This window comes from Melanerpes formicivorus, unplaced genomic scaffold (genome assembly GCF_026170545.1).
Source record: "Melanerpes formicivorus ecotype bairdi unplaced genomic scaffold, bMelFor1.0.p_v2 SCAF_20, whole genome shotgun sequence".
NCBI classification, from domain to species: Eukaryota; Metazoa; Chordata; class Aves; order Piciformes; family Picidae; genus Melanerpes; species Melanerpes formicivorus.
The window spans coordinates 12743241-12815329 of record NW_027142372.1 but is presented as its reverse complement, the minus strand read 5'-3'; the positions used below and the strand labels follow the sequence as shown (position 1 = coordinate 12815329).

The following is a 72089-nucleotide window of genomic DNA, read 5'->3' as shown; positions in this document are numbered from 1 at the left end:
TTTGTGCTTGCCATGAAAACAGGCACTGGAAACTGTCATCTGCATGTCTGTCAAGAAGTGTGGGAGACACATGTCTGAAGAATTTATAGCTCTGAATGTTGGCTGGAAAAGCTACTCTCCTACTCTCTCCTTTCACTTTGAATCCCTGATTTTGCCTTGCCTTCACAGATTACAGTGTTGCACATGATGAATAGCATATAGCAAATTAATATTTAAGAATTCAGCACCAAGAGGTAATTACTCAGCTAGCACAGGCTCACATTATTGATGCTTGGCTCCTTACAAGGGTGTTTTTTTTTTGGAGTGCCTATAAACTAAATTAAGACATTTAAAACATTATAGTAATACACATCATTAGTTTTCTGATCTGCATATTTTAGCAATTGTTTATGTTATGGAGCACGAAGAACTGCTTCTTGCAAGTTATTTCTCAGAAAAGCTTGGATTCAATCAGCTGTTTGGAGATTTCTGATAAAGTATCCTCCATGTTACTGCAGGGGGTTGCAGGTAAAAGTAAAAAGTACCTCCTTCATGTCCTCTAAAGATGCACACTGAAACACAAATCTCCAAAGCTCTGGTTTTCCTATCCCCACATTGCCCAGTTCCACCTCTCCCCAGCTCTTTAGAAAGCATCAGAGAATCTCTGTGGGATCTGTTACATGCAGCAAAGTACAAGGACATGGTCCTGAATCAGGAACCTTTAGGCCTTAGCTTTCATCAAAGGCTGATTTGTCCAACTTCAGAATCTGAGCAGACCCAGAGTTTATCTTGCTAGGGCAAGAATGGAAGAAACCCATTACCATACTTCAGTTGATAGAGAAAGCTCAGTAGTATGGTCAAGCATAAGAATTCAGACTTGTTTTCCACTTGATTTTCAGAAACATAAAAGTATGGGTAAGGGTTTGAGGATTCCAGGAAGCAAGAATGGAGTCTTGTTAGACTGGAAGTGTCTATGACACATTCAGTAGCCCGTGTCCAACATGAGTAGATGAGATTGAGCATTGCAGATAAACATCATTGCTATACTGACATAAAAAGTATTGTTTACAATGATAACACATCTTTGTAGAAAAAAATACAAAACAAAACCCTTCATTTTTTTACTTCCTTCCTTCTCTCTCCCAAATTCGAAATCCATCTTTTAAACTGAGCAGTTTTGTCCTGCATTTCTTCACCCATGACATAATAGCTCCAACATTATCAGGGGCCAAAAAAGAAAAAGATTGTCATAGTTTCATAGTTTCATTCAGGGTTGGAAGGGACCACAAGGATCATCTAGTTCCAACCCCACTGCCATGGGCAGGGACACCCCACACTAGATCAGGCTGGACAGAGCCTCATCCAGCCTGCTCTTAAACACCCCCAGGGATGGGGCCTCGACCACCTCCCTGGACAACACATTCCAGGGCTTCACCACTCTCATGGTGAAGAACCTCCTCCTCACATCTAGCCTGAATCTCCCCACCTCCAGCTTCATTCCATTCCCCCTAGTCCTATCACTACCTGAGATCCTGAGAAGTCCCTCCCCAGCCGTCCTGTAGGCCCCCTTCAGATACTGGAAGGCCACAATTAGGTCACTTCAGAGCCTTCTCTTCTCCAGACTGAACAGCCCCAACTCCTTCAGTCTGTCCTCATAGGAGAGGTGCTCCAGCCCTCTGATCATCCTTGTGGCCCTTCTCTGGACACCTTCCAGCACCTCCACATCCCTGTTGTAATAGGGGCTCCAGAACTGGACACAGTACTCCAGGTGGGGTCTCACCAGAGCTGAGTAGAGGGGGAGGATCACCTCCCTCGACCTGCTGGCCACACTTCTCCTGATGCAGCCCAGGATCCGATTGGCTTTGCGGGCTGCAAGTGCACACTGAGAGCTCATGTTGAGCTTTTTGTCCACCAGAACCCCCAAGTCTCTCTCCTCAGGGCTACCCTCCAGCCAGTCACTGCCCAGCCTGTATTTGTGCCTGGGATTGCCTTGACCCAGATGCAGGAGCCTGCACTTGCTCTTATTGAACTTCATGAGGTTGGCTTGTGCCCACCTCTCCAGCCTGTCAAGGTCCCTCTGGATGGCCTCCCTTCCCTCCAGCGTGTCTGCTGCACCACACAGCTTGGTGTCATCAGCAAACTTGCTGAGGGTGCACTCAATGCCACTGTCCATGTCACCCACAAAGATGTTGAACAAGACAGGTCCCAGGACTGATCCCTGAGGGACTCCGCTTGTCCCTGGCCTCCACTGGGACATGGAGCCATTGACAGCCACTCTTTGGGTGCGGCCATCAAGCCAGTTCCTTATCCATCTAGTGGTCCACCCATCAAACCCATGTGTCACCACATAAAGACATTCAGGAATAGAGAACTTAAAAGTGTGACAGATATATAGGATAAATCCCTGAAGTACTTGCACCATACAAGAGATTTCTACCAATTTTTGTGGAAGGCCACTGACAACTAGGAAAACGTTTGTATTTCCCTGCACGTACCGTTGTACGTTGAACCAAAACCACACAGGCACTGGTCATAGTTAGTTGAGCAAGAGAATTAGGATCCTGAGGGCCTCATGGGGAGTGGTCTTGGGTTACAGCCAGGTAGATTTGGAATCAGATTTGGGTCAATGCCACAAAATGCCCCAAAATAATTATACCAACAATATTTTGCACTGTTAAGCAACAAGGGCATGGTTTAAAATGTATAATGTCCATTCACTTGTAATTGATCCAAATGGGATCTCATTCTTCATAAAACAGGCTTGGAGAAGGGCCTGACAAATTGTCAGCTTTGTGCTGTACCTACATATGTTCCCCAGCATAGAGGGGTATAATCTTAAATTAGTGCATTTTATAACTCGGGCAAAATTAGTCTAGTTCTGTGGCGTAGAACTGAATGGCTGCACTTGGCAAGCATTGGTAAGCACTTAAGGCCTCTCTTTATAGGCAAAATAACAAGAGTCATCAATCCCATATTGTGTTCTTTGCAAAAAAAAAACCCACCAAAACAACAAAAATTCTGGAATTGGAAATAACCATTTGTGAAGTAACCCTGCATTAAACAAAAGGCTTTAAACGGCCTTGTAAAATCTTATCTGAATAGCTGTGCAGCCAATAATTCAGCACAACTCTCTGCATCAGCTATTAGACCTCACCCAGGCTATCAGTTTACCGAGTGCTGGTTTATTCTGTCTCCTGAGGTTTAACTGAGAAAGTTTCTGTTGTCATGGTAGTTTCATAATTACATGTTATGATCAAGAGGGAAACTAATACTACTAACTTAGCCACCTACACATGACAGTGGTGCTCAAACAAAAAGGTAACAGACCTGTGCGTCCGTTTGGTGTTAAAAGGGGAGAGGCGCGTTCAGCGGGGAGAGGCGCAGGGGCTGCAGGACAGACTGGTGTATAACAGAGCCATCTACTGGAAAACCGCTGCTGGGTGCTCCTCTCCGCATCCCTCACCTGCCTGCAGGCTCCTCAGAATGAACCCCGCGGCATTTACGACCATCTCTTAGTCGCCGTCCTTCCTTGTATGGCAAGGTATAGGCGAATAATACACCTCTGGGTTTAGCTGCCACCTATCTAAGTACAGAAAAGAGTAAGAAATCCCTGTGTTTCATCTGTGTTTCCAGAGGAATGAGGTCCCTTGTCGTTTGTGAGCTTGTGGTTCCTTCTGTACATGTCCTGCCGCTGGCCACACTCCAGTGAAGTTTAAGAAAAGGAAGTCAGAGCAGGATTTGTTGTGTTGCAAAACTGTCACTTGTTTCTGCGGGGAAATGGGAAAGTTTATCTTGCTTTTACAATGCACTGAAACATTTTTCACAATGGTTTGGTTCAACAACGCTGAGAATCATTCTTCCTGCTTTGTTATGAGAAATACTGAGTAATCTCTGCTGCTTCTTTTTTCTGCCCTTCCTGTTTGTTTTGTTTTCTGGGGTTCTCCTCTTTTCTTTTTGAAAATTGTCTATCCAGACGAGGCTTTGTCTGGGTACCACGGGATGCTTTGTCTGGGTACCACGGGGTACTTTGTCCCCAGCAACAATTACATTTCCTGTAGTAATTTTAAATGAGGTCTTACTATAAGAGAGTTATGGTCAGCCTCCATTTCAAAGACAGTCAGAGAGTTGCACTTGTCTCTGTCTTAATCAAGGTGCTTGCCTATAATCAAGGTGCATGCCTATAATGAAAGTGATTACTTTTCATGTCCTGTAAAATGACTTAGACACTAACTGAACAAATACTCTCTAATCTACCTTTATATATATATTAAAAATATTAGAATAAACCTTTATTAGAATAAACCAAACCAGGTTGGAAGAGACCTTCAAGATCATCGTGTCCAACCCATCAACCAATCCAACCCACCCAAACAGCTAACCCATGGCACCAAGCACCCCAGCAAGTCTCCTTCTGAACACCTTCAATGACGGCGACTCCACCACCTCCCCGGGCAGCCCATTCCAATGGGCAATCACTCTTTCTGTATAGAACTTCTTCCTAACATCCAACCTGAACCTCCCCTGGTGCAGCCTGAGACTGTGTCCTCTTGTTCTGGTACTGGGTGCCTGGGAGAAAAGACCATCATCTGCCTGTCTACAACCTCCCTTCAGGTACTTGTAGAGAGCAATAAGGTCACCCCTGAATGTCCTCTTCTCCAGGCTGAGCAACCCCAGCTCCCTCAGCCTCTCCTCATAGGGCTTGTGTTCCAAACCCCTCACTAACTTTGTTGCTCTTCTCTGGACTCGTTCCAGCAAGTCAACATCCTTCCTAAACTGAGGGGCCCAGAACTGGGCACAGTACTCGAGGTGTGGCCTAACCAGTGCAGTGTACAGGGGCAGAATGACCTCCCTGCTCCTGCTGGCCACACTGTTCCTGATGCAGGTCAGGATGCCATTGGCCCTCTTGGCTGCCTGGGCACACTGCAGGCTCATGTTCAGCCTACCATCGACCAGTACCCCCAGGTCCCTCTCTGCCTGGCCGCTCTCCAGCCACTCTGACCCCAGTCTGTAGCACTGCATGGGGTTGTTGTTATATTGTATATAATTTTTAATATATCTATTAATTTATATTTGGAGGAAAGCAAACACCACTCCGGCCTTCAAAAAGGGCAAGAAGGAGGACCTGGGTAACTATAGACTGGCCAGCCTCACCTCCATCCCTGGAAAGGTGATGGAGCATCTTATTCTCAGCACTATCTGTAAGCATATCAAGGATATTAGAAGGTTTTTATCAACACAAACAGGGGAAAAAATGTGGAAGTTTCTCTAGAGGAAACACAAATAATTATGTTCACTAGGAAACTGTTGTTGGACTCCACACTGACCATATGGACTTTGTGGGAGAGCACAAGTCCAAAAGCCAGACTGGCACAAGCCCAGAGACTGAACTGATAATCCTGGTTTACAGCTCAAATGACATCAAAACAAAGGAACACACACTATCAGTGAGAAGTTAATCTGTTCTCTCTTTCTTTGAAGATGCATCTTCAGAACAGTGTATCGCATTGCAACTGTACATACAAATCTCCTGGCAGCTACCAATTGCCTGGAAAAGGTGGTTGTCAATTAGTGCGTTGCCAACTCAAAAGGGTCAGATTCAAGAGGAAATAAGCAAATTAAACAACTATCTGTCTTACCAAACCTTTATGTGTTATCTTCTGCTTGAGGATTGTAGGCAGGACAGCCCTGTTATCAGATTTGCTCATAGGTCTTTGAGTAGCCATGAGAGTGTGACAGTCAAATGGGTTGAAAACCAAAAGAACTAGGCTGAAGTCTTAATTGCAGAAGTGGAACAAGATTTTCTGTGATGGCAGCCTGTCATTTGAGAAGTGGTAAGTGCTCTCTCACAGCATTTAGAAAGGGGGGGGTTACACTGCTGAGTATGGCTGACTAGCAAGTTTAAAGAAATAGTAGCTATAGGTTGCTGTCTTCCCTCCCCTGAAGCAATGCTTCCCCCCTGCTTTTTTGTCCTTCCTCAGCTTGTTCTTCCCACAGATGATGTAGTTAGAGAAAAGCTGTCAAAGTTTCTAAAAGAAAAAGTCTTTCTTTCAACCAAATCATTTAATCTTGAAAACAAAAAGAAAGCATCCTCACTTTTGCTTCATGGAAGATTTTTCGTAAAACCATTTTACAAGCATTTAAAAAAAGGTATTTTATCTTTTTTTTCCCTTCCCTTAAATCCAGAAATCATGATGAGCTTGTAATTAACCACAGTTTGTAGGGGATTTGTGAAACTATTATGCTGTACTATAAGGACACACACTTTATCAAGGCTTGAGCAGGGTCTAATTAATAGAGATCGCATGCAGCCTATTAATTAACTCAACATGGTAATCAAACACCCAGAAATACTGCTTAACTAACCTCTGGTGTACCCAAGGGCAGTGCATTTCCTGAAGATGTGGCATGCCATATTGCTGCATGGAATACAACAGTGTTACCTCTGAGGGTGGGGTACTTGGGGGTTAATTTGACAGAAACCACACAATAGCAAAGAATGTCTCTTTATGTGAATTTAAGTGCCCATGTAAAATACTGAATTAGCCTTAATGGAACATTAAAGATTTCCTGGGCAGTAACCTCTGCCTACTTGACTTCTTGCTCTAATTATTCCCAACCATCTCCCTATACTCCTGTCATGCCCTTGCAGCAGGGATTAGGGCAGTTCCCCAGTGATTCATGTCACAGCTCCACAAACAGCTGCTGCTACTAAATGGGCAGCATGGAATGAGAAACCACAGGTAGAGAGAGGGCTTGTTCATGCCAGCACTCAATGTTTCTTTCTGTTGGAGCCTAAAAATTAGGTACCTGTTTAGAACACCTCTGGTAATATGTAGTAATATAGAATAGAATAGAATAAACCAGGTTGGAAGAGACCTTCAAGATCATCGCGTCCAACCTATCATCCAACACCACCTAATCAACTAACCCATGTAACCAAGCACCCTGTCAAGTCTCCTCCTGAATACCTCCAGTGACGGCAACTCCACCACCTCCCCGGGCAGTCCATTCCAATGGGCAATCACTCTCTCTGTGTAAAACTTCCTCCTGACCTCCAGCCTGAACTTCCCCTGGCGCAGCCTGAGACTGTGTCCTCTTGTTCTGGTGCTGGCTGCCTGGGAGAAGAGACCAACCTCTGCCTGTTTACATCCCCCCTTCAGGTAGTTGTAGAGAGCAATAAGGTCACCCTTGAGTCTCCTCCTCTCCAGGCTAAGCAGCCCCAGCTCCCTCAGTCTCTCCTCATAGGGCTTGTGTTCCAAGCCCCTCACCAACTTTGTTGCCCTTCTCTGGACTCGTTCCAGCAAGTCAACATCCTTCCTAAACTGAGGGGAAGTTCTGTTCCAGAAGTTCTGTTCCAGAGGTTCTGTTAGCCCACCTATCTCAGAAACTTATCTTAGGATGGCCACCTTTAGAGAGGCTTAATTCTGTCCATCAGACTAGAGAGAGAACATATATTCCTAAATTAGACCAGATTTGCCTCATACGTGGGAAAATTAAATGATATAAATTCCTGCTGGAGTACATAAATGTAACTCAACAGTGGCCACCTAGTAATCAAGAGGAGCTATCATTATCTTCGTGGAAATTAGAGAAAGGACCCATTCCATGTTAATATTTAGGTCATCAATTTGTTGCCAAGTCCCTTGAATCTCCTTTGTCCCCGTGGCATATTGCTGTTTCGTTAGTGCTGTATTTGAGTAAGCCATCAATTAAAGAAAGCCAACACACCCCTGTTGCATAGGATCCCTTACACTGGATGAAGGGCACCAGAAAGTCAGAAGAAAACAAAAATAAGTGAGCTAAAGCACTTTCCCCTGCTGTGATTCAATGTACTTACATTACTAAGCAAATCAAATAGTAATAAAGCATTGTTCTCTGACATGAAATCACCACTCTATAACTCTGCTTCCAGTCCTTTGTGGTGCTAGGAGACAGTGAATGCTATCTTTGCGGGCTCTGATCTCATTCAGCCTCATGGAATTTTTATACCAGAAGGGAATACTACGTTTATCTGTTTGACTTTCAGTATAACCCAGGTCAAAACATGTCACTTGGTAACTCCTATATCTTGATCGTATTTTGTGGTAGGAGTTAGGACAGATTTTTAGAAAGATAATAAAATGAAATAATGAAAACTCTTCTATAGCTCTCTGCAAATCATCCCAATGCTTGGTTCCTTGCTGTGTGAAATTTTAGCACCTGAAGTCTGACCTGAATTGCTGCTGGCTCCAGCTGTCTGCCACTTGGTCTCATCCTGGTTTCAGTTGCTAAATTATATTTTGGCTCAAAGTCAACACAGGTCAGATACTCTTCCACTGACCTACAGGACATGATCTTCAGTTCAAATAAATCACTACAATTTCAGCAAAGTGAACTGGATCTTATCCTGACTTTGCTTGTTAAAGCAAGGAAATATCTGACGTGCCTCAATGTTCCTTCACAAAGACTTTAATCAAAGTACATCAAAGCCTTCATTTCAGTCAGATTAACACCCTGATTACCTTGACTTTTCCCCATCAGATTCCTGTACAAGTAATCTGAACTCTTTCAAGAGAGAAAGTAGTTGTAGTTTGGCCTTGGGCTGCATCCAAATGCCCACCCAGCCACATTCTCACTCCCTGCCTCAACGGGATGGGGAGGAGAAAATAAGACAGAAATCTCCTTGGTCAGAGTAAAGATAGGGAGATCCCTTACCACTTACTATTACAAGCTAAAGAGAAATTACTTGGGGAAGATTCATTTATTGGCCCCTCCCCAAAAAAAATAATAGTTTTGGACGGAGAGAAAAAGACAAAACTAAGCCCACACCTTCCATCTCCCTTTAGCCCAGGGGCCACCTCCCTCCTTTGCTCCCAGCTTCTCTGCCTTCTCTTCCCAAGCAGCACAAGGTAGGATGAGAAACAGCTTATGGTCAGTACCTAGCTGCTCTTCTCCACAGTTCCTTCCTCCTCCTACTTCTCCCCTGCTCCAGCATGAGTCCTCTCCACAGGCCGCAGCTTCCTTCAGGACAGACTCACCTGCTCCCGTGTGGGGTCCTCTGGGGGTTGCTGGGAATCCCTGCTCCAGCATCTCGGTGTCCTTCTTCCTCCTCCTCCTCCTCAGCCTCTGGGCACACAGTGCTCTCTCAGTTTTGCCCCTCACTTCCAGCAGTGTTTTGTCCCTCACTTCCAGCAGTGTTTTGCCCCTTTCTCCGCTCTGCCTCCACAGAAGCACCACCAGAGACGCTGATGGGCTCAGCTGTGCGCTGTGGTGCAGCAGGTGCAGAACAGTCTAGAACCACTCAGAACCAGCTGCGTCCATCACGGGGCAGCCCTCCTCTCCTCACACAGTCCCTGCAGCCCCACAGAGCACCTGTGTGACAGGACTTCAAAGCAAAGAGGCATAGCTTCCACATGCTGACAAGGTGTTGTTCTGCCAGCACAGCAGCTCTGCCATTAGCACAGCAGTACAATCCCCCTCAGCCTGCTTGTCTACACCGTCACATAAGCCTTCTCCAATGTCATGCTATACTGAGCAGCTGGGCACACGCAATGTCCTCCACACACCCAATTGACTCACTTCTGGTATGCAGCACTTATGGGAGGGCTGCAGCCTAAATTAGGAGCTTAGGTCTTGTAAAGTTGAAGATAGATGTTGGACAACTTAAGAGCCACCACAAAACCCTGACTCCCTGCTGAAATCAACCCTTTGCCCCATTTATGCCAGCAGACCTCTGTTGGAGGTTCTGTGCTGAACTCATGGCGAGCCCCCAGAGGAACTGAAAACTTCCCCCAAGGGTTGATTCCTGATTCAGAGCTCCCATCTGCCAGCTATCTTCGAGACAGTTTGGGAGCCGTTTAATATGTACAACACCGATTTTGTATAGCGATAATTGTTTTTAATCAGAATGTTGTGCAGTACTAAGTCAAACACATTACAGAAGTCTAAATATATTATGTCAACACAGTGACTTTAAATTAAGCAGAGCTAGGCCCAGCTCTAAAGCTCCACGGAAAACCGCGATTCATTAAGAAGGAATGTTGATTTAGTAGTAACTATCTTGCCCCAGAAGAACTGTTATCCCAATAATACTTCTTGGGATGGAACTTGTGGAAAGGAAAAGAGGTTAAGGAAGTGTAGCCCCCTCTATTCACTATGTGATGCAAGGTGCAGTCTTTCTGATGCAGTAGAAGATGCAGCAGCAATATATGGGTGTGGTAGCTACATTCAGTCCTCGTGCTGTCAGTGTTATCTTTTCCATAGCATAGGTAATCGTCATCTTCAGCAATTAAACATCAAGGCACCTTTTCTAAGTGCAACCATGTTACTGGGGGGGAAAGGCAGTCTTTAAAAGCTAGCCAGGAGTTAATTTTGTAGATATATTGCTCTTTTAAAAAATGGTTCACAGAAACATTTTGAAGAGACAATAATAGATTCATTTGTCAAGGGTCCTGATCGATGGAGGTAGTGTCAGAGCAGCAGAGACTCTACCAGCTTAAAAGAATGGTCACCAAGCATCTGCCTTTGCCTCTTCTCCCTGATGTCAAGCAACAGGACTAGAGAAAATGGTTACCAGCTGTGCCAGGGGAGGTTTAAGCTGGATGTTATGAAACATTTCTTCACTGAAAGGGTTATTGAACATTGGAATAGTCTGCCCAGGGCAGTGGTAGAGTCACCATCCCTGGGGGTGTTCAAGAAGCATGTGGACCTGGCATTAAGGGACATGGTTTAGTGTTGACCCTTCAATGCTGGGTCGAGGGTTGGCCTGGATGATCTTTGCAGCCTCTTCCAACCAGGTATATTCTGTGATTCCGTTCCCCTGCCATGAAACAGTTCACTGCTTATACATTCCTGTGCCACTTATTTGAAATCAATTCAAACAGGGTATTAAAAGTTGTAGATACTGTTCAGCCTGCAGAGACCAGACATGGGGTAATGAAAAGGGGATACGGCATGAGTAAACAGCTCCTGTCTCCAGCCCTTCCCTCTTCACAATGCCTTTTGTGGCTTCTTCAGGTGAAAAGTGAGGAAAAGGAAAGGAAACCATTTTCTTCAGCTGGCAGGGGGGAATCAGGAACAAATTGTCATTAAGCACCACTCTAAGTGAATTAAAGTAACTAACCTTAATGTTTGCTTTGGAAGAGACAGAATCCTTTAGTATTTTACAGCTCCTTAAATTTTAAGTGGAGGAACAAGCGAAATCTGCTTGTCCTCAGTTTCATCTTGTTCACCCATTAGACCACAACTGTAACAATGCTGTATTTTAGCCCCCACATCCAAGCCTGCATGAGCCTGAAGCATGTATAATCCATCACAATACAAGCATATTAAATATATCATTTTGATTCCTAAGCATTTTAAAAGCTTTACATTTTCCCCCTTTACAAAACCCTCCCCCAGAAAAATATACAATGCCTTTTTCAATAAAATAGAATAATGGGCATATTCAGACCACATAAATAATGGAAAGCAACAAAGGAAATGTAAAATGGCATCTTAAAAGCAATTTCCAGATATTATGATGTTATACATTCATAAAGTAAAATTTCTCTTGGGTTGTGGAGCCAAAGCCTAATGATATAGGTGTCTGAAAGACATAGACCTACTAGAATGGAAAATTGTGTAGCTTGGCTCTAGACCAGAATTTTCACCTGTGATTAGCACTAATCTCCCAGAGCCAGCATCTCCATGGAAGAACTCTCCCTAACTTTTCTCATACTTCCCACAGAGAACCTGATGATCCAAAAAGCCTAATGTAGTAATAAATTCCGTGGCACCCTTCATATAATGCTCTTTTTTCCACATGCCATATGCCCAAGGTGTCATTGCTCCCACCATAAGAGCACTGGGCAGTGAAGGACAAGAGTACACTTTAGCAAAACACGCACACACTGAGAGACAATCAGTGGCTGCGACATAAAGCTAACCACGTTACAGAAATGAACTTCCTTTAAGCCCAAGAGCGTGTCTCCTTGCATAGTAATTTGCAGCAAGACCATTCAGCATCATTATGGTTATGGTACATTTTCACTGAACTAGCTATATTTTTAAAGGGGAAAAAAAAAAGAAAACTAACCAAAACCAGAGCTCCAAACAGTGTGAAAGGAGCTGACTCTCCATCACATTTACTCTCTGCAGAGGGAATCTTAATGGTTGGACTCAATGACCTTAACCAAAACAATATATGATTCTGTGCATGAGAGAGAGACAAAAGAGAGTATATACCCCACAGAGTTGCTCTCCCAAACCACTTCTGGGCAGTGAAAGGCACAGTTTTAGCAAGGCAGTGGGTCCTGCCTGATGTACCACAGTTAAGTTTTCAGAGAGGGCTGTGGTTCATCAGGCAGAGAGCACTGTGAGCCCAACATCCTCTGTGTTCTCCTGCACAGAGCTGTGAAATCCAGCACACAAACCCCATTTCTCTCTGTGTCAGACCTTCCAGACCAGTAATCAAAAACCAGACTAGATTTGCCTGTTGTGTGACAACTGTTCAATATGCAGAGCTGGAGCTGTTAAAGGCTACTCATCATCATGTTCTCCCTATCCTCTGTGATCTTTTGCAGTCTCTTTCTCTCACAGGCTCATATTTTTGGATGCAACCCAAGGTGCACTGTGTTGAGGCTTGTGCTATTTTGAACAGTGAAGTAGAACCACCCACCACCCTGGCTAAAATTCAGATTAATTAGAACCCCTCCAGCCTCTTCTTTCTGATGATTAAAGGCTCGAGCTAGCCTGTAGAGATGACACCTGTCAGCATGAGTTATGGAAATACATTAACCACACATTTAGTGGGGGCTGAATTGTTTTTTAACTAAAGGAACCATTCTGTTTAATTCAAGCAGTGTTAAGTATCACCAGCATAATTCTTCAGCATATGAAGTTATTACAAAGATGTAACCCATTTTGAAAAAGGAAGACAGCAAGTCCAAATTAAACTGGCAGATTCAGAAATTTAAATTCACTGGCACTACACTTAGATAAAAAAAAAAACCACACACACCTTAATTCTGTTTTAAAGGCTCATTTTCCACAAAAGGCTGAGCTCTTTAAGTTAAAGTGAATAAATACCTAATGAGCCATTAGAGTCTATAAGACTGTATGGCCTCCAGGCACCGGTACCTGGCTTCAGCCAATTATAGCTCCATAAGATAAGATGAAGACATCAGGTTGTTATTGGAATATATAAAGGTTGAAGACATTGTTAATAAGTCACTACAGGATGTGATAAAAATTGTTTAAATTGTTTAAAAACTCTCAACGTGTTTTGCTAGACACATTTTTACTGCCAGCTTTTTTTCCCCCCTGTAAAGTCTAATCCTGTCTTTGCACAGCCTTGAGAGCTACACTCTGCAATATTGCATTAATACCAAGAGGTGATTTGTTTCTACATTTCCATGTTTTTAGCACATACTCTAGAGGTTATGAAATATTAATGGTGGCAATTCCTCAACCTTGGCTTAGAGAAGGAAGGAAAAGAAATAAGGAAATACCATTTAAAAGAAGGAGAGGGGAAAAAAAACCCAAACAACCCAAAGCAGCCATCCAAGAGAGGAGTCATAAATAGTGGAAGTTATATTTCCCTTTAAGCTATATCAGTCTTAGGGAAATTATTCATCCATAACTCCTATATATCTGCTCTTAAATTTTTCCAAGCTGAAGAATTCAGCCTATTCATAATTAGAATTTACTACTGCTGACTCTGTTTATTAATCTTTAATTATTTTCCCCCACAGAGCTAAGCATATAAGATTGGACTATACAATCCACATACATAACAAGAAGCATGAAGAATCACCCTGAACACACAGGCACCAGCCCTGCAAAGAGTTGTGGATATGCATGCATTTTTTCCCCACCGGTTTAAGTTTGCCACGGGGAGCTTTAATTTGTCCTCTCATGGATTCAACCTGAAGGCCTACATTCTTCAAGTACCTCAAAAAGAACTTATTTGTCTTCTGTTAAACCCTTCAGTAACATTAAGCCTGCCAAATGGCAGGCCTAGCTAGACTTTCGACTTTCAGAGTGACCATAATATTTTGGCACTTTAAATACTCTCTCTGAGCCTACTTCGCTGGATCAATCTGTTTCCTCTTGGCTTTGTTTGGAAGACTTTTGGGGCAGATACTACCTTTTTTATTGTCTGTCTATACAACACTTAGTGCAATAGCATCCTCATCCCTCTCCAGGACTCTTTGCTGTTACCAGCTTAACTAACTGATATTAAGGTAGGGTGTCAGGGGGGCTGTTAATGGGACAATTCACAGAGCCCAAGGTTAAGCGTATGAATAAATACATGGAGAATAAGAGCCTGCCTGATGGAGGCTGAAACATTTCATTTGTTAAAGTCACAAAAGCTTTTAACATGCGAAAAATACCTCAGTACAATTTTCTTTATGACTTGCTCTCCCATGACTTAAGTATCAGTTATTTAAAAAATCGTGGTTTGGTCCTAAGAACTACCACATAAAAGCCATAGACCATAGTATATTTTTACAAGCATATTATAAACCTTCCAGACTGATCAAGGTTTCTGACAGACACATTTACACATTTTCATCCCCCTGCTTTCTCATATAAATGTACTGAAGGTTAAAAGCACACAACATTGCTAGCAGAGCCTTATTTCCCAGCAGCACAACTTGCATAAAGACTTACATCCATGCCCTCAACTGGGAGCACCTCACCTTACCCCCTCTTGTGCCTCGAGCAGAGCTTCAGGCCAGTGCTCCTGAAGTATCACCTATGACTAATTCAGTTTCCCACTGTCATAGTTCTTTTCTGTTTTGACCCAAAGTCACCAAAGAGGAATAATCACTCCACTAAGGTACAGGAGCAGATCCTGAGCTTGAGCAAGCTGTTGTAATTTAAGTGACATCAAAAGAAGTAAGACATATTATGTCACTCTAGGGGCTAGCCCGTGGGTCCTGAGGACAAACCAGCACAATTGTTGCACCAAATCATATAACTCTGCCTCGATGTTGCAGCATGAAATCTTGTTATTTATTTCTCATACATGTCTTCCTCCCCAGTTCTGCAAAAGGTGCCTAACTCTAAATTTACTCAAGCTTGCAGAATCTGGACTATCACAGTACAATAGCAATTCCAGGTCCCTGCAAGAGAGAACATTTTACTGCTCAGAGCTGCATCTTGCCAAGGAATACATGTGTGTCAATGCCACTGGTGGGAATTTAATGAAGCACTTCAGGAAGCATGCTGCTCTTCATGGCTGTGCAAATGAAGGCCTTGATAGCACATCCTTGGAAAATACAGTGCCAATATTCATCCTATAAGATGGCTTCATTGATTTGAATCTCTTGATTTTATACCTACCCCTCTCATTAATATCTTGTGACCTGAGCTCCTGACTTCACAGTGGGGTTTTGTGACACTGCAGGCTTTCCTCATGGAAAGACATAGTTAAAGTCACACAATAAAGCAGATAGGGAAAGTGACTGTGTGAAAAATATATTCTAAAGTACAGCAATCATATCTCAGATTAAAAAGAGAGGCTGAAAATTGGGGCATTTGACTACTTTCAAATGACTTTTGCATGAACACTGCCTTTTTGTGTGCTAAAGATTGCTCAGAGCAGCTGCAAATTAAATATTTCAGGTATTATTGATAAAGGGGAGCCAACACCTTAATGGCACTTGGAGTCATGACTATGTAATGCAATCTCCTTGAGATTATTTTCTTCTTGCTTGATTGTATCTTGTGGTTATTTCTTTGCATTTTATTTACTGTTACCATTGTATTTTATAAACATACTCTTAGCTAGAGGCCAAGAACACAGTACCAAATCTTCTCTGAGCAGCTGTGTGCTTGTTGACCTAAGACATACTGTTTTATACGTCCCAGAGTATATTGAATATGTATAGATGATGAGGAAAAAAGTCTGTCTTGGGTTTGGAACTGAATAGTGGTAGCATGTGTAATTTAAGATGATTACAAGTATTTTTTTTGTAGTTTAAAGGATAGATTACCCATAGGTCATTTGCAAGGTTAAGTAAGATTTTATTATGAATATTTTACAAAGGGTCTATTCTTTGCTTAGAACAAGTAGGACAACATAAGTGGCATTTAATAACAATAGAGTAAAATGCATGCTTAATTTTCCCAAAGAAAAGCAAGACAGTTTGTTTGTTGGTTTGTTTGTTTGTTTGCAGCTATGAGAAGAAATTCACAAGCCTGCAAATGTAACAGTAATCTCATATAGTGTAAACCACAACTGCACCACCATCAGCAGAATGTAATGTGAGAACTACCTGGAAAGCCAAACTGAGCTGGCTAGGCAAAACTTCCCCATCTGGAAGGGAAGCCAAAAGCAAATAAATACATAACTATCTCTACGAAACACTGTGCTGCAGATGAAGACCTCAAATTCTCATGCTTAAAATCTGCTGGGGCTAAACCACCTCCACCTAGAATGACAGAGTAAAACTCCTCTGTCTTTCATCAGTCTCCAGCTTTAGCAGATTAATCCACACTTCATGATACTGCTTCACTTTTAGCTTAATGACAATGTTTTGAAGTTATGTAGCAGCTTCCATCCCAAGATGACAGTGTACCATCAAGCGGCATTTATGTGAGAACAGAATGCTGCCCATTTTGCAGAGCAGCCAAGAGAGATTAAATTACCTCTGAAAAATTACTCAGCAAATATTAGCCAGAAAGAATTGAGGAAATAAACACCCCCACACCAACCTGTGCCTGTAAGCCAAAGAAATCAGTAGTCATCATTCCCATGCTTATGCTCCTAAAACTGCATTTCATTCTTTAATATGTCCATGAAATGGGAGCTCCTGTTTGCTGGATGAAATGCCCAAGCAGCAGTTCGGTGTTTATAGTGATTCTGTAGAAGTGAGCCTTTAAGAATACCATGGGAAGAAAGGTCTTCAGTTATTTGTGGCATAATCAGGAATGCCTGTCCCCAAATCCATTACCACTGTCAAGCAAGCAGCTGTAAGTTTTCAAAGACCCAAAGGAATAGAAAAGAAAATGACAACAGATTTAATCTCTTCAGATCTGAAGAGACACTGAAAAAGACTTCTTAAGCCAACATTTTGATGTGTTATTTCCATTTTGCTGTGGGTTTTTTTTTTTTCCTCCTTTTAAGACCCTTGAGAGAGCTTTCAAAGGATAATTTATATTGCTTGAAACCCTGTTTTCTTTAAGATACATAACCATTGGCCACTGTGTTTTGATGTTTACCGGATTGGGCAACAGGGAAGCCTAGATCTCAGCAGCAGGGTGGAATGGTTTGAGTGCCTAGAAGCAGATAAAGTCCAGCGAGGTGTTACCTGTGCCACTGACACAGAGCACAAAAGATCAGTCTTGCATATGAGTGTCACTTTAGCCTTGAATGAGGATGAATTGTGTTCTGTGACTTTATTACTCACCTGGAGGCGCTCCCCAAGGGCTAAGAAGGACAGGGTAGCCTGCATTGTCACTCTGTCCCTCCAACCTTCCCTTCAGGTGGACACAGACTGTCTGCACAGATGAGGTTCCAGCAATTAGCATCTTGACAGTGCAGATTTAAGATTCTCTAATCACCTTTTTCCTGCCCTTAATTAATGAGACTCCTCACTTGACAAAAAGATTTGGCCCTACAGACCAAAAAACCAACACTAGATTTTCATACCATCTACACTTACAGATGTCTCTCTTTCTAACTCATGAACTAATGAAGAAAAGAGGGTCACAAAGATAGAGCTGAGGACATTCTTTTGTACTTGGATTTGCTAAATTTGCTCAGATATGACAAAAGAATCTGCCCATCCAGCCATTTTTTCCAAATCTGTTTCAAGTAGAACCATCTCAGAAAGACTGAAAATAATATCATCATTTAACTTAGCATCCATCAAATGCAATCCACTTAGGGCTGTGCAATGTTTCAAAAGCTTTAAATAGACTGAACATTCCTTCTTTGGGAGTTAAATATTACAGCCATCCTACAAAAAGGTACATTGAGACATGCAGGGATTAAGACTAACAAGATGCTGAATTCTGTGGCTCAGCTGGTCTGCTTTTCAGGGATACTCAGAAAACCACCTCTCTTCTTATTCCTGTTTGAGTTGTAGTCTCTCACTACTTTTGCTTACCAATCTGTTTGTTAAACTGCACATCTCCAACTGGTTACTGGTGACTGAAGTTAACCCAGGATGGAAGTGGGAGGCTTCAGACCTGAATCTGATTTGGTTCCTAAAATAACATCACAAAAAGGTCTGGGAGGCCCTCTGAACTTAAAATAAATAAGCCAAGGAGAAAAATGAATACACTTACATTAAATATGGCAACAATAAATAAAAGAACAGACAATTTGTTACATGCTCTGGATTCTGGAGGAAAGCAGTACTCCCATTATTCCTTATTATTGCTCCAGAAAATAAATTCACAGTCAAAGCAAAAAATGAAGATAGTAATGACTTTTCACTCATCAATCATTCTCCAGGGATGAATAGAATAAACCAGGTTGGAAGAGACCTTCAAGATCATCGTGTCCAACCCATCAACCAATCCAACCCACCTAAACAACTAAACCATGGCACCAAGCACCCCATCAAGTCTCCTCCTGAACACCTCCAGTGATGGTGACTCCACCACCTCCCTGGGCAGCCCATTCCAATGGGCAATCACTCTTTCTGTATAGAACTTCTTCCTAACATCCAGCCTAAACCTCCCCTGGCACAGCCTGAGACTGTGTCATCTTGTTCTGGTGCTGGCTGCCTGGGAGAAGAGGCCATCATCTGCCTGTCTACAACCTCCCTTCAGGTAGTTGTAGAGAGCAATAAGGTCACACCTGAGTCTCCTATTCTCCAGGCTAAGCAACCCCAGCTCCCTCATAGGGCTTGTGTTCTGAACCCCTCCCCAACTTTGTTGCCCTTCTCTGGACACTTTCCAGTAAGTCAATATCCTTCCTAAACTGAGGCGCCCAGAACTGGACACAGTACTCAAGGTGTGCAGTGCAGCATACAAGGGGAGAATGACCTCCCTGCTCCTGCTGGCCACAGTGTTCCTGATGCAGGCCAGGATGCCATTGGCCCTCCTGGCTGCCTGGGCACACTGCAGGCTCATGTTCAGCCTACCATCAACCAGCACTCCCAGGTCCCTCTCTGCCTGGCTGCTCTCCAGCCACTCTGACCCCAGCCTGTAGCACTGCATGGGGTTGTTGTGGCCAATGTGCAGCACCTGGCACTTGGATGTGTTAAATCTCATGCCCTTGGATTCTGCCCATCTGACCAGCCTGTTGAGGTCCCTCTGCAAAGCCTCTCTACCCTCCAGCAGATCAACTCCTGCCCCCAGCTTGGTGTCGTCAGCAAATTTACTGATGATGGACTCAACGCCCTCATCCATATCATCAATAAAGTTGTAAAAGAGCATGAGTTACAAAGGAAAAAAAAAAAAAGTTGGCCAGAAGAAGAGAGAAAGCAAGCATTATCTGTGTTTATATATTTACTGAGACAATTGCACCCACATTTATGCAGCCATAGAAAAACCATTAGGCAGCACTTTTTTATGGTCCAGAATTTTGTCCTAATATATGAATGAATGAACTCTTTAGTCAAGAAGTAGTAAGTTAATGTAAGTGCTATGGCTAAAAGTGCAGCAAGCAACAACAAGAGTTTCCAGTATGAGGTAATCTCTTTCCAGAGTCTGAGCTTCTGCCATCTGTGAGCCAGGTGTTCACAACAGGGTTAATTCCTGGAGTGACTGCACATGCTCTGTGTATGGCTTTCTCTTCCCAGGAGTTTATCATTCCCATGCACAGTTTAAGGAAAATATCCATGTAACCAGATTATCTGTTGCTTGTATCTTATCTAGGGGAAGCTGAACACCAAGGCTTTCTAAACATCTGCTGGTTCACAGAGGCCCTGTAACACTAACTCCTATTATTTCTGTAATATGCCTATGAAATAGGCTGAGGTCTCCAAGAAAAGCAAGCAGATGGGAAGACAGACAGCAGTGAAGAGGTGTGCCATAATTAGAATATGAGAAGTTTTCAAACAGAGTGGTAAGGGAGGGAGTGCAATTAGAAAAGATTACAAAGAATTGAATTTAAAAGTAGTTCAGCAGAATCAGAGAGTGGGAAGCCAAGAACGATGGCAGCATTTGGGTTGACAGTAGGTGTGAGATCAAGGGTAATACTACATGAAGTGAAGCATTATACACCAAAGTAGGCACTGAAATGCACATAATAAGCAAGAACATGTGGAGTGAGGACACTATGCAGGGAGCAGAAGAACTAAAACCCCAACAGAAGCCAGTGCAAAATGAGGCTGCCATTTAATAAGTTTGCACCAGCTGTTCAGTGGAGGATGGAGGGATTATATTTGTTATTTTGTAAGCTAAATTGGCAAACCAAACCTTAGACTCTTTGGGTATGTTTGTCCACAGCAAACAAGGACAGTAGTAGATCTTTTGCAGAGGCACTGAAAATGAGCAAAATGCCGCCTTCTCCTTCAGAAGGTGTTTTAAAAAGGTGTGGATGAGAGACCTTGGCACCTACCAGTCTGGAACCCTCCCAGTTTGCCAGCAGTCTAATCTTATACTTGGGTGACCAGTGTCAGCATATGTCCAGGTTATGCAGACGATGTGACACACAAACACGAGCTCTTGCTTGAGTACATACACACTGACTCTGGCTTTGTCTCATCTGATCATCTCCCCTTCACAGAGACAAGCAGACATGCATTGCCTGTGTTATAATGGTAGGCTGTGAGCTCTCTCTGATCTGAAACTGTTTGCACACAAGGGTCCAGGCTTGTACCCTGGTTAGCTCATCACAAAAGCTTTTGAGCCTCAACGAATCATTTCATTAGTACACCTGTATGGGCTCCAAAGTGGTGCCCAGCCTGGGGCACAGACAACGGAGGCTGGGTTTGTCTGATATATGACAGAATGCTGATACAACCTGGAGGCCTAATTCATCAGGGTACATCAGTAATTGAGTCAAAAATAGAACCACTCACAGGCTTAAGAAACTTGCAGAGCTTCTTGCACTGGAGCTGATAAAACAGACTCTGAAAGACTCTGTGACAGTGTGTTTAGTCTCACCTAGACCTCTTTTCAGGGGTTTGTTTGGGAAATACCTTGTGTTGAATTATTGATCATATAAATAAACAGAGATGGAGAGACCTGGCATACTTCCAGAGTGAAAATAAAATGAAAAGGAAGGAATTGGTATAGAAAAACCTGAGGTGTGAGGCATAGACATTAGCCATATTAAAGGATATTGAGGTTATTCTGTGACAGAATAACAACATTATGCCTTCTGGCTCCTGGTAATACTTTGGTTAAATCCCTTAAATAGATTGGAAAGGATTACAGATGCTACTGGATGAAAAACCTACAAGCAGGTAGTGTGCATATTTTAGTACACAGAGCTACAGCAAAGTACTGTCATGGTACAGAACTAAGAGGAGATATAGACTGAGTTGGATTCATGGAGGGGAAGTTAAGAAGGAAAAAGAAGCTTTGGAATTTTAAGCTTTACATGCTCCCTCCTGATGATTTCCATACTCAGCTGCTCCCCCTCCCTTTGGACAAATTACAAGATAAATTTCTTCTCTCATAAAACAGTAACCCCAAGCCACTTAAAGAAGGATTGAGAAAACAATCTTCACGCTGCTCTATTTCATATCTTCATGTGTCATAATGTGTTTTTACACCTATTGAGTTATATTGCATCAAGGGTAAGCTTGAAAAAAGTCCTATTGAGTCCAAAAGGCAGCACTGATTTCTCTAAAGGTTCCTCTAATTTTCACTCTTTAGCTGGGATTTTTGCAAACTAAACATGCTACACCCTTCCACATGTCTGTATTCGTAAGAAAGGCTTCAAAATATAACTCAGATCCCTCCTATAATAATCTGTAACAAACATACAAAACCTGAAAATGCACTCATGTCCTCTCCAGAATCTTGGAGATGTGGATGGGTTTACCACAAGGCATTACATGCTGGCATTCAAAAGATATATTTAGGTGGTGGCTCCAGACATTTTTCATTTTCCACTTCAAGCAATATTTGTCAGACCCTCTCATGCTTCTTCAATTGGATTTTGTGCCCATTCAAAATGCACAGCAGCATTCTACCAGGAGAACAATACATCCAGGCAAAACAACACCTTGTTTAAAAATACATAAGTAGAGTTCTTGTTTGAGCACAGACAAAACCAATATTTCAATTCCTCAAGAAAAACTTCAAGGACATCAGAAGATCCAGGGCTGACTGATACTGACCCAGCAGAAGTGAGACCTCTGCTAAGTTTCACCTTAATCAAGTTTTCTCCTGAAATCATCTTTTCCTTACCCTGCTCCATCAATAACTTTGTTCTTAGTTTGGAATTTGCTACATCCAGAAGTTTCTCTACTCTCCAAGAAGCAAAAAAAAAACCAAACACCTGAAGCCTGAGGCACCAAACAAAACTGAAAACACAGTCTCGTTATTCAGGGAGGTAAATGCATCCTGATTAAATACAGCAAAAAATTTCCCAGAAGATGACACTCCATTACTGTTACACAGAAAAGATTTACTGTCTGAGCATTGAATAAGAGAATTACCTAATCTAGGTGTAAGAGTAATAGTAGTACAGCATGTCACAGTGCACAGCAAAACCTGCACGTATGAGACAACTGCAAAGGTGACCACAAAGACTGCATATTGAAACAGCCTACAGACCTCTTTTAAGGGCTTCAGTTAAGACAGCCTTTGTGAGCTTTGGGATAGAACCACAGAGAACCTCACTGGAAAGATGAATATTGGTGTGAATGGAGAGCAAGTGGGACTATCTGAATGTGGAGGCACCACAAAGAGCACACACCAGGTCTCAGCCTGTGTTCATGGCACGCAGACAAGCAGCTCATCAGGTCTCCAAAAGGGTTAAAAGAAGGTATGTTCAAAACCTGCACGTGATGACCAGTCTGAGAGGATCTCAGGAGACACGAGGGGGACTTGACAGTTGGTACCCCCACATACATTTAAAATGTGGTTTTTTAAAGACTGAAAATAAATACATAAAATGTTGTTCTTTTTCTCTGCTTAATTATTCCTCTCCTCCTGTATTCTGGCACAGGTATTTGCTGCACTCCTGATAAAATGCTGCAAGAATATTTCCTACAGGATTTATGAATGAAAATCTGGATTTGGACTTGAGCCCCCTCGGTGATTATGGCTATTTTCCTGCTTTACCTGGATTAGTTGTCCTGCAGATTTTCCCCTCAAAATGCCTTGATGCCTTTTATTAACAAAATATGTGTGTGACCACTTCAGGAAAGTCTGTCACTCACCACACAAGCTTAGGAAATTTGCTTGCTGTGTGCAGACATACCCTAGAGAGAGACAGGTAAATATAATTGTTCTTTTCTTTTTTCCTCCTTTAAAAGGGCAGTTCCCTGGACATTAGCAGTAATAGGCCATAGTTTCACACAAAGACCTCACCTGAGACTGTAGTGCAGGTGTCAGTCACTTGACTGGCAGCGTATGAGGAAAGCTGATTTTTTTTTCTCCCTCACCCCAAAGAAATTTTCATGACAAATCTGTGCTTATGAAGCCAGACACTGGTAGTTAGTCCTCAAAATCAAACATTTTGAAGACAAATGTTGACTCCAGCTACAAGAAAAACTAACAGAATCTAACTTGGAAATACATTCCTGTGAACACACAGGACTTCACAGGCCTTTTTAGTGTGGCACTGAAGCACAGTCGTGAGAAATGTGCCTTTGATAATGGCTCCTGAGGACTTTTGGATCATTCTTAATGTAGCAGCTGCCCTATCTGTGAGATGATGCTGGGATCTAGAAATGAAGTCAGGACCTTCTTTGCATTTGTTCAGATACTCCTAAAAGTGGACAGACCTGTAGATGTGTGAGTACCTAAGCAAAGTATTGGTAACTCCTCAGTGTGTTAGGACCTGGGTGCACACAGACTTCAGAAATCCAGGTGATAATTGACTGGAGAGGAGTAGCAAGCACTTGGGGAAAATCAGTAGCAGCTACACCAGAAGGAATCAATCAGGCAAGGCAAACTTGAATTTGATTATGCACACATGATACTCAGCTTACCTTCAAAAAAGCCCTAGTGGACAGAGACTATCTCTTCTGCTCTATGTGAAGTGAGGATTTGATCCACAGGGACAGGTTTTTCTGAAGACAATAATAAGAGCTTTTACTGCTCCAGCTGTTCTGGTTAAAGAGGTTGTCTTGGCATGCTGCATTGTCTTGGTAGAGGTTGGGACCCCTTCTCATACGACATTTGAGATGCTTTTCTCACGCTGAACATTGGATCAAATAGTTTAAATGCCAGTGAAGTCTTCAGAGCCCTGAAATATGTTTGTGAATATTCCTGTCAGCCCTTGAGCTGGAAAGTCTTAGGAGAAAGTACCTGCATGAAGTCATGAGGAGTATGTGGGTGGGTAGCACCTCGAGAAAAGGGAGTTGGCATGCAAGTTCTTGGGGAATGTCACATTCCATTAAGGGTTAAGGTAATACTTTTAGGTCCAGCTGGAAATATCATTTGAACATGACATTCTGGGATTTCTCTTTTCATTTTTACTGCTCATCTGTATGATCTTGAGACCATGAGAAACAACATATGAATAGGAATAATGGAAATTAATCACTGTTAAAATAAATGCATAATACCCAGGCCCTACTGAAATTAATATCAAAGCACTTTGATAAAAGGGCAGGACTTCACTTACTGGATGTACTCTGGCATAAAGCCAGTGGCAGTAATCAGTGCCAGGGTAGCTACAAATGACTGCTCTGGCAGTGATGGAACACAGGCACTTTCTCCTTTTTAGCTTCCCTATTTCTTTTAATATATGCAAATGATGTGCCTTGCTGGGTCTTTTTTTTGCTTTAGAAACCTCAGTTAACTCCCTGATAACAGAATTTTTCAGTCGTCCTCAGCAGACATTTATTTAATCTTTTGTTTTTTATCTTTTGAGGTAGAAGGAAGAGAGAGCATCAAACAGTGATGGAGAGAGATCAAGAATGGCAAAAAGCAAAGCACAGGAATGAATACTGAAGCTACCTTATTCTTATCTTGTGAACCTGATCAGAAGCAATGGACTAAGATGTAAGGTACAGAAGCATTCAAAGAGAGGTGTTTGTAAACCCCTGAATACATTTGTCAGCTGTGCTGCATTTGTAGATGTATCCTCAGAACTGTTTCAGAACAATGGCCTTTACATATGCCACAACTATGTTTTGAACATATTTTTCAGACATATGCCATTCACTGGTGGTTGTTAAGTGCTCCATCCATAAACCACTATGCTCTTCTATATTGAGGTTTCACTGCGACAGGCATCTGTGTGACAGAGAATAAAGTCCTGGGGATAGCAGCAAATCAAATTAAAGATATCTCCACAGAGCTATCATAGAGGGTTGCATGGCTTGATGGGCTGCATCAAGACTGATAAGCACACAAAGGAAGAGCAAACCTGAGATAAATCAAGATAGACTAAATGAGCAAGCAGACAGACAAATCACTATTGGCTCCATCAACGTCATTAGGAGTTTCAATGTTGACTTCAATAGACCTGATATTTCAGCCGTTTATCTGTGAGCAGGAAGGTTTTAATCCCATAAAAATCAGAGAGATTATCTAATTATTGGTCTTTTCTCACCGTTATAAGCTTGGTTATGGGAAATGATACCCGCTGAAATGCCAATAAATAAGCTCACTCGGGAAAAAACCAAAACCAAACCACAAGAGAAGTGAAACATGCTAGCAGTAAAGACTTTGTTCACTCTCTTTCCTAACATTTATTTACTCCTATAAACCTATAACCACGCTAGAGTTTAGCAGGGGATAAAGAACGACAATGGTGAGATTACTTCAAGGGACAGACCCAAACATGTATTTGGCTCAAACACTGGAATGTTCTCATAAACAACTTTTCTACAAAGTGTTTTCTTTCCTCCTACATTTCTGTTATGTATGCCTCAAAGCCTATCAAATACACACTGCTAGTATATACATGCTGTTAGGGAGAAGAAACACCAAGAGAAGTGTCAACATATTCAATTAATTCCTCTTAATAAATCCCATTACATCAATAACAGCCTAAGCACTGAAGTGTGCATTTCAGAGAAGTGTAAAGTGCTCACATGATGTCTTAATTCAATATATTTTATATCAAACCCCTGCTCTTTAAATACTGCCTTTCTCAGCCACTTGTTTCAGCCTGAATATATTGAACTTCTCAGAATCATTACCTTCTCGAAAAGAAATGGTCAGCCTATGGAGAAGTGAGAACAGCATTTAAAAGCATTCACTCTCACATCAGTCATTCTGTTAATACTCTTTCTCAACTAGCATTTCACAGGCTCCTGATCACACTGTGCAGCTGGAGTCTACAACAACAGCCCTTCTTGGGTTTATGACTTTTCTGACTGATCTTATCTTAATCTGATGCACTATGAAAAACAGAGAAATGCACCTATGTGGCTCCAACTCAGAATACTTGTCATCAAATATAACCTGTGTTTTGCCACAATGGATCTGTCAAGCATCCATGACCACAGGCTGACTGGAAAAAAGCAGGATATAAGCAACAATCTGATGTCTTGGGGGTGCTGGTGGATGAGAAGGTCAACATGAGGCCACCAGTGTGCACTTGCAGCCCACAAAGCAAACCACATCCTGGGCTGCATCAAGAGAAGCACAGCCAGCAGGTTGAGGGAGGTCATTCTCCCCATCTACTCTGCTCTGGTGAGACCCCACCTGGAGCACTGCATCCAGTTCTGGAGCCTCTATTATGAGAAAGATATGGATGTGCTGGAATGTGTCCAGAGAAGGGCCACAAGGATGATCAGAGGGCTGGAGCATCTCTCCTGTGAGGACAGACTGGAAGAGTTGGGGCTGTTCAGTCTGGAGAAGAGAAGGCTCCAAGATGACCTTCTTGTGGCCTTCCAGTACCTTAAGGGGGCCTATAAGAAAACTGGGGAGGGACTTTTTAGGGTGTCAGGGAGTGATAGCACTAGGGGGAATGGAAAAAAAAACCCTAGAAATAGGTAGATTTAGATTGGATGTTAAGAAAGAAATTCTTCACCATGAAGGTGATGAGACACTGGAACAGGTTGCCCAGGGAGCTGGTGGAATTCCCATCCCTGGAGGTTTTTAAGGCCAAACTGGATGTGTCTCTGAGCAACCTGATCTAGTGTGAGGTGTCCCTGACCATGGCAGGGGCACTGGAACTAGATGAGCCTTGAGGTCCCTTCCAACCCTAACATTTCTATGGTTCTCTGTCCTTAATTAGGCTAGTGCAGGAATATTTTAAAAATACTGTACATTTATTTGCCTGTGTCCAAGCCATGTCTCTGTGCAGCTCTTATACTATGATCACTGCTACTGTTGCCAGCAGAAGCCTTAGATATTTCTTTCAGAACAAAGGTACAAACAACAGGTGCAATTTTGCTTATGTTTGTTACCACTACTTCACAGAGACACTTTAACACCTTCCCCCCACAGCACTCTGGTGATGAAATGGGGAGATCAGCTTGTTTAGGAAGATGGAGAAATGTGTCCTGATTTTAAGCCTCTGAATTTCTTTGCTTGTGTGGACTCAGGGCAATAATAATCAGACAGCTAAACTGTAGCATTTAGCTGTTCCCAGCATGGTCTGTTACTTGGAACTCTAGGGTCCGAGCAGGAATTCCCCTACAGCTGTGTATCTGGCATCCAGAGCAGGGTTCAGCACTAGGCACTTCAACTGGATGAAAGCAAACTGTCCCCTGCAATATCTGTTCTGCTCCTGGTCACCAAAGAAAAAAAAAAAAAAAGTGGGGGTGGGAGCACAAAGTAAGGTGGTGCTGTAAGGGGGTCAGTGGGCAGCTGAGAAGCAGAGATCTGATTTCCACTCACAGAGCTGAATTTTACTGGGGCATCTTCTCTGATCTTCTGTAAGATTCTGAAGAATTAGCACTAAGCCCAGCTTTTGCAGGCTCAGCGTTATTTCATTGTTTTTGAGTGTCAAGCTCAGTCCCAATTGGTGAAGTTGTCAAGCAGAGCAGGCTACAGTCAACAAACAAAAGCTCCACTTTGCAGCGATAATGTGCTACAAAAGCATCAACTACAATCAGTGCCAGCCATCTCACGTTGGGCGCTCAGAATTAGTGGGACAGCTCTGTCAGGCATGGCTCTGCAGCAGTTCTCCCACTGCTGCTGCAGCAGGGCTAACATCCCCATCAAGCGTCACAGTGACACGCATCTCATGGCACAACCTGCCACTGTCAGGTGAAACAAAGGCTTGAGTAGTCAGCCATAAATAAAACACGGAGCTTCAGAGTTTGGGTACAAGATCAAAGATCTGCGGTGGAATATACATTTCAAACACAGAACTGTCTGAGGTTTGGTTAGAACTCGAAAGATGATTATTCAAAAATCCAATTAAAACTTTATCCTTTCCCTAAAGGCATCCTCTCAACTTTAAGCTAACTCATTACGAGAGCTTTACTTGCAGCATGTGAACTTTAAAAGCCATCTTGGCAGGAGAATACTCTTTGGAAAGCAAACACACACAACAACAACCTTTATTTAAAAAAAAATAACTAAGGCAAACATATCTTAAATATTCTAACTGCATTTTAAACATTGTTCTGGAACACAAAGCCCCTCTAAGTATATTTTAGGCAGACTGTAGTCACTTAATGATTTCTTCACTATTTGCACAAGTTCCTTTTTGCAAGGAAGTTTTTCCTAGGTCAAAAAAAAAAAAAATAGAACAGAATTAAGGTTGGAAAAGACCTTCAAGGTCATTAAGTCCAACCTATCACCATCTAATCAGCTAAATCATGGCTCCAAGTGCCTCATCCAGTCCCCTCTTAAACACCTCCAGTGGCGGTGACTCCACCACCTCCCTGGGCAGCACATTCCAATGGGCAATCACTTTTTCTGTGAAGAACTTCTTCCTAACATCCAACCTAAACCTCCCCTGGTGCAGTTTGAGACTGTGTCCTCTTGTTCTGTTGGTGGTTGCCTGGGAGAAGAGACCAACCCCCACCTGGCTACAACCTCCCTTCAGTAGTTGTAGACAGCAATGAGGTCTCCCCTGAGCCTCCTCTTCTCCAGGCTAAGCAACTCCAGCTCCCTCAGCCTCTCCTCACAAACTCATGCTTTATGTGTGTGCTTAAGTTTGCCTTGAGGTAAAGGATGAATGTTGATGCCTGGAAGAACTGTGAAGATGTGTGGAACAGAAGGAGCTCCAAAGTGATGCTTTGGAACACCCAACACTGAGGGTCCATCTTACAAGGAGGACTTATTTCCATTTCAGGACCCTTCCCCTTTCTTCTTGTTCACATCTCCCCAAGAGGTAGGCTTCTCAGGGAAATATCTGATGCCTGCAATGTGGGTCACAAGTGTCCACCCTGCCCCACTGGTACCCCGTAAGACCTATAAAACCACCCACAAGTCTTCCTGCTCCCCAAGACCCTACCAATCACATAGCCCTCAGCAACCTCTTTCAACTTAGCACAGACTCACAGACTCATTTTAATTCTCATTCTTCCCCTTTCTCTACCACTCCCCCCCCACCCCCCCAAACACTCCCAAATTCCAGCTGTGGTTAAAATTCAGCAACTCAGTCCAGCCTAATCCCCAGTAATTCTTTTGTGCTTCCTGTTCTTCACAAAAAAAAAGGATCTGTTAATTCAAACAATTGGAGTAAAAATTGGGCTTTGATTGCCATTTCTTAAAAACTGAAGCAGAGTGTCTTGTATTTCCTCAGGATCCTACCGACCCAACGCCTACCTAGGTTACCTCTTCCAGCTACTAGTTGCAGGTGCTGCCTTGAAGACATTACACTTGTTAATTATACCCACAATTAAGACAGGCATTGATAAATGTGATACAGAACACAAAATTGCAATGCAGCCTTCTGCTGTCTCTCAGTAGCTGAGCTAATGCAGTGAGCCAACGCATCCTGCAAGGAGTCACAGCACCTCCAGGAACAGCCACGTGGAAAATGAATGCAGCTCTGTTAAAACCATGAAAACCTGTATTTGCACATGTTCACTCTAGCCTTGGCAGCAGAGAGATCTGGAGTTTGCACTTGTCACTGTGACAAAACAATCAATACAACCCAAATCCCACGCTTCTAAAGTGAACAAATCTCCCACTGACTTCAGCAATGGTAGCACTCCAGCAAGATCAGCAGATTTCAGCATTCAGCAAACCTAAAAGAGAACCTCTGAACCTCAGCTTAAGTAGTCTGCAAAGACATCTGGAGCTGATACCAGGCTTTAATGCTTGTTAGTAAGATGAGGGAAGTTGGCAAAAATGCCACAAAACTGGCAGGAACTGGCCCAAGGTCTTTCCAGTAGAACCTAATGAGTAGGCTGATACTGAATCCAAAACTCATGAACTGTGACAGCTTCAGCGGAGTTTGACAAGTGCTGCATGGACAAACCTCTAGGCAACGCTTATCAGGTGGGTAATGGCTTCCAGGCATCGCCATAATAGACCACTGCTGAAAACAGTGACTGGAAGACAGAACACACGTTAAGCTGTCCTCAGGCTTTCAGCTACAACCTGAGTATAAGGTTTAATAACTTATCCAGCATGTCAGATTACATAGTGCTGTATCTCAACATTCTCCAAGCACTTACTAGTCCTGGTACAGATTGATTTTAAGAATGAGCACACGTGCATTTCTTAGATAAAATGTTTCAACAAGTGAGCTTTTCCTGTACAGTTTCAGCTATACTCAATAAAAACCAAAACTTACCTGACTGCAAAGTGCCTTGAATTTAAAACCCACTTACACTGTGCTTAGTTCCCTAACTGTAAGCATCTAGCTCAGAGGTGACACATCCAGGCAATTCAGCTTGTCTTAGTATCCTGTGCACCATGTAGTTGATGTCTTGATGGAAGATTGATGGCAGCTGCTTGTGCAAGAACACAGACCACCAGACCTGAGTGAGTCCAGGAACAAATCCGAACAGGCTTATGACACAGGACTTCCCTTTAGGTCTATTTATGAGTCCTCTACTGAAGTCATGTATTAAATGGTGACAAACATCTACACAGCATGCCAGTGGTTAGCACGTTTGTTCGAGGATCGTTTGTGGCTTTCACCTCATGAGTGATATTAACACAGTATTTTTCTTCCACTTGATCTTTGTTGTATTTGGAAATGAGCATCTTTGAGATATCTGCTGTTCCATCACACCTGCTGAAAATTCAAATGCTTTTGGAAGCAGTCAAATAGACACGAAGTAATTGTTTATTCCTTATTTTCTGAAGAAAACAAAGCTAAAAAACCCTGAACTGCTCCTGGCATGCTGACTATAACCCTGACCTCTCTCTTTCTAGGGGAGTTTCCTTATCAAGAGGCTGAAGAATCAAATTATCTAACCCTCCTGTTTAATAAACCTTTGCACTCGCTTCCACAAGAAGCCCACAGGAGGCATGTTTTGTAGGTTATGACAGCCAATAACTAAAAGAAACTCTAGTGATAAACGTGGAAAGCTTGGCTGATTCAAGCAGCACTTCCTCCTTCCTTTCAACAGGACTTTGTGATGGCTCAGCACCTGCAAATAAAGTGAATATCCTCCCTTCAGGCGACACTTTGGCCTCTCATTACTCATCCAGGGCACAAGCTACAACATAGGTCTTACTCAACTCCACACAGCTTGTGCAAAGATAGGGCCTACTCCTGTGACAAGAAAAATGCTGTAAATTGATCATAAAATAAGCAGAAGTGACAAAACAACGTAATTTCTATCGATTTGCTTTCAAAAGCAGGATGCAGCTGTGACACTGCGATGCTTTTGTATGCAGCACCTAACGGCACAGCAGCTACCACTGCTTACCGAGGAAGACAGCCACTGAAACCAGCCACCGCTTTTGCTGTCCAGACACACGGCAGCAGAAAGGGTCCTGATGAAGTCAGAGATGGAGGTTGAAGGGCCAGGGTTGCTGGCAAAGCCTACTGACAAAACCTGTGCTTTGAACTAGGCAATCATATCACTGCATCGTGGAGGGGTTTCTATCAGGAGATGCAGTCAGGAGCGTTTCTCTGAGGAACTCTACAACTACCTGAAGGGAGGTTGTAGACAGGCAGATGATGGTCTCTTCTCCCAGGCAATCAGTACCAGAACAAGAGGACACAGTCTCAGGCTGCGCCAGGGGAGGTTCAGGTTGGATGTTAGGAAGAAGTTCTATACAGAGAGAGTGATTGCCCATTGGAATGGGCTGCCTGGGGAGGTGGTGGAGTCGCCATCATTGAAGGTGTTCAAGAGGAGACTTGATGGGGTACTTGGTGCCATGGGTTAGCTGTTTGGGTGGGTTGGATTGGTTGATGGGTTGGACACGATGATCTTGAAGGTCTCTTCCAACCTGGTTTGGTTTATTCTAATAAAGTTTATTCTAATAAAGTTTATTCTATTCTAACTAACACCACTGTAACTTAGGATTGTGTTGTTTGCTACCCATTGCACTGAGTAAGGCAGCAGAGAAAATAAATGATGGTACAAAACAAAATCACACAGGAGCAGAAACTCCAGCACTGTCCATTCCTCTATAGAATTCTTTTCCTGAGAACAGGACAGAAATCTGACCAGACACATAATAAATCAGAAATTACAACAGGATGAAATTGTGTCAAGATGGCTCTCCTGCTGTGGTGACACTGCTATCAGGGAGGGCTGTCAGGTGAAGGAAGGTACATGCTGAAATACACAAGACATGAGCTATTGAGAAAGTTTTTTATTGATTTACAGGTCACGTGCACCTCTTTGCCAAAAAAGCCCTTTATTAACTTTAAAAATGACCAGAAAAAAGATATACTATGATATCTGGAACCTTCCCAATGGATCCCTAAGTAACAGCCTCTCTTAGTCTGCTGTCCTTTACAGAATCATAGAATAATTAGGGCTGGAAAGGACCTGTAAAAGCCATCTGGTCCAATCCCTCTGCAGTAAGCAGAGACATCTTCAACTAGATCAGGTTAGTCAGAGCCCCAAACAACCTGACCTGGAATGCTTTCAGGGATGAGGCACCTATCACCTCTCTGGGCAACAGGGCCAGGGTCTCACCATCCCCAGTGTATATAATTTTTCTTCCATCAAGTCTGATCTCTCTCTTTTGGTTCAAAATCCTCATCCCTTGGTCTATCATAACAGACCCTGATAAAAAGTCTGTCTCCATTGTTCTTACAGACCCCCAGAGGCCACAATAAGGTCTCCTGAAGCCTTCTCTTCTCCAGGTTGAACAACCCCAGCCCTCTCAGCCTTCCATCATAGCAGAAGTGTTCACTGCTATGGAACCCCTCTTGTCTTGCTCACTGCTTGTGAGCAGACAAAACTGCAAATACAGTAGTGCATATCTGCTGCACTGAGACACCCTGATTCTTCACTTCAATGCAAAGCCTTAGCATGCTCCAGCAAAGCAAGAACCTGATGGTATTTTTAATGGGTTTGAAAAAAGAAAATGCCAAGAGGTTTTACATTAAGAGTTCTTGGAGGGTGAAAATTATTGAAATAAATTTGTGGATGACTGTTTTGCTAATATATATTTCTACCTTAGTTCAGCACTTCTTTCCAGGCCCTTTGGTACTGAACTATCTATGGTGGTATCATATCATGACAAAGAAGGGTGAATCCTTTCAGAGACAGAGTTTATAGAGGTTTATTATCAACTGAGTAATGGTATAGCTCAAGGGTTTTCCATTCATGTTACCACTGAGTTGTAACACCCTTTAATATATATCTCTAACCCACTTGTACATAACAGAATGTGCAGTGACTCAATCACAGCCCATCAGGTTTTGAATACACAGTCAAGAGAATCTAGGCATTTGTGTGTCGTACTGAACTGAGTAAATCTGTTTTACAAGGAACATTCTCTTTAATGTAGACACTGCAAAATATCACAGCTCTTGGGAGCTGGGGAACACTTGTCCTTAGTTTTCATAATATTCAATTAAAGCTTGCTATTTTGCTGGAATTGAGACACCAAGGAAAGAACCTGCTCTGAGGCTTGGATTTGCTGAGTCCCCAGGTACGCTGCGCTGTTACTGGCAGTGTCCTCTAAGAAGTAGCGGTAGTTTACCATCAAGCCACATGAAGCGCCAATGCCCCGAGGGCTTGTGTCCCCCATCCAGTTTATCCTCCACATCACAGAGCCATTCTGGAGATGAAAATTTGCTACTGGATTAAGAGCATAGCCACGATGTTTCTCCCCATACAAGTACCAGGCACAGAGTCTCATGAAAGGTGAATGGAGCACTTTAACTAATTTTTCTGACCTCACCCACTCATTGTTATTTAAGAGTTTCTTTAGTGTTTCAGTAGAAGAGTCTCCTGTGATCTCAGAGATTTCTTGCCATTCTGATTCTGTGAAAAGTTTGTTTCTTTCCACTTCTTTTGTTTGTGAGGAGAGGACACCAACAAGCCATTTCGTGAATCCTGGGATAGGTGAAAGAGTCGAAAAAGCTTTTATCTGAGGAAGTTCTTTCTGCAGACAAAAGGAGATAAAAAGAAATTCATGAGTTTTGTGATGATTGACAATGAGAAGTCTGAGTGAAAGAACAACTGATACCCTTTACCTGGTGTCAAGTGAAGACTGAGGATTCTGAGAATTAACTGATATGCACAGAGGATTTAAACACTGACTGAACTGCAGTCCACACACACCAGCTATATAAAAGTAGTTATGTAGTAGCTACCAGCACTACATAGTGGTGTATCAGTTTACAGGCAGAAACAAACAAATACAATCACATGCAATCAAGACATTAGTGTGAAGAGCATCTTTTTTTTCTAAATAAACACACAACTTTAAATATAATTTATTTTTTCACAGGTAATTATCTTTTCTTTGTTAAACCAAGGGCAGTTTTTAATTTCAGTCTCTTGTAACATCATGAAAGGTGAGCCTTCTGGATGGTAATAGAAGGAAGTGTTTCTTGAGGTTTTGAAAGAGATCCTTTTTTTTTCAGGGCCAGCTGCTTTTCATGCTGTTCCCAAACTATGAATTCTCTTGATAAAATAGCAAGGTAAGAAATGCATCCTTGCAGCAAAAAAAATTAATAACAAAAATATTGATCACACAATTCAATACTTGCTTAACTTATCTTGTACATCTACAGTTTAACAGCAAAAGCTGTTAACTATGTCATCATGTAAGCAAACCACCCAAGAGGAAAACTGTGTGTTAGTTCCATAGGACACCAACACAAAAAATGGAGAAGGCTGTTAAACTCACTGCCATCCAGAATTCACAAAAATTGTATCAGGAAACATTGCTGAAGGAGCAGGGGGGGCAAGGAATAGATGAAAGAGAGAGCTGAAGTGAAACAACCACAGTGTTGTGTTAATTACTGTTCATACAGGAAGAAGTGGTAAGAACCAAGACATTTATCAACATTACAGAAGCATCTTAATGTCAACAGAAAATTGTCTTTAAATGACTACAAAATGCACTTTTCTACCTTGAGTATAACCATTAAAAAGTCATCACTGCTCAGATGCCACCTTACCCTAGCAAACACTAATGGAAGGCGTGCTGCTAGGTTGCCTGAACTGCACCTGTGCTATTGCCTCCTTGGGCACCACCGTGCTCCACACAGCGCTGCCACCTGCAGTCTCTTTTGCGAGGATGCAGAAGGAATGCAAGCCTGGCATACCTCCCTTGCAGGCTGCAGCCAAGTACCACCTCTGCTAACTTCCATGACTGGAGTAATGTTCTGTGGTTATTTACATCTTTTTCCTTCACAAATAGCTCACTGCTGTTCTGCTGGCTCCTGGCACTACAATGAAGCAGCCAGCTCAAATCTACCACCTCTTCAGTGTTGTGCCTGATAACTACATAAACTGGAATACCTCACTTGTTCCCCTTATCTGAAGTTCTTTAACTATTACAGATACATAAGCCAAAGAATTCTTCTAGGACCAGACAGGAACAAGAATGGCAGCCCAAGTTACAGACCCCACTTCATCTCCTTTGAGAGCCAAATAAAGGAAAAAGCAAATTATTTTATAGGAACACTCATGTCTGTATCTTGTGTATCTAATCATCACATCTGGAAGCCACTTTCTTTAAAGCAGCAGGATATTAACTAGTATGGTAGAGGAGAGTTATGTTCTGATGGCCCCTTGTCAGCTATACTTTCCTTGATTGAACACTAGTTCCCACCAAAGACAACACTACTAGCAGAAAAACACAGATCTCCGGGAAAATAAGAAGGGACAAAGATAACACAGAAGTGAATTTTTAAAAGCTACTGGAAAACTAACTTCAACATGTTTGTTCCTGAAGCTTTCAGTTTTGCCAAGACAATAAATAACAGCATCTCTCATTACTCATTCCTCCACCAGCATGCTGAAAGCTGACCACTGGGGACTGTGCTCCCACTGGCTGTAGCTTAGCTGCCAAGACAGTCTGCTGTCATTTGACCTTTTGCATGTCAGCTCTTACTGTGGCTAGATGAACTTCTGCCCAAAATAGAGGGCCACAACTCCATTCTGAAGATCAGTGACCCAGTACCCTTCTGCTAGTCCATGCAGTAATGATGGATGACAACTCAGCAACTGTCTAGGATGTGATAGACCTGCAAATCACAGGATCATAGAATCAATAAGGTTGGAAAAGACCTCAAAGATCATCAAGTCCAACCTGTCACCCAAAACCTCATGACTACTAAACCACGGCACCAAGTGCCACGTCCAATCCCCTCCTGAACACCTCCAGGGACAGTGACTCCACCACCTCCTTGGGCAGCCCATTCCAACGGCTAACAACTCACCCTGTGAAGAACTTCCTCCTCACCTTGAGCCTAAACTTCCCCTGGTGCAGTTTGAGACTGTGTCCTCTTGTTCTGGTGCTGACTGCCTGGGAGAAGAGACCAACTCCCTCCTGGCTACAGCCTCCCTTCAGGTAGTTGTAGTGAACTTTAAGGTACAGAAACACAAACCTGTAATCTATAATGAAGTACCCTTTTCATGTCACCATCCTTAAGCAGCAGCAAGATGCCCCTGAAAAAGGCTGGATTTCCAAATGGGGTTTCATTCTACTAATGTCTTCATCATGCTTTAAAGTTCCTCTTTAGTCCATAATACAGAGAACCCAAGAGCTGGGGATAAAAGGGTGAAAATTTTCAAATTCAGAGAATCACAGAATGTTAGGCAGTGGCAGGGATCTCAAAAGCTCACCTAGTCCAATCCACCCTTCCAGAGCAGGATCACCTAGGGTAGGTTACACAGGAACACATCCAGGCAGGTTTTGAGTGTCTCCAGTGCAGGAGACTGCAACCTCTCTGGGCAGCCTGTCCCAGTGCTCTGTCACCCTCACAGTAAAAAAGTTTTTCCTTATGTTCATGTGGAACCTCCTATGCTCCAGCTTGCACCCACTGCCCCTTGTCCTACCACTGGACATCACTGACAAAAGCCTGGCTCCATCCTCTTGACACTTGCTCTTCACCTATTTATAAACATGAATGAGATCACCTCTTAGTCTCCTCTCCTCCAAACTAAAGAAACCCAGCTCCTTCAGCCTTTCCTCATAAAGGAGATGTTCCATTCCCTTCACCATCTTTGTATCTCTGCCATGATCTATCAGTAAGAAATCCTAGCTGTGCTGCTAGAGGGAGCAGAGATGTTACTAGTGTACAGTGGGGGGCAAAAGAAGGGGAGGGGGTGGCAAAGACAGAGAAAAATGTTGTCCAAGCCTAAGCAGATTCAAGAAATGCAGGATGTGTTTTGTTTTTCACCCAAAGGTGGGATTATGTTCCTTGAAGGCTTCCTTTTTTGCCTTTTTTTTCCCCCTAACTATACTACTTATCCTACAAAAGATAATGCCTTTGAGAACACATTGCTTGGGTCTCTTTTATGAATTCTTCATGGATATTTGGGTGTTAAAACCTGAAAGATAAAGAAGGAGAGTAACACTGCAGAAATTCTTCTCTGAGGTAAAAGAAAAGAAAATGAGACCAAGAGAAAAAGCTGCTGATCATGGGAGTCTGGAAGCCTTCTGCACCATCTCTGCTAAAAAAGCACCTTTGAAAATACTGGTTTGCTACTGAAAAGAGCTAACAAACAGGGCTTTTCACACAGGAGCTGAGCCGTGCCCATTGCTTCCAGAGGCTAATAAATCCAACCGCAGCTCCCAGCTTGCAAAGACAAGAGGGCACGTACATGCCACTCACAACGACGAAACTGAGAACGAACCATTTCTCTCTAGATTGGTGTATTAGTACCAACCAATGCAAAGTTCCTCATTAAGTAACTGACATTTTTCTTCCTCATGACGTTGACTGCTCTTTATTATTCATTTTGAGGAGAGACCTGTTCACCAAAACTAATCCAAAATTTAGTAGCTCCTGTTCTATGAATAAAAACAAAGTGGAAAATGCTGCATATTTTTTACTTCTTAGGACAGAGAAGACATGGGAAAGTGACCCCATTTTGAAGCTACAGTAGAGACTATTATGTATATAATAAATGCTTGAATTTAGGAGCTTATCTGAGGCAGCCATTTCTTGTACAAAAACAAATAGATGCGGCAAAGTGTGCACATTTATGTTGCTGCTAAATTGATGTGCTAGTTTCTAAGGCTATTGGTGGAGATCTATTAATGTTTATTTCCTTGTCAGAAACCCACATACCATTAAGAAGCAGCTGCTTATTTTGGTTTGGGGTAGATTTCCAGTTTTTGTCGTCTTTTAGTTTTGTTGGGAGTTTTTTTATTGCAGAAGAGCGCAGATTCCTGCTATTATCCATATCTCAGCTGAAACTGCCTTGCACTCTGAAAGCTGCAGTCCAAGGTCACATTTTTCATCAATGAAAGCAAAGCCTGGTTTGGAAATTATGATCTCCCCAGGTCACCTACATCAAATTAAGGTAGCAATTATCAACAGCCCAACCAGAAAGCTAAAATCTGCCACCAATTGTTAAGTATTCTATTGAGTCACGCAGTAGCTATCAGTTTTCTCCCACAAATGCCACGGGCTATAAAATTGTAAGCAGTTTTCTCAAAGGCTTCACCACAGTTATCTATGTCTGTCATCTGCAGACTGAATTGCTATGATGTACCTTCTGCGGAGCTACAGACCATTTAGAGTGGCTATAAACACATTCTGAATTAAATGTCTGTCTAATGAGAAATCTCTCTCTGTCTATGCATCCACCAGCACCTATCAGCTTGCTAGAAATGCATTTGCCTGCTTGTCCTCCAGTACCCAATTTGAGGTTTGTTTTCTTACCAGTTGCCTGAAATTGTTTCAAAATCCAATTCATCTCTGAGAACAATATAAGCTTAAATTTAAGAAATAGAAGAGATTATTTCTGCTCCCCATTCTCTACTTTATGTACATTAATATAACCAAGGGACCAGACAAAACACAGAGGTAGCCTGTTTTCTGATTTGCAAAGGAAGAACTGGGACCAAAGGAGTACCAGTAGTCTAATGAATTCACCCCACTGCTTACCCAAAATAATCCACACATAGTAACGCTCAGATAACAATAGAAGCACATTTACAAAACCCTTCCATATTATTTGTGCAGCAAGCTTTTGTCAAGCAACTACCAAAACCAGAAAGATCCCCTATTCTGAGCAGCATATTGAGGGAGCTGGGGTTGCTTAGCCTGAAGAAAAGGAGACTCAGGGGTGACCTTATTGCTCTCTACAACTACCTGAAGGGAGGTTGTAGACAGGCAGAGGTTTGTCTCTTCTCCCAGGCAACCAGCACCAGAACAAGAGGACACAGTCTCAGGCTGTGCCAGGGGAGGTTTAGGCTGGATGTTAGGAAAAAGTTCTTCACAGAAAGAGTGATTGGCCATTGGAATGTGCTGCCCAGGGAGTTGGTGGAGTCACCATCCCTGGGGGTGTTCAGGAGGAGACTTGATAGGGTGCTTGGTTGCATGGTTTAGTTGATTAGGTGGTGTTGGATGATAGGTTGGACATGATGATCTTGAGGGTCTCTTCCAACCTGGTCTGGTCTATTCTATTCTATTCTATTCTATTCTATTCTATTCTATTCTATTCTATATCTTCATCTAGTCTGCCCAATGTATGTGGCACAAGTTACATCCCTAGGTCCTGTCCTGATCTCCATCATATCCTCTCCCTTCACCCAACTATATTACTATACCTGTGAAAAATATCAAATTGTATGGTCTAAGGAAAACTGCTGACTGTGCACATATAAAAAGATGAAACTGAGCACCCACTTCTACGACTCAACCTCATCCATCCTCCATCTGCTTAAACTAGTGACTGACTCCAAAGCAGGGACCATTAACTTCCACGCAGTGCCTCAAACTAACAGTGCTTAACACGGAGGGTTGTAATCTTTGCCAGAGCCTCTGCTGCTGCACTTTCCCTAACAGTCCTAATAAAAACCCATTTGCAAGAAACACTTTCATGAGGGAATTAAAGTGTTTGAAGGTGAGAAGTGCTGCACTACACATGTTCATGTTTCGCAGCTGCGTGTGAGCAGCTCAGCAAGTTAGCAAGTTTCTAGAACAATAAGCTCTGTCTTCATGTTCAACTGGTGAGGTTTTAAGGATTCTGGTACCAGCTGAATTTATAGGCATGACTTTATCTTGTAGACACCTGCTAGATCACTGGTTCAGGACAGTTATTTTTAAAATCTTGCCAAATAAAGGCTTCAATAGTGGGGGAAAATATAAGAGTGGCTATTAGCATATTCCTAACTTAGTGCCTATCTTTCTCTGATCTAACAACAGACAGTCATGACAGGAATTTGGAGTTTTCCTTATGAAGAAGGACAGTTTTGAGGTTGCAATGGAACTTACAAGTAGAAGTGTCAGAGCAGGTTAAGTTAAGGCAAAGTCAGATAAGGCATTTTTACTAGAGGATAAAAAAAATGTTGTAAGAGTCTTCAGTGCCTTAGGAAAATATGAATGGAATAACATTCTGAGGATCAAACAGATGTCCACAAAAGCTAACTCAAATAAACAGCAAGTTATAAAAGCAATCAGCAATTTAAATACAATGAGAAACAAAATCCTCAGCCCCTTCAAAAGGTCTCTTCTTCCCCAAGCATTTTATTATCAGTTAAAGAGAGTTTCAGCTTTTGCAACCTGGAACACTTGGTGATTTAGAAGCACTTTAAATGAAGATTTCTTCATTGCAAAGCCATGCAAAGGTTATAGAAAAAATCCTCTTCCTATCAGAGATCCCAGCTAGCTATTTTTTACAACGGCTGCTGGTTGCTTGCTTAATGAGATGTAATTTTTGACCCATGATTTTTTTGCTGAGGCTATATTGTTTCAGCTGCTGTCACCAAGACAACTCACTCAGCACTACTGCTGTACCATTTGTCCCTTTTAAAGTATGTGACTATAATACTGCTCCAAGAATTATGTCCAGCTCAAACACAGACAACCTTGTAAAGTCCTTTGCTTGCACCTGACCAGAGCTTCTCCTGAGCTGAAAGGTGAAGCTTGCTGAGACAGGAGTCACAACACTTACACCAAAAGCTTAATGAGCAGGCATTACAGACCCATCCAGTAAATCTGATAACATCAGTAAGATGATTTACAGATGTAAAGTATGTAATGGTTCTCGCAGAATTCAAGGCAATGAATTCAAGAGCAGTATACTTCTGAACAAAGAAGATGAAAATGTGAAAGAGTAGAAAGAAAGAGGGAAGCAAAGCAAAGAGAAAAATGTTAACACTGAAAAGTGGAAGAAAAACTATTAAGAAAGCACATCCAACACAGATAAACTCTCCTGGATTAGCCTTCATATATTTTTATTCCTACAGCAGTGCCCTAATGAGGGTACCCACCAAAAGGAATGGTGCAAAGTAATGCATGGAAGTTGTTGTACCCTTAACAGATACAGAATAAATACAAATGAACAGTTCAACTGCATGGTGAGCTAAGTATGTGTCAAAATTGCCACATAAAAACTTACTAATAATGCTCTTCATGGCATCTTAAAGCAGTGCACGGAATTTTAGTAGAGGGGAAGACCTCTGTCTTTGGCATTGTATGGAAAGCATTTGTCCTTTAATATTAAATAAGTTATTTAAGCTTGAGGCAATAATTTTGGGATTAGAAAGTATGTAAAGGTACCTCAGCCAAATGGTTTCCCAGTTCATGAACACTGAAAAAGAGCTGGATTTTACAACAAGAAATGTAGAAACTCTGTCGTAACTATAAATAAGAAACACCTTCTCCTGCTGGACACATCAAAGGTTAGAACTTGCACATAGGTTACCTAACTATGTTATGTCCATTTTCCCTTGTAACTCACTGGTAAATCTTCAAGTGCTGTAAGCAATTAGTGACAGACAAATATGTTGGCAAAAGGGTGAGAGGCCTTGAACACAAGCCCTATGAGGAGAGGCTGAGGGAGCTGGGATTGTTTAGCCTGGAGAAGAGGAGGCTCAGGGGTGACCTCATTGCCCTCTACAACTACCTGAAAGGTGGTTGTAGCCAGGAAGGGGTTGGTCTCTTCTCCCAGGCAACCAGCACCAGAACAAGGGGACACTGTCTCAAGCTGCGCCAGGGGAGGTTTAGACTCGAGGTGAGGAGGAAGTTCTTCACCAAGCAAGTCGTTCATCATTGGAATGTGCTGCCCAGGGTGATGGTGGAGTCACTGTCCCTGGAGGGGTTCAAGAGGAGATTGGATGTGGCACTTGGTGCTATGGTCTAGTCATGAGGTCTGTGTTGATAGGTTGGACTCAATGATCCTCGAGGTCTCTTCCAACCTTAGTTACACTGTGATACTGTGATACTGTTATTTTATGAGAGCAACTCAATCATCCAGAAATTATTTTTCAGATTTGAAAGCAAGGAACTGCATAAATTTATTCCAATTTCCCCTCAGTCAAGATCTGACAGATGGCTTAGCCTAATTACACCTGGACTACTACATTTCCAAAAGTAACAGGCAACAAAACTCATCCAAAAAAAATCAATTAAAAATAAAACAACAAATTTCAGGGCAGCCAGAAATTATTCATTAGTTGATTAATCAATCATTTTACAGAATTAAAACTGTGATGCATCCAATTTGAAATTGTTTTTCAAAGTAGAAATGAAGTTTTAAATCAGAGACAGTTTTCCAGACATCATTACTAATCCCAATGATGGAACAAGGAAAATAAACACAAGTAGTGATCCTTACTTTTAAGAGGCAGCTTTGTTCATGATTTCAGCAGTAAAGACTATGAAATAAAACAATGTACTAAAGACAGAAATGTAACTGTCTCTTTCACACCACTCTGCACATAGTTTAGTTGGAAGAAGGTTCTATAGAAGTCCTAAAACTATTACCAGTGATCCTATAGCATACAATGATATTACACAAATTCATAGAATTGACTTGCATGAAGCAATTCATTCCTGTGACTTTCAAATGTTAAAGACATTTTCTTTACTATATTGCAAGAAACACCCTGGGAAAGAAATGTCACAAACACACACTAACAATGCCCTGCCCACTCAACTGAGAGACAGTAGAGAACACCATGTAACACACTACATCACAAAACACAGACATATTACAGCTTGCATTCAGTAGAAATGTAGGAATTTAACTTAGGGGCAACCTGTGCACAAAATCAGGCAAAACCAAGCAATTCCCACAGTACATATCAAATATGTATCACAGTATCACAGTATAACTAAGGTTGGAAGAGACCTCAAGGATCACTGAGTCCAACCTATAAACACAGACCCCACGACTAGACCATGGCACCAAGTGCCACGTCCAATCTCCTCTTGAACGCCTCCAGGGACGGTGACTCCACCACCTCCCTAGGCAGCACATTCCAATGACGAATGACTCGCTCGGTGAAGAACTTTCTCCTCACCTCGAGTCTAAACTTCCCCTGGTGCAGCTTGAGACTGTGTCCCCTTGTTCTGGTGCTGGTTGCCTGGGAGAAGAGACCAACCCCTTCCCAGCTACAACCACCTTTCAGGTAGTTGTAGAGGGCAATAAGGTCTCTCCTGAGCCTTCTCTTCTCCAGGCTAAACAATCCCAGCTCCCTCAGCCAAGTAACAGTATCTACATCTGGCAGACATTAACCGAAAGCAGAAATGTTCTTCCAACTCTTTACACATCTTCAAAGGTTGATCTGTTAAGAAGCTACAAGTGCCAGTGAAGACGTAGCAGCTCCCTGCCTGGAACGCTGACACAAAACAGAAAGCAAAGCAGCAATGTAAGAGAAGCACACTGGCTGAGCAGCATCTTAAGTGCACCCTGTCACACCTACCTGCAGCTCTTTTACAACCCGCTTGATGAGGTAAGTCCCAAGTTCTACACCTTGCAGTCCCTGCTGAGTCAAACTGATGGAGTAGAAAATTGCTGTTGTAATTTTATCTGCCTCCTCTGTTTCGAAAGGCACTTCTTTCACTATGTCCTGGGAAAACAAAGATAAAAAAAAACCAAACCAGTTTGTAGTAGCTACCATCACCATTATGGGGGAGGAAGTCTTACTCTTTAACTTTCAAATGTGTTAACACTTCTCCCCACTGTTTTATTCATTACTCTCTGCGAGAAACAAGAGAAAACTAATCAAAAAAGTGGAAAGAAGAGCTGCCTATCTACTGGCAAATGACTGTAAGGTGGTTTGAAATTTTCATTAGTATCACAACAGCTTTGAAGTTTTAATCTCATTTGCTATCTTCTCTCATATATTTCTCTTATTCTTCTTGCACTTGAACAAAACATTTCAACATAGGTAATACAGCAGACACACAGAATAGCCATGTAATTTTTAAATGCTACATCTCTCATCCCCTACAACACGAAACAAACCCAAACATTCCCAAATTATAAGGAAATACAGATTTCAAGAGAAGTGCGTTGCAATTTGAGCACTTTGCTGTGAATTAAATGCATTAGTAACTGTACCTGGATGCTGCTGGAGATATCACTGGTTAGTGCAACATGCAAGACTATCAATGGTTCTCCTGGGATTGCACAGTGAGAAAAAAAGTAGCATCTTCTATAAGGCCCAACCCGACGCTTCATATCAAGCCAGTTTCGAACAGGATGCACAGCTTCAGAGCTCAAGGAGAAAACAGAAAACAAAATTATGTAGTTTTTGTTTTTTTTTTTTTCATTTAAAAATAGAGGTCAGCTGCCAACCCCCAGAAGCTCAGTACATTTCCCAGTGATGAAAACTTTTAGCACTTACTCACTGATTTTCTGGAGTACTTCACAAGGTGATTGCCAAGTCACCCGCTCCAAGTTTAGGAATCCTGTCGAGAACCACTCTGAAAGCATGTTCTTGAGAACTCCATTCATCTCCTGCAAACAGAAGAAAAATGAACTTATTGGCTAAGTAAGCTAGGTAGGACTACAACACTGGGAAGTTCAATGAAATTATTGCATAAGTTCTCAAAGGTCAATCACATAATAGCTCAAGCTTCCTCCCACAGGACTAAACCAATGAAAGTGTTCAAAGACACTGTCTATAGCAAACCGCAGACAGAGAAATAGAAGAGAATGGAAACCAATGGAGATGAAATGCAGACAAAGGATGTATTTAAACAGTCTTGACTCAAGGTCACTGGTACTTGGGAGTTAAACATTCTGCAGTTCCTGCCTTAGAAAGACTTAGTACTGGCTTATGAATGGAAGAAAGCAACTCACCAAATGGAAATTTTCCAGGTTCTTACCATATACTTCTATTAGTCATCTCTACTAACAAAATTTACACTGCTCTCTAGAAGAAAGATGCAGAGCAGGTATTTAGTATTGCACATTCTCCACCATGTCCCCCACACAGAACTTTCTGCTTTTGCCAGATCTCCAAGGCACATAGAGGTCTGCTGGAGGTGACTGGAACCCATACATGCACATTCAACTTGGAATTCAGCATGAGTTGAACAACTCAGCACAGGAGCTGAGGAAGAAGTTCTATACAGAAAGAGTGATTGCGCTATGGAATGGATTGCCTGGGGAGGTGGTGGAGTCGCCATCATTGAAGGTGTTCAGAAGGAGACTTGATGGGGTGCTTGGTGCCATGGGTTTAGCAGTTTGGGTGGGTTGGATTGGTTGATGGGTTGGACACAATGATCTTGAAGGTCTCTTCCAACCTGGTTTGGTTTATTCTAATAAAGGTTTATTCTAATAAAGGAGCTGCCCATGATCACTCAGGATAAGAAATTACAAGATTAGTATCCTTGACCAGGAAGCAGATAAAATGATAAGCTTTACAAGATTTTTCTTCTTTAGAGAAATGAACAATTTTGAGCAAGAAAATATAAAGCAGCAGCGTAAGACTACAGAACACAAAACCCACAGCACATTTGGAACAGTGTGATACAGAATTAAAGCCAACTGTAATATCAAATGCTTTCAGGAACATTCATTGCCATGAATAATGAATTTTATATTTCCTACTAATTTCCTGCTGTCTGTATTATTAAAGATTTTACCAGCTAAAATTCTTTGAGTTCAGAAAGTATTCCTGAACTCAGCACAGTATGGATATATCCCTTAAAGAGATTATAGAGCTTATTTTTCTTTCTTACATTTGCTTTGTTTACAGGACACAGCATGATCCCAGCATCAACTCCCAAACAGCCTGATCAGAAATACAGGCTTACCTGAAACTACCTTAACTCTTCCTATTCAGAATATTAGTCACTGCTGTAAACAAAATAAAAGTCATCATGTACCTCAGATTGCTCCATTTAAGCTAAGTAACAGAAAATAAAAAGTCTCTCCAGAAAATGCTTACTACTTACATCTTCCCAAAGCTAAGATGTAGTTTCAAGACATCCACAAAAAAGATTTCCTATTGTAACCTAAAATGAAAGTTCTAGAGAGCCTTGTCAAGAGCCACACATCAAAGAAACTTCCTGTTGGCCAAAGTAACTGCTACAGGTATTCCAAGATTGGAGGGGGGGAAGTTTTATACTTTAACTTAACATACTAGAAAAATGAAATGTTTCCAGCCCTGACCATGCCTGCAGCTAACTGTGATCAGGTATTTCAACCTACACCAACTTACTCAAACTTACTCCTCCCATAATATTCAGAGTAAAGTTGACCATGATGACCAGTCATGGAGTTTCCTGGCTCTTTCAAGCTAAAGTGTAGAGTTAAGCTTTCCTTCAGCCTTTCTATTTCTATGCTTACAAAACTGTGTAAGTAAAACACAGAGGCTTTGGTTTGGTATATATCCTTCTTTAGGCAGAAATGGCTGCTACAAGAACCACCTAAAGAAAGTAGCCATTCATTTATATTGAACAGTTTGGACATGCATGAATATGTTATGCTATCTATCTAGAGGGTTTTTTTTCAGTCACATGCTCAAATATAGAAGAAAAGAAGATATGACTTATTGCGGAATAAATTGACATATGCTTCAAACAGCAAAAATGTCAGTTGCCTTGTTCCAAACACAGGGAGGATCCATGAGGTTAACTCACCAAGCTTTGTACATCAGTTTTCTGTTAGTGTTTCTAGAGGTCTTTTTCAGTTATACAATACACCATGCTCAAAGTCCCCTACCAAACTATACTTCTACCTGCACTTGTACTCCAAAGCTGAACAAAGCTTGTACACACTAGTAAATAGAAAGTTGCTAGATTAGTATGACACTGAAATAATACAAAATTCACCTTACCTACATTTACAGGGTAAGCAATCTCCACTGGAAAACAGTGAAAGCCATGTAATGCACGGCACCAGCATAAATAGAAACCTCTCAAGAAAATACAGAAATGCAACTATCTGCAGCAAGTACTGAAGAGTTAAGAGAGGTGAGGGGTCACACTCAACAAAATCCACCCTAGGAATGGACACTCTTCACCATTTTCAACTGACACTTTGCTTAAAAAGTTCCTGCCTTCTCTGTCTCACAGGAACATTACCCTGCAGTAGCAGGGAGAGGAAGTAACATAATAGATGACATTAAAAACGACCAGATTAGCTATGCCAATACTTTGTAACCGGAACAGTTATGAGTGATATAAGCGGTATACCTTCCCCAGCCTAACAAATGGATCTATTGCACATTTGTAGCAAGTCTGATGATTTTAGGGGGCTTCAGCAGCCATATATGCTAAAGCTGCGCTGCCTTGCTACCTGGAAGGAGCAGATTATTTCTACAGTATGACATTATGCTGAAAAATGTGTAATTGCTGTTGGCTCAAGGCACATCAACAACACTCTGACAATACATCAGTCAACTGCACTTATCGAGTAGCTGTAATCCGTACTGGCAAAACTGGTTTTTGCTGATGCTTCTAGGCTAGTGCATTAAAGAGAAAGCAGCAGGCAAAAGAAACTGTACTGAGAAGACCATAGAATTGTCTGTGCAAGAGCCTCTAAGAAAAGTAACGATCTTTCTGGCACTGCTAAGTCAGGGAGGGATTGCAGCTCCTGGGCAGTACAACTGAGCAGGCACTGGCCTGCAAACTCAGCAAGGCTTGCATCAGCAACTGTTTTATTGGGAAAGGCTGAACTTTAGTCCAACTACTTCCTCATACAGCTTTGGTTTGGTTTGTTTTCATTTTGTTGTTTGGTTGTGGTTTTCTTCATCCCTCTTTAGCTGCAGAGGTGTAAGTGTCCTAAACAAGCATATTCTGACTGTTTAGTTTATTCTGGCTTTAGATACTTCCCTTGTGAATCCTTGTTTCTGCAGAGCTCTAAGATTTTGGAAAATAACTATAAATCATTTTGGTCAAATATCCCTTCCCACAGTGGAAGTCTCCAGGTATTTCATGACTGTTTGTTTTATCCTTTTTGTAGGGACACAATGTAAGCCAGAAAAATAAGCTAGAGTTGTCAGATCTGGGGTCAAACTAACAGATTCCTACAGCTCTCCTGCCATTCATCTGCTTTTGGAACACCATTTCAAGCTGCAGTCCAGAAACTAGGAAGGAAAACTGCTGATGGCTGCACTCCTGCTAGTCATTATTTAGAACACACTGCTCTGCATCTACTGGCACTAACAAGGCTCAAAAGGCAATAAGAGACTTGGGAGAAAGCCAGTAATACTACATGGAAACTGGTAGAAGTGGAAAACACAAGAATCATGCATTTTGCTCCTTTGAAGCACCCACCTACTTAGCAAGCACAGCCCACAGGATGGTACATAACAATGCCCAGCTGAACTGAAGGCTACTCTGCATGAACACATTATAGAGCTGAAAGCAATGCAACTGTAACCAAAGGAAGTGAAGCTGTGCCTCTAGTGATGATTTTGGAAGAAAGGAATTTTGTATATGCAGCACTACAAGTCAATTAAAATAATCTGCCAACTGTAAATAATGGTGCTTTCTAACACAACAGGGCAGCATGCAGGCCAAAGGATAAGAATAGTTCCAGCTGGAAGGGACTCCTTCAACAATCATCTAGTTAGAATAGAATAGAATAGAATAGAATAGAATAGAATAGAATAGAATAGAATAGAATAGAATAGAATAGAATAGAATAGAATAGAATAGAATAGAATAGAATAGAATAGGACCAGGTTGGAAGAGACCTTCAAGATCATCGCGTCCAACCTATCATCCAACACCACCTAATCAACTAACCCATGCAACCAAGCACCCTGTCAAGTCTCCTCCTGAACACCTCCAGTGACGGCGACTCCACCACCTCCCCGGGCAGTCCACTCCAATGGGCAATCACTCTCTCTGTGTAAAACTTCCTGCTAACCTCCAGCCTGAACTTCCCCTGGCGCAGCCTGAGACTGTGTCCTCTTCTTCTGGTGCTGGCTGCCTGGGAGAAGAGACCAACCTCTGCCTGTTTACAACCTCCCTTCAGGTAGTTGTAGAGAGCAATAAGGTCACCCCTGAGTCTCCTCCTCTCCAGGCTAAGCAGCCACAGCTCCCTCAGCCTCTCCTCATAGCGCTTGTGTTCCAAGCCCCTCACCAACTTCGTTGCCCTTCTCTGGACTCATTCCAGCAAGTCAACCTCCTTCCTAAACTGAGGGGCCCAGAACTGGACACAGTACTCAAGGTGTGGCCTAACCAGTGCAGTGTACAGGGGCAGAATGACCTCCCTGCTCCTGCTGGCCACACTGTTCTTAATGCAGGCCAGGATGCCATTGGCCCTCCTGGCCACCTGGGCACACTGCAGGCTCATGTTCATACTACCATCAACCAGCACCCCCAGGTCCCTCTCTGTCTATGCTGACAAAACTTCTCACTGCAGAAAGACACGGAACACTTTAGCCCAAAATGTGCTTAATTCAAGACATCTCAGCAAAATTCTGAGTTGTGTTTACTATCACTGTATATACCAAGCTTCTGAAAGGCTTGACTCCAACAGCCTCAAGTTAGGTTTGCTTATTTTCTAAATTTAGTGGTAGGAAAATCCTTGTTTTCCTTTCACAGGGCTTTTTAGCCATAAAATTACACATCCAACGTTTCATTACAAGGAAAAAGGCACATACTCATTATTCAGCATCCCAATTTTAAATTTCAGCAACAAGACATACCCAGATTACTGCTTAAAATCATCAGCTATACTTCCGTTTCTATTAGTAGAATATAATAAATGATGATAATTATTTATTTCATTCTGTGTTCTTGCCACATGACAGCAAATTACAGGCTTTTCATCTCCACATCAGGTCCCTATTTAGTGCACAGTCAAAGGGAAAAGCCTTATGAGCAAAACTTCAATTTTTTAATTAGGAAAAGCTGCCTTTCTGATGAGGAAAATATTTCAACTTCCCTCTCAAACTACTAAAAAGTAAAATATCCCTTACAATAGAGAATAATCCTGAAAAACATCAGCAAAACAGGATCCAACAGCGTCACACAAATAAAAGGGAACTGGTTTTCTGCTCTTTTATTGCTAATACTAATTATTGCAGTGCTGAAAACTCCTCTGGCTCTTGTATTTTATATTGATTGATGTCTTAACAAAAAAATTGCATCCCTTTTTCCCCACCATGTTTCCTCATTTAGCCAGTGAGTAAAGTCTGCACAAGCATTTTGAAGTGACATAATCACTTTTGTGTGTTATTTCACTGTAATCTGTTTAACAAACACTAAAAAGAAACACTTCATCAAGCCATATGTAAGAGTCCAAGCTGCCTCTCTGTTGATATGTTATGAAGAAATGGAAAAATATTTTGTATTTACATCCCAGCAGTGGGTAATCATTGTTTTAACAGGCCTTTCAAAATGCAGAGTGAAAACTAGGGACTGTTTAAGAAGCATTTGAGACAGTTTGGGCAAACCCAGAATCCCAGTAGGCCATATAATATATTCTGGCATTTTCCTCCAGCGTCGTGAAGATCCATTTAATTTTATTTCCACATTGCCTTTTCAGTGCAGCTACAAACACACACAAGTTATAAAGTTCTTGTGCATTTCTCTTCACGTATGGTTGGAATTTAAATCAAAACTACAATAATGAAATGGCTACACAGAACTTTCAATAAACAAATAACAAGCACTTGTTTTAATAGAAAACCTTCTCGCTTTTGCTTCATTAGTTAAGGGCTTCTTACATCTTTTGAAGTAAACTGTTTCAATATTCAGATTCTCCACATAGCCCCTGCTCCACCTGAATGGACAGATAACTCCAAGCCACCGATGACTCCTCAGCAAAGCCAATCAGATCCTGGGCTGCATCAGGAGAAGTGTGGCTAGCAGGTCGGGGGAGGTGATTCTCCCCCTCTACTCAGCCCTGGTGAGACCCCACCTGGAGTACTGCCTCCAGTTCTGGAGCCCCTATTACAAGAGGGATGTGGAGGTGCTGGAACGTGTCCAGAGAAGGGCCACAAGGATGATCAGAGGGCTGGAGCACCTCTCCTATGAGGACAGACTTGAAGGAGTTGGGGCTGTTCAGTCTGCAGAAGAGAAGGCTCCGAGGTGACCTAATTGTGGCCTTCCAGTATCTGAAGGGGGCCTACAGGAAGGCTGGGGAAGGACTTCTCAGGATCTCAGGTAGTGATAGGACTAGGGGGAATGGAATGAAGCTGGAGGTGGGGAGATTCAGGCTGGAGGTGAGGAGGAGGTTCTTCACCATGAGAGTGGTGAAGCCCTGGAATGGGTTGTCCAGGGAGGTGGTTGAGGCCCTGTCCCTGGAGGTGTTTAAGACCAGGCTGGACGAGGCTCTGGCCAGCCTGCTGTAGTGTGGGGTGTCCCTGCCCATGGCAGGGGGGTTGGAACTAGATGATCCTTGTGGTCCTTTCCAACCCTGACTGATACTGTGATACTATGATAATAAGACCAGTCTTTCAAGGCAGCACAGCCTGATGAAATAAATACATCCTTCTGTGAATGTCTATAGGCAAGACATCCACCACCACAAATATTTCCCCTCCCCACAAAGCCTGGGACAGCCTAAACACAAAATACTCTGCCTTAAAGCCTGTTCTACCATTTGAAATTCCTCTACTCAAATTTAAAACCCATTTCCCTAATTATGAAAAAGTCAGTGCTCAAACCTGAGAGAAAGGTGTAAGACATAAAATAATTCAAGGGAAAGTCCAACTTTAGGGCCTTGCTGTATTTGAGAGCAGCTGTTATGAGGGCAAAAATACCCCAAACAACTATGATATTTGTGTGGTTTTTTTCTAGGTGATTAATACAACAACATCAAGATTACAGACACACTCCAACAACTGCTTAATTATGGAAGCAAGTTTATTTATTAATCAATTTGACAAAACTGTTCTTTTTCATTATCTTTTGCCAGCAATTTGAACCTTCACTGACTCAGAAACCAGGGAAAGATGAAGAGTATTTTTAAGGCAGTAGATGAACAATTTGGGTTGCATTTTTCACCAGAGTCCCTACTTCAAATGCTGAAACTGACGAAGCATGTAAAATATTTTAAAATAAAATCTCAAGAGGAAAATGCTGGCACAGAAAAAGAAGCACTGCTGGTGACAGCTACACTGAGAAAACAGATTTGCAGCAAATTTCACTCTGTGCCTTGCAAGGGCTCAGCAGAACATCAACTCGTTTACAAAGACACTGGAAACCCTGTGTCCTTCCATGGAAGGAACAGAACACAGGAAAAGAAAATGAGAGAGGGAAAAAAAAACAATTCAAACAGCATCATTCAACAGGCCCAGCTTCTGTGCCAGAAGTGGTGACTTTAAAGGTCATTTTAACATTACCCATCCATGGGGCTGTTCAGTCTGGAGAAGGCTCCGAGGTGACCTAACTGTCGCCTTCCAGCATCTGAAGTGGGCTACAAGAAGGCTGGGGAGGGACTTCTCAGGATCTCAGGTAGTGACAGGACTAGGGGGAATGGAATGAAGCTGGAGGTGGGGAGATTCAGGCTGCATGTGAGGAGGAAGTTCCTCACCATGAGAGTGGTGAAACCCTGGAATGGGCTGTCCAGGGAGGTGGTTGAGGCCCCGTCCCTGGAGGTGTTTAAGACCAGGCTGGATGAGGCTCTGGCCAGCCTGATCTAGTGTGGGGTGTCCCTGCCCATGGCAGGGGGGTTGGAACTAGATGATCCTTGTGGTCCCTTCCAACCCTGACTGATACTATGATAGGGTTTACAAGAACAATAATTGATTCATATACTTAAGAGATAAGAAAATCCACCTCTGTAACAGACTGTGAAAAAAAACTTTCTCTAAACCTTATGTCCTGTACATATTGTTGGTGGACTTTTTTTGGGGAAAAAAAGGTGTATAGCTTCTTGAATACAGTTTACTGCCAAATCTTGCCATTTGATTATCATTAAATTTGTGTCAACAGTACTCAGCATCTTTCAAACATCCACAGAATGACATTTACTGTGTCATAACAACTTGTCACTGAGGATACCTTCAATTTTTCTGTCTTGTCTTCTAATAACTAACTTTAAATACAAACTAAACCTGATTTGCAGCATGTTCCTTCTCTCTACACAATTCATCATTTTAAGCACTCCCAATGCATTTTTAAGAGTCTGTGTTCAAGATCTATGGAATTCTTCCAGTAAGGTAGTCACCATTTCTTTCAATTTCTTCCAAGTCAGCTTTTTCAACTTAATTTGCCATACACTGGTTCCTGACAGCTAGGGCACTGTGACTTCTGATTTAATGGACATGGCTACAATAGTTCAGTGGCTTCAGTGCTCAGAATCTTTCACAAGTCTAATAATGAGACACATTTTGGAGTGCAGTGCAGCCAGGCACATGTCATGAAGCACACAAAATCAGAGTAAGGTAAGCATTCACATTTTCTATTTTCAGTTTAATCATCAGTTCAACTTGAGAGGTGATTTAGGAGACAACTGACGGTATTATGAAGATGTGTATATACCTGGGAATGACTGAAGACAACACTGCACCAGTTTGCAAGTGCATCATCTATTGGGATAATGATTCAGGAACAGTGAAACCAATGAAGAAACAAGCATCAGGTAATTTGCTTCTGCTTGTTTTACAATAATACCTTAAGAGAAGAATTCATCATATAACAGTGAATCCTGACACTTAACATACATGCCAAGTGCCACAGCTTTTCTACAGCATTTTTCATCCCTTTCCTTCAGTCAGGGAAACCAACAAAGAATCATGCTGAAATTGCCCATTGAAAGATCCCAATATGTATGTAGTATCTTAAGAATTTTAACAACCTGTTGAACCCCAAATCTATAGCCTGGATATTCTGCCATACAGTTCTCTCTGCCCTTGACATTTAGTCTCAGAACAAGTAACAGTATCTCACACCTATGTCTTAAGGCACCAAATTAAATACAACTCATCACAAACCACTTGCACCAGTTAGTAATTGCCTCCATTGCACAATCAGGCTTTCCCGCGGGCTGGGCTCTCTCTTGGGTATTTCTGGTGTTCTGAAACTTAGTTGCAATCAAGCAAAGATATCTTAAAAGGCCAAGCAAGATGCTTATTTCAGAAGCTGGATCTAACACCTTTCCCAAACATGCTTACAAGAATACTGAAATAGCACATAGTTCTAAGTCTGGGTTGCTTTGAAAAACAGATGAGAATGACCAGAGTGAAATTCCAAATTGAAAACAAAGAGTATCCAGTGTAAATTCTTACAGCAAATACAGCCAGAAACAAAAAAAAAAACAAAGCAAACAAACAAAAAATGCAGAAAAGTTCTCTCTTAATCCTTCCTGGTCAATGTGCCATTTAGCACCAGCTCTCATTGACAGTATCACAGTGTCACTAAGGTTGGAAGAGACCTCAAAGATCATCGAGGCCAACCTGTCACCACTGACCTCATGACTAGACCATGGCACCAAGTGCCACGTCCAACCCAATTCACAAAAAAGGCTACAAGAACAGGTGTGCAGAACTAGGCTCACTCATACCATGTGCCCAAAGATTAAAAAAACATATTTTGAGAAAACAGGATGCTTATGACAGCCCTTTTATTGAAGTTTTAGTTTTGCAGGATTTTCCTCCTTTCAAATGGGTTTAGTATGTTTCTGAACATACTGTATTATCTGATGTATGTATATTCAGTTGGTTTAAATAGTTCTATCAATTTTGCATTTTAGTCTGTTTTTACTTAATACTACTATATTACCAATACTGCTGCTACTTAGTGGTTGATGGTAAGCTGAACAAGAGCCAGCAGTGTGCCCAGGTGGCCAAGAAGGCCAATGGCATCCTGGCCTGTATCAGGAACAGTGTGGCCAGCAGGAGCAGGGAGGTCATTCTGCCCCTGTACTCACCACTGGTTAGGCCACACCTTGAGTACTGTGTCCAGTTCTGGGCCCCTCAGTCTAGGAAAGATGTTGACTTGCTGGAACGTGTGCAGAAAAGGGCAACAAAGCTGGGGAGGGGTTTGGAGCACAAACCCTGTGAGGAGAGGCTGAGGGAGCTGGGGCTGCTTAGCCTGGAGGGCTCAGGGTGACCTTATTGCTGTCTACAACTATCAGAAGGCAGGTTATAGCCAGGTGGGGGCTGGTCTCTTCTCCCAGGCAACCAGCACAAGAGGACACAGTCTCAAGCTGCACCAGGGGAGGTTTAGGCTGGATGTTAGGAAGAAGCTCTTCATAGAGAGAGATTGCCCATTGGAATGGGCTGCCCAGGGAGGTGGTGGAGTCAGTGTCACTGGAGGTGTCTAGGAAGAGACTTGATGGGGTGCTTGGTGCCATGGTTTAGTTGATTAGATGGTGTTGGGTGATAGGTTGGACTCGATGATCTCAAAGGTTTCTTCCAACCTGGTTAATTCTATTCTACTCTATTCAGTTGTGATAGTTTATTGACAGCACCGACATCAAAACCGTTCTTTTTATGTCAAACTTAATTTGGATCTGAATATTGACAAACAAGTTGCAGCCAGGGCATCTGACCAACCTGCTGTCATTCTTCATTGCCTTCCCAGAAGCCCTGTCACCTTCTGCCACTGTATCGTGCCACATCAGTCCTTCCTCCACTGCCTTGTCACCTTACCATAACATGTAACCACTGGGGAAGTTCCACCTCACCTGTTTTGTAGACACTACTGAGCTAAGTTTTGACACCTCCTTTCTCTTGTTGATACACTTTACCATGCACATGACATGGCTGCTATGACACTTGGGGCCCTATTATTTTAGTCCTGCATGTCACTTCTGCAGCAAGTTCCTGATGCAGCTTGACAGCCCCAACACTAGCTCCATTTTGTCAAGCTGAGGCAGAGTGGCACTTCCCCCACTGCCTTAAAGTCGTCCTTTCACAACCCACAACCCAGCCTGCCACTGCCACCTCAGTCTGGAAAGCCCATTGCTTCACACCGTGCTCCATTCCCTGAGCTGTCAGCAAAGCCACTGCCCCAGGTGCCACAGAGTGTGGGAGGGGACTTCACTCATGTCACACCAAAAAGGCCCCAAAAGTGAAGCATGTTCACGGGACGCTTTCCAGCTCAATTTGGAGGACTCACCAGTAGCACTATGAGCAGGAAGCTCCACATCCTATCCGGCCTCCCCCCGACTCCCTTTCGGAGCCACCCACCCCTAGCTAATCTCTCACCTTGACATGAGGCCCGTCCACCGCCTTGGTTGCCAGCCCCTCCACCAGGTCGCCCCTCAGCTCTACCAGGAAGCGCAGCCCGCCCTCCAGGCGGCCCAGATGCTGGAAGAGACCCCGGTACTGGGGGCTGAGGTAGTAGCGGAGCCGGTCCTCCGCCTGCAGCAGGGCCCCCAGCTCCCTCTGCTGCTCCCGGGCCTGCAGCACCTTGGCGCTGAACTCCGCCACCCGCCCGTGGTCCACACCGAAGTCGCGGGCCAAGCGGGTAAGCAGCTCGGCCCTGGGCGGACCGGCCTCCAGGCTGCGGTAGTACCGCATGAACTCTGCGCTGCGCAGCTCCGCCGGCCGCGGAGCCTTCTCCCTGGTCTCGTAGGGCGGCAGCGGCGGGACGGAGCGACTCAGCAGCTCCTCTATGTTTGCGACAGAAGCGGTGCCGGAGCCCACCGGGCTCTGGCGCAGACCGGCCGCCAGCGAGACGCGACGCAGCCGCCGCGACACTGCCCAGGACCCAAGGAAGGGGCGCGGGCTCATACACGGGCCCAGGCGACTCATGCCGCGCCTCAGCTCTTCCGATACCGTTCTTCCCCCTCCAGCAGGGCCAGGCCGCAGCACCGCCTCCAGCGCCGTAGCGGCGGGGACGATTGGTTGGGAACACAGACTGCCAGCCCCCGTTGCCAATCGAGAGCGGGAAGAGTGTGGCACGGTTGGCGTGGTGTCGGGCGCCATCCTGAGCGTGGCGCGCAGATGGGGCGGCTGCCGTGCTGCTGCACGGTGGCTTCGCCGCAGCCCCGCCTCAGGTCGGGGTGGCTGCAGCGCCCCGAGGCATAACTGGCGATAATGCGTCGGAGCTTTTCTCTCCCTGAGTGCACCTTTCTCTAGCTGTCACTGTACAAGCCGCTGTGCTGTGTATCTTTCTCACCTGTCACTCCCCGATTTCCCTGCCCTTCTTCTCACAGCCCAGCTACATCTGAGGGGAAGGCAATGCATTAAGTTTCAGAAATTCATTGAAAAAAAAAAAAAAAACCCCGCTATGACTTCATTTTCAGCAAAATTGAAAGCCCTCAAAATTTGGCTGGTTAGTCCGTCTGCATCACCTCTGCAGGAAATGGGCTGTCAAAGAAAGCTGCTGTGTCAGACTCCCAAGCTCCTATTTTTGAGGACAATGCATAAGAGCTTTCACCAATTAACATGATGGTGTTTGTTTGTGCACTCTTTACAGGCAGCAATCATAGAATTACAGAAACATAGAATCAATAAGGTTGGAAAAGACCTCAAAGATCATCAAGTCCAAGGCTAATGGGCATCCATTAGCCAATTACTTTAAAACAAAACATTTTTCAACAGTGCTTCATAACAAGATGTTGGCAGACTTGTAGAGTTTTGTTTGGGTTTTTTTTTTTCAATAAAAGGTAGCTAGAAGTTGAACTCTTCCTTCTGTATGTTTACTAATGAATTTGAATCTGCTGCATTTGTTAAACTTCTTTACAATCCAAGATGCAGATTTGGTTCATGTAAACCCAAACATTGTGCTAAAAGTCTCCACGAGCCTACTTAATCTTTGGCAAAAACTTGGTTAGTGCATGTCAGCTTCTGAAACCATTGGGACAAAGCAGCTGCTTTTGACTCATGGGCCAGAAAACATAGATATCATTATGCACACACATGGACATAGGAAATAAATCATTAAGGTGTTTATAGAAATACTACTTGAAACCCCTATGCACCCTTTCAGTTTCTGTATTATCTGGAGATTCCTGCACATTTCAAGAAGCCCAAGACTGAGATGCTAGTACAGGGAGAGTGGTGATGGAATGTGAAGGCTTACGACCTCCTGGGAAATGGTTAGCATTTCTCAGGAGCAAATTCTTTTAAAAATCCTACATTCTTTTCATTTTGAAAGCCCTCTCAGACTGGCCTGGGTTACAATTCTTCCAATAACATGGTTCACTTGCATAACCCACAGGCCATAAAAACTAGCTACCTCTATTGTTCATTGACAACAAAACATTGTGGTTCTAAGTTACAAGGCCTTGTAAAGTAGGATGTTTCTTTTGAAATCTTCTATTGCTTCTTTTTTCATCCGCCCCCCCAGGGGCTAAGTATTATCCACTTCAGCTGCTGCTTGAAAAATGAAAACACATCTCTTTCTGTCAGGACCCAAGGGCACTAACAGATGTTAACAACCCTCACCGGATTCATCTAGGGTCTTCCCTCACATCTACCCAGGAGCCACAGCCTGGGAGCTTTCACTCCCTTGCTGGGCTGTGTTATAGGAGGTTCTTCACCATGAGAGTGGTGAAACCCTGGAATGGGTTGTCCAGGGAGGTGGTCGAGGCCCCGTCCCTGGAGGTGTTTAAGCCCAGGCTGGATGAGGCTCTGGGCAGCCTGATCTAGTGTGGGGTGTCCCTGCCCATGGCAGGGGGTTTGGAACTAGATGATCCTTGTGGTCCCTTCCAACCCTGAATGATACTATGATACTATGATACTTCAATTCAGCTCTGCTTGGCTGTGGGTGTCTCTGATCCCCCGACTGGCAGACTTGCTTCCTTGGGTGATTTGGATTTGCCTTAATGCTGTGGCCATGCCTAGTGATTACTGGGCTATGCCTGTCATTGGGCCTGTTCCTGGCTTGACCTTACACCACCAAGTTGCTTGTTGACTTTCACCTTGCCTGGATATGTTACTGTCCTCATCTTCTTGTCCCATAGGGAGCAGCCAGTCCTTTCTGCTCCCTGACACTTCCTATGCAAATGAGATCTAAATTAAGATAAGCAAATCATTCTGGTCCAAGAACTTTCCTTGAAAATAACAGGCCTTCCTGTGCTTCAGAAGTGGATTTATTATATTCTTCTAACATGAAAACTTTTGGGGGCTTCATTGAAAACTGAATGTTCATATCAGAAAACTGGAGATTGAGGGAGACCGGTTACACTTCAGTCATTGTAACTTTTGTCTCCAAGCAAGAAGAGAAGTGTATAAAAGATGGAAAGTCAATGTGATGATTTTTTTTTTCCTATTTAGTCTGTTCTAACATTAAGTAGAAATAAATTGCATGTCCTGAATTATTCTCTGCTCAATAATTTTTACTGTAATGAAAACAGACTAATTTATGTTTGCTATGAATGTAGGCCTACAGCTTGGGGTTTGGATTTTTTTGTGGTTTGGGGTTTGTTTTTTTTAGCATTTGGTTTTCTGTGTAGAGTGCCATATGAATCTATGTAGGACAGGAGTCTTAAATGAGGAACAGACTGTGCTACCTATTAAAAAGAATAACAGAACTTCAATTAACTTCAAAGGGAACAAGATGGAGCCTTGCATTTCCAATAAAGTCTGTGTTTGTGCCTGCATAGTGTTCATACGATTTATAAGGAAGCATTACTCCCCACCTATCACAAAGGTGGAGAGTAATGACTAAGATTTTATTCTTCTGTGTAATCCTGGAGTGTATACACAAATATTCTTTTTCAAAGCATAGTTCTCATACTGAGGTATTTTAAAATATCTATTAAAATATTACAAAGGCCTCTGTGTTTAATTGCAAAGCAGCCCTTTTCAGGTTGTTGTTAGGGAAAGAAGTCTGAGAGATGATGAAAGACCTCTTCTGTTTTTCTTTCAAGGTTGGTGAATTAGCAGTTCTTACAGTGTCAGAGCACAGCGGTAAGCTGCATTGCAAGTTCTAAATGTGTTTTGTAATAGCTTGGAAAAGAGTTTGTAAAATGACTTTAAATGAGCAAGTATCCCATTCTGGAGATTTCATAAATCTCGTAAGGTATCAGAAAAAGAAAATCTGCTGTAGTTACTTAATAAAAAACAGGGTCTTTTGAGCTTTCACACTAGCTCTTCAATTATTTAGACCCTCCAGATAGGCAATTCTATGTGGCAATTCTGAAGCTTGTTTTGTTGCAACTCCCAAAGCTGTCTGTCTAAAATTAGATAGCAGCGTTTGATTGTTAGAGCTGTAGCCAGGGTTTAGCTTTTAATCCTAATTTCAGATAAATATGGTATTGTTTTGTAGAATTATGTGGTTTTAAGCACATGAAGCTTGTACACAGAAGATACAGAACAAATTCTATGCACTCAACGGAACAATTCTGTTAGAGTTCTCTTGTAAGGCTATCTAGATTCACTGTTTTTCCCTTCCTGATTCTTCAGCTCTTCCAATTGCTTTAATTTGCCTGCAGTGAGTTTGAAGGTAATAAAAAGAAGCACTGTACAGGATAGGCATCTGTCTCTGAGATCAGGTCATGGTAAGATTTGTCTCAAGTGATTAATCTTCTGTATTGAGTAGAAATTTGAAATAATGGTTATGAGGCTAAGGATTCTTATTTAGGTATCTGGAGAATCAAAGCTTTTATGATGAAACTCTGGTTTGTGGGTGTTACTTTTTTTGCCACTTTTAAGAATATCCATAATGGCCAGCGGACTGAGTCTGTTTCTCAGACTCAAATGTTTTATCTTTTACAAAAAAAGAAAAAAAAAAGAAAGAAAAGAAATGCTCTTGCAGATTTTAATACATGTTTCCAAGATTTCAGTGTCTAGTCAAAATGAATGATACTTTATTTTCAGTTGTGTATCCAAAGCACAATGTTGGAAGTTGCTAGTGTTCTTTGAATATTGATTTACCTTTCTTTACTGTCTGATACTTGAATTTTCTTTTACAGAGTTTGATAGTAAATAAGTAAAATATAGTACATGGTTTTATATTTAAATGTATTTCTTACTTGTTGGCACAGAATCCTTATAATAACCTCCTACGAGGACAGACTTGAAGGAGTTGGGGCTGTTCAGTCTGGAGAAGAGAAGGCTCCAAGGTGACCTAATTGTGGCCTTCCAGTATCTGAAGGGGGCCTACAAGAAGGCTGGGGAGGGACTGCTCAGGATAGCAGGTAGTGATAGGACTAGGGGGGGTGGAATGAAGCTGGAGGTGGGGAGATTCAGACTGGATGTGAGGAGGAAGTTCTTCCCCATGAGAGTGGTGAAGCCCTGGAATGGTTTGTCCAGGGAGGTGGTTGAGGCCTCGTCCCTGGAGGTGTTTAAGACCAGGCTGGACGAGGCTCTGGCCAGCCTGCTCTAGTGTGGGGTGTCCCTGCCCATGGCAGGGGGGTTGGAACTGGATGATTCTTGTGGTCCCTTCCAACCCTGACCGATACTATGATGATACTATGATAATTAGCATGGATCTTGGCAGCATATAGGCTTCAACCTGCTGTTTCCCCAGCTATTTGTTGGGCTTGTGAGAAACAGCTACAAAACTCTACCTTCTGCTTTAATATGAGACATAGAAGGTCAATGTTAGGCAAAACTTTCCTCTGTTGTTTATTTTCTCTTTTCCTCACTTGAAGAAGTCTTAGTTGATAGGTCAATCCCTAGATAAAACTTTTATTAGTATTTACCCAGTTCATTCAGTTCCTTGATATTAATTCTTGTTAAGACTCAGATGACACATTAGAGATCAATGAGGCCAAAGATTTAAGCAGATACTTTTAATTATGGCTACTCTAATGTAAGGTGGACAGAATGGTACAGGACAGCATACATGGTTCATCTTTCTGCACAAAACTTTCATGCTTATACCACACATGAAACAGTGTTGTAGCAAATTCTTCCTTTATAATAGTTATTTCTAAGAAGATGTTTGTAACTTTCTCCTTTGTTGCTGATCCACAGTTTTACACTTGCATGAATTTGTATGTCAAAGCAGAACATTCATAATTAACTTACCTGCTAGCCTGCAGAAATGAGGCTGAATGGAAAGAAGCTATCTTCCCGTTTTCCTGCTTGCAGTAAAACTTATTAGAGTCTTAAACAGGAAGGATGAGGAACAGTGTTTGTCAGGATGTAGCATGAGTCAAATGTAGTGGAAATATGAGAAGTAGTTTGTATTTTACTTATGCATTTAGTCACAGAAGTCAAAAGAGAAATTTAATGCAGCATAGTAGTCACGAGGTCTTGGGTGACAGGTTGGACTTGACAATCTTTGAGGTCTTTTCCAACCTTATTGATTCTATGATTTGTGATTCCTTGGAGAAGAACACAGAAACCTTTCTCTGTCAGGACAGGGTTAGAGATGTTGGGTGGAGCTCACCTGTGCTCTAACTTAACATTGTGAACAGTACAGAATTCTATGTGAACTTCCTGGGTTTCATAGCCCAATGAGTCAGAGCTGTGCAGTGTTTAGGGGAATAAATGACCCGAAGGACTAACAATCCAAGTCTTTTATTGAAGTGGAGTCCTGATCTCTTGTAACTGGATTATGTGGGGAGTGTTATGTTGTCCATGGGTGACTTTTGCATTGCCCTGGATGGCCACCCTCTCTCCCTCTGTAATTATAGAAAGGATTTTTTTCCAGCCTGCTCCAGTTCAGCTTCAGGCATTTGCTGAGCTCAAGGATTTATCAGAGCATATGGGGAGTTTGGGATGCAGCCTTCTTCTTTACTGTGTGAATATTACTTCTTTTGCAGTTAGCATTTAAGTCTACAGGGATGAGTGTATACTGGCTGTTATACTCCTGTGCAAATTTATGTTGTCTCTTATATGCTAAAAACATTCATTAGTTTTAATAAAATCATGCAAGGATTGGGAAATTGAAAGATGTGATAATTGCTTTGCACAGCATGAATGGAATGGAATGGAATGGAATGGAATGGAATGGAATGGAATGGAATGGAATGGAATGGAATGGAATGGAATGTTATGGAATGGAGTGGAATAGACTAGAATAGACTAGAATAGACTAGAATAGACTAGAATAGACTAGAATAGAATAGAATAGAATAGAATAGAATAGAATAGAATAGAATAGAATAAACCAGGTTGGAAAAGACCTTTGAGATCATCGAGTCCAACCTATCACCCAGCACCATCTAATCAACTAAACCATGGCACAAAGCACCCCATCCAGTCTCTTCCTAAACACCTCCAGTGACAGTGACGCCACCACCTCCCTGGGCAGCCCATTCCAGTGGCCAATCACTCTTTCTGTGATTATTCAGAAAACAAATTAGTTTGAAATCTTTTATTCTAGTGGCAGTGAGCATAGTGTTTGTATATTGTTGTCTCTTCACCAGACCTGATAATTTTGCTGGAGTTTCCTTGAAGAAATTATTTTTTTAATTTATCACAGAATTATAGAATGGTTTAGGTTGAAGTGGACCCCCAAAGGTCATGTAATCCAACCCCCTCTGCAAGTAAGCAAGGGCATCCTCAACTGGATCAGGTTGCCCAGAGCTTTGTTGAGCCTCACCTTGAATATCTCCAGGGTTGGGACTTCAACTAGCTTCCTGTTCCAGTGTTCCACTACCCTCATGGTAAAGAGCTTTTTCCTAATGTTATCTGTTGGAATAGTTGTGGTGCTTGGGTATGGTCTCTTTTGCACACTGACTTGGCTTTGTGACATGGGAATGTCAAATGGTCTTTTTTTCATGAAGTTACCAGCAGTCTGATAACATGTGTGATGCTGCAGCTGATAACTCAGAAGCTTTCATTTTGTGTATGAAACCAACAATAACAAAATTGCAGGAATGTCAACATTTATGACACCAGCCTCTTAATCTGTCACCAGTTCTGAAGGCCTCCTAAAAGCTCAATTACCACTGAGGTGTCTCCATATTATTCCCAGTTACTTGCATATGAATCCCCAGTGAGGAAAAAGCGATGCTTCTTTCAGGCATCTCTGTTGATTCTGTGCATTTACTACATACTGTTTGCTTAGTTTCTGACATTTCTACAACTGTGGAATTAAAAAATATATGAATGCTTTGTCAACCAGTTAATCTGTTTGAAGTGTTACAAAGGAGCTGTTACTGGTGAGTGGGAAATACACAGATTAGCATGTGTTCTGCTGCTATTCTCACTAGGTTTAGTCCTATAGTTCATGGGAGGACAGATTCTTCTGGAAGATAAAGAAATGTGTTCATTTCTCTCTGTTGATTGTAAAGACATCCTGGTGTCTGTACTCCATGTTACCCAAGCAAACTATCTAGCTTTTATTCTCCTTATGCCTTCAGATCACAAGGCATAGATGTCTTATAACATTCCTAAATATCATGAATAGGCCACCATCAGTCCTCATGGACAGTGGGGCTTTGTCAGGAAGCCAGGGGATGAATGTTCAGCTTCAGCAGCCCTGGACCCATCAGCCAGGGCCCAGAGGGCACTGGAGTAGTTGTTACTAAACTTTAAAATCTTTCTTAGTAGTTTTGTTTTCCTTGCCAGAAATGGATCTTGTTCTAGTTGATGTACTAATAAAACCCATCTTGGAGATTAAAAGTGTTTTAGTGTGCTTACTTCCAAGAGTTATAATTTTTAATTTTAGGCTTGAGCCAATGTTTTCCCATCACAGAAGCTCACTACAGTAGTTCAGGACAGCAGATGTCAGTGGCTTGTCCTTACTACCCTTTTTGTACCCAAATGTAATACATACTTAATGCAGGGAGCCCCTTCAAGAATTCACTTCTGGCTATGATCTAGTCTTGTTCCTAGGCTTGAATTTTTAAGCCTTGCTGCATGCAGCTGATGCAGTTAAGGTATACTTATGAGGCTTGTGAGCAGAAATTGAAATATGAATGTCTGTGTCCAGTTTTAGAAGGGGAGTCAGGGAGAGGGGGTAGTATTTTCTGAATTCTACACAAACATGTATGAAAGTGCTGTTATGCCATTGCTTAGAGATCTAAATGCAGCTGCAGTATAGTTCATCATTTTCATTTAAACTTTTATTGATTACTGACCCCAAAGAAATCACCCACAAACTGGAACATGAAAACCTCTGCTGTGCAGAGGTGTATTTCATTTAATGTGACAGTAAATATGGTTATACAAGAGGCAGAAGAGTCTTAGGTAGATTTGTCTGATGGTGCCGAGGCCACAACCTCAATTTACAGCATAACAGAATTAGAAATTGAAAGGATTTGGGGGGAATGCACCTCTTAGGAAGAAATTGTGATTTTTTTGTGTCTCTTGCTGTGCCCCTGTGTCTCTGCCCTTGTGATGGAGTGCAATACTGAGGATGAACAATGTTTCTGGGCTTTCACGATGTCAGGGATTGGGGCTAAGGGATTTTCTGAATTTTACACTATAGTTATGGTGCAGGATTTTAAATGTAGATGTGCCCAGTCACATGCCTAGAATTGATCCTATGGTAGTGCTGAGTGTGTACATAATGAATTAATGATAATATGGTGTGTCAAAGGATTTGAGTGTGTAGTAAGTACTGACCAAGAAGGCCAACGGCATCCTGGCCTGCATTAGGAACAGTGTGGCCAGAAGGAGCAGGGAAGTCATTGTGCCCCTGTACTCTGCATTGGTTAGGCCACACCTTGAGTACTGTGTCCAGTTCTGGGCCCCTCAGTTTAAGAAAGACATTGAGACACTTGAACATGTCCAGAGAAGGGCAACAAGGCTGGGGAGAGGCCTTGAGCACAGCCCTGTGAGGAGAGGCTGAGGGAGCTGGGATTGTTTAGCCTGGAGAAGAGGAGGCTCAGGGGTGACCTCGTTGCTCTCTACAACTACCTGAAAGGTGGTTGTAGCCAGGAAGGGATTGGTCTCCTCTCTAGCAACCAGCACCAGAACAAGGGGACACAGTCTCAAGCTGTGCCAGGGGAAGTTTAGGCTCAAGGTGAGGAGAAAGTTCTTCACAGAGAGAGTCATTGGTCATTGGAATGGGCTACCCAGGGAGGTGGTGGAGTCACCATCCCTGGAGGTGTTCAAGAGGGGATTGGACGTGGCACTTGGTGCCATGGTCTAGTCATGAGGTCTGTGGTAACAGGTTGGACTCGATGATCTTTGAGGTCTCTTCCAACCTTGGTGATACTGTGATACTGTGATACTGTGACATTGATAAGTGAGTGATCTTCATTCCTGCTTACGTAGTATCCACCTGCAATCACTAACCTTTGATGTACATGCATCAATGTACTCATGTGCTCTGGTTATGAGTGCTGAGTAATAAAGAAACTAGAAAATAATCTTATTTTTCGTACTAATTGCTGTACTGTTTGATGTTTTCTTTAAACTGGAAACTCTTATCACCAGTTGAAGTTGAATTTGTATGGATTAGCAATGATTAGCACAGGAGCTAAAAAAACTATAAATGAACCATAATACTTGATATAATATTCAGGACAAGAAAACAGCTAAAGATTAAGTTGCAGCATAACAATTAACTGTATGATAATTTCATAATTAATAGAATTAACTTTTATCTTAAAAATACTTCATAAGCAAATGTCTACACTATAGAGGGGTTGTAGGAAGAAGAGCTGATTCTGCTAGCTACATAATATTCTGACTGGGATCAGCACATAGCAAAATGAAGTCCTTGTTAGGAAGCAGTGTGTCTCTGAAGTTTCTGAAGATATTTGGAAGTGACATTCAGGGTGTGTAGTTATTTGTGTGAAAGCAAAGAAGAAAGAAGGCTTAGTGTTGTGATTCTTTCATGGATGCTTTGTTGCTGCTTGCTGGAAATGTTTGTTGCATTCTTCTAATTTCCTTTCTTTGACTGTGAATCCATTGCCTGCAACTTGAAGTGTAATTTATTCCACGATTACTGTCTTTTCTTGTGGATGCTAAGGAAGAGATGCGTAGGAACAGACAAATTCACTTAATGTTGGCTGATTGGGTCATCTGTGTCACAGAACAAAGACAATGCAGGTAGTAATATAATTTATCTTTTTTTTCTAACTGTGGGACTTGCTCTTTGTGCAAACTTCCTACCTTGGCTACTGTTGTGCCTCACTTAATGAAGTATTTGTTTGAAGCCCCTTTCCTGTTTGATTTTTTCACTTGCATCCTAACGAGATGTGACGGGGGTAGCAGACTGATAAAGCATGAAGACCTGTAAATAAAGGAGCTGTTCCATCTTATTAAATGTGTAGAAAAAAAATAGATAAAATAAAATATATAAAAAAAGAGGGAGAGAGAACAGTTCCATATGCTATTAGATTGTTTCCTTGCAGCCACAGATATTTGGATGAGTGCTTCAGATTTAGTGTATTTTTAATGTATCAAACATAATTCTCTCCTATAGCTTTGCCAGTCACTCTTTCTCCTTTGCTTTTTAATTATTCTACAGATTAATATATTGTAAATGGGCTCATTTCTGTGCTTCAAATTAAGCTAGTTGTTTCAGCTTTTTCTCAATTACTCCTGTAATTAAGACCCATAAACCCACAGCAGAGAATAAAATAAGAAAGTGAAAGAAAATGATAACAAAAACGGAAAGAGAGAGGAGAGCTTCTGTTTGATTTCCTTCATAATAAATTGCTTAAAACTCTCTGAAACAGCCACTGCAAGGGAAATTATTAAGGAACCTGACAGCCTATATGTAGTTTTGAAAAGAACATAAAGTTTTCAGACACTAGTCTCATCAGGGATCCCAGTTGTAAGCAGTCTGGAGTGTACCCACTTAATTATGTGAAAATCTGGCATGGTGCTCTGGGGAAGAATTAAAAGATGCTAAACCTGCATTCCCCACTGAAGTGGAATATTTAATCAAGTCAAAAGCTTCATTGCACCCTATAGCAAGCCAAGTTAAATCTAGTCTGTTAAATATTTTATTAGTGTTGATGTTCATTCTAGCCATATATCAGATCACAGTAACAACAACAGAAGTATTTCTTTCACTTAGAGAGTGTGGGATGATGATATGTAATTTTCCTTGACACTTCCGATGGTTACTATGGAAAGTGGCCTCAAGGAGAGCTGTGCTTGAGATATGAAGTGGCCCAGGCTGAAATGTGTTAAGATGGTCTGGATGCCATACAGGAAGGATCAATTCATAAATGTGTCCCCTGTTTTTTCATTCTTTTTACACTGCCAGGCACCATTAAACACATGAATATAAAAAAATGAGGCTATTGTAGTAACTCACTGACACACACTATTTTTTTCACTCAAGCCTAAGGACACACCTGAAGAGCAACAACAAAGAAAGAAGTGAAACACATTCTTTCTTCAGAGCAAGCTCATACACCTGAAAAAAATCCAGATCTCCTTGTGTGAAAGTTGTGAAGTCACTCGTATTAAAATTATAGCTGCAGGTGTTCAGGAGGAGACTTGACAGGGTGCTTGGTTGCATGGTTTAGTTGGTTGGGTGGTGTTGAATGATAGGTTGCACACAATGATCTTGAAGGTCTCTTCCAACCTGGTCTATTCTATTCTATTCTATTCTATTCTATTCTATTCTATTCTATTCTATTCTATTCTATTCTATTCTATTCTATTCTATTTATTTTCAGCACTTTTAGCACTCTTTCAGCGTGCACTTGGATAAAAAGGAGATTTCAGCTACAGTTTGGGTCCACACTTAACCTTTATTAGCTATAAATTATTTGTTAGATACTCAGTGGTTTATGATGCTTGCACCATAAAGACAGATACACACAGACTATGGCAGAAATCCATTTTTTCATACTTTTGAGGTCTTCTGGGACACTGCTTGGGGATTAATGCATGACAGTGCCATCAAGTGAAATGATAGCGGTCACCTTCCTAAAATGTTTATTTCAAAATGCACTGAATTCAGGTCAAATTACTTCTAGCCACTAATGGTCCTTACAAATCTGTCATTGTCTTTGGCAGCTTACTACAGATAACCTTTAAAGAGGAAAGTAATAGGGTTGGGTTTTTTCTTTTGTTTGGTTTTGATAGTTTTTTAATAGTTCTGGTGAGAGGCCACATGTACTGATAGTATACTCAGATTTCTAGTGACTTTCACAATTACCATGACATTGACCTTAAGTAAACAATGCTTGAGAAATGCCAGTTAATTCAAAGTACAATTAAGCAGAAAACAGATAGCTGAGAACAGTGCAGACCTAAATCCCGGTCTGACATTTTACTATTGTCTGATTCATCTTCCCACATGAGCCCGGCATTGAATTGGGGCCAAGAATTAATACAGAACTTCCTCTTCTGCCCACAGTCATTTAATTTACTAAAACAGAGTTCAGCTTCCCTTCTGAAGAAGCGAATCAATAAAGTTTTATTATCATCCTGTCGTTTGGTGCCTTTAGAAACCACCTTCTTGTTCCAGCGTTCTGCAATAATGAAGCCTCCAGTGTCACTCCTTTATGCGTTTGTAACCTTTTTGAACTGAAAATGACTTCTTGTTTATTGTACTCTACAGAATAAAGGCAAATACAGAGGTGGGGGAAAAAAAATTACTTCTTCTTGAGAGTTATGAAAAGCACACTAAGTCTGTCCTTGACTTTCATCATTTAAAGGATTAATTGCTTGAATTATCACCTCTGAAGAATGTCCACGTGAAACGTCTAGCTGAATTTCCTGACTCTGAGATTGTTGTGTTTTGCAGTCCAAGTGATGTCTAAATATAGAGCTAGTATATCTCCCAGCCCCAGAACTTTGACATTTAGCCCCTCAATTGTGTAACTATTTGCCCTTCTGTTATTTTGTAGTTGTTAATACCGTAACTTTAAAATCCCATTGCACTTCTAACCTCCTTTATGTTGTCTTTGACATTTAATTGATTTCCTTGTGTACAGTTTAAATTCATAAAGCAAAACTATTGTGGAGAATACATGGAGTGACAACTCTAACATTTGTATTAGTGTAGGCTGACTTTATCACATATTGCTTGAGTTACTGTAATTGCATTTAAATTATATCCTTTTCATATTAATTTACTCCTTCAGAGTCTGCAAAACTGTTTCTCTGAAGACAGGTTATACTGCTAAAGAGTGACAAGTGTTTAAGGAAACTTCTGTATGCTTCTTGATGGTGTTGTGTAAAAGGGTTTTATAAATAAAACTGATGAATTTCTGGCAGCTTTCAGTTAAATGAACAACTAAAACTTCCCTTTTGCATACTATGCATTTCGTCTCCTATTGTTGTCTCCGCTGAAAACACCTTTTCACCAAAATCCTTTATTTAAAAACAGTTAACTCTCTGCATGTGACCTGCAGCAGAGCATGTATAAATTGACAAGAAACAACTTTTTCTGCTTATACAATCAACTATATAAACCCTTGTCGTAATCAGGTTGTGGTGAGCATAGTTAAGTTGGTTTTTAATGGCACTGTGTTGTGAGAGGGCAGAAATAAAATTGGCAATGCTGAAAGTAAGTCTGCTTCTGACAACAAGTATATACTTAACTTCATGTGGGGATCCCATGAGGCTATGGTCTGATGGCCTTATATTTATTTTGACCTCTCTTGTTTGTGATAGAATTTGATTTTTCCCATGGTTGTTGTTGGGGGGGGTGGGGTGGTGGTGTTTGAGTGTGTGTGTTTTGGGGGTTTTTGTTTTTTGGGGTTTTTTTGTGTCTGTGTAGGCACTAGATAACTTGTCAGGTTGAGAGAATGTACTCTGACATCTTTCAGTGCTGTTCCTCTTAGTCACTGACTGAAGTGCAATACTGTTTGGCTTCACTGGGGAATAAATGCATAATTATTGCTACAAGCTTGAGCTTTTCTGGTACACATAAGGAAACCAGCACTGGGCTGCAGGCAAGCTAGTCCCTGTGCTACAAAACTTTACATTGAAAGGAATCATTTGTTTGCCATGAATATACTATCAGTATGTTAAGATAGTAGATATTCAGAGGCAGTTAAGCAATGAGAATGAAGGCTTGCTAAGGGAGCATTTCCAATCAAATGACAGTTCCTTGATTATCAGGGTTGGAATTTCTAGCATGCGAGCACTTCTGTCTGCCAAGAGAAATTTCATGTAGGAAATTTGGAGGTGGTTTGCTGGTATACATTGCAACTGTTTTTCTAATTAGAAGCAAACAAATAGCTGAGCCAGAAGATAATTACCTTAAAGTCATGAAAAGCTGGGTTCCTGCAATCATCTCTATGGGCATGGACATTATTCCCCTGGATAAGTGCTCGAAGGATAAGGCCCTATAATTCTTTGGAACAATTTTTCTCTGCCCATGCAAACGATTGACAACAATTTCACTGCTGTAGGTCGTTGTGATTCCTGTGTATTCATTTATGCAGAGGAAATAAGTTCCTGATAAGCAGGTTTGTATCTTTTATGAGCAAACACGGTGTTGGCTGAATTGGGAGTTTCCTGCAAAAGTGTCATTTTGATCTATGCATCTTTGCTGTAATGAGAGCAGAGAATAAAGGCACCACAAGAAAGAAACTAATGAAAACAAAATCCAGCTGTAATAAGAGGCCAGTAAGAACAGGCTTTAGATAACTCTGGCTTCAAATAGGTGACAGTTTAATTAAAATTCTTATTGGGAACACTAGGTAATGTAGCTTTGCATTTAAGAGGAGTATTTTGCAAAACAAGTGTGTGACTATGATTCAAAATGCAAATCAATTGGT

The 72089-nt window shown here is 42.1% G+C and overlaps 1 protein-coding gene across 1 annotated transcript; it reads right to left on the bottom strand.

The window, feature by feature from the left end:
- Positions 1–32655: 32655 nt before the first annotated feature.
- Positions 32656–57376, bottom strand: MLYCD (malonyl-CoA decarboxylase). The gene is made up of 5 exons (XM_068150855.1): positions 56800–57376; positions 45082–45194; positions 44796–44952; positions 44155–44301; positions 32656–34419 (listed from the first exon to the last, which is right to left on the bottom strand). The coding sequence occupies exons 1-5, from the start codon at positions 57346–57348 to the stop codon at positions 33886–33888; spliced, it is 1500 nt and encodes a 499-aa protein (XP_068006956.1). The 5' UTR covers positions 57349–57376; the 3' UTR covers positions 32656–33885.
- Between the last annotated feature and the right edge of the window lie 14713 nt (positions 57377–72089).

Excerpts from the sequence above, each read along its gene's own strand:
- MLYCD (XM_068150855.1), bottom strand. The coding sequence starts at position 57,348 with ATGAGTCGCCTGGGCCCGTGTATGAGCCCGCGCCCCTTCCTTGGGTCC. Across the intron at positions 44,302-44,795 it reads ATATCTCCAGCAGCATCCAG|GACATAGTGAAAGAAGTGCC; the intron begins GTACAGTTACTA and ends TTGTTTTCCCAG. Across the intron at positions 34,420-44,154 it reads GGGTTGTAAAAGAGCTGCAG|AAAGAACTTCCTCAGATAAA; the intron begins GTAGGTGTGACA and ends TTTTGTCTGCAG.